The sequence below is a fragment of the Saccopteryx leptura genome, chromosome 6 (genome assembly GCF_036850995.1).
Source record: "Saccopteryx leptura isolate mSacLep1 chromosome 6, mSacLep1_pri_phased_curated, whole genome shotgun sequence".
Taxonomy (NCBI): Eukaryota; Metazoa; Chordata; class Mammalia; order Chiroptera; family Emballonuridae; genus Saccopteryx; species Saccopteryx leptura.
The window spans coordinates 93,423,458-93,495,546 of NC_089508.1; the positions used below are offsets into that span (position 1 = coordinate 93,423,458).

At 40.3% G+C, this 72,089-nt stretch overlaps 1 protein-coding gene across 1 annotated transcript; it reads left to right on the plus strand.

Annotated features, from left to right (window-relative positions):
* Positions 1-9,577: 9,577 nt before the first annotated feature.
* LOC136377132 (dehydrogenase/reductase SDR family member 2, mitochondrial-like) lies at positions 9,578-44,808 on the plus strand. The gene is made up of 10 exons (XM_066343655.1): positions 9,578-9,826; positions 36,502-36,573; positions 37,349-37,431; positions 39,358-39,436; positions 40,483-40,770; positions 41,100-41,201; positions 41,817-41,887; positions 43,612-43,663; positions 43,977-44,174; positions 44,698-44,808. The coding sequence occupies exons 1-10, from the start codon at positions 9,578-9,580 to the stop codon at positions 44,806-44,808; spliced, it is 1,305 nt and encodes a 434-aa protein (XP_066199752.1).
* The last annotated feature ends 27,281 nt before the right edge of the window (positions 44,809-72,089 follow it).

Genomic DNA, 72,089 nt, shown 5'->3' on the forward strand with positions numbered 1-72,089 from the left:
ACAAAAAAGAAGGATAAATATTACATGATTATATCAATAGATGCAGGAAAAGCATTTGATAAAATCCAGTGCCCATTTATGATCAATACTCTCAGCAAAGTGGGAATACAGGGAACATACCTCAACATAATACATGCCATCTATGACAAAATCACAGCCAACATCATCGTCAATGAGTAAAAATTAAAAGCAATTCCCTTAAGATCAATAACAAGGTAGGGGTGTACCCTTTCACCACTCTTATTCAACATATTTCTGAAAGTCCTAGCCACTGCAATTAGACAAGAAGAAGAAATTAAAAGCATCCAAATTGGAAAAGAAGACATAAAACTATCATTATTTTTTGATGACATGATATTGTATATAAAAAACCCTGAAGTCTCAGTTTAAAAACTACTAGACATGGTAAATGAATTCAACAATGTCATAGAATATAAAATTAATATTCAGAAATCATGGCATTTTTATAAACCAACAATAAACTGTCAGAAAGAAATATTTTTTAAAAATTCCTTTCACAATTGCAAAACAAAAAACTAAAGTACTTAGGAGTAAATTTAACCAAGGGACAAAAAGACTTGTATTTGGAAAATTATAAGACATTGGAAAAAGAAGTCAAGGAGGACACAAACAAGTGGAAGCATATACTGTGTTTATGGATAAGAAGAATAAACATCATTAAAATGTCTGTATTACCCCCAAGCAATCTATAGATTCAATGTAATTCCTAGTAAAGTACCATTGGCATACTTCAAAGATATCAAACAAATATTCCAAAAATTTGTATGGAACCATAAAAAACAAACAAGAATAACCTCAGCAATCTTAAAAATTAAAAATAAAATGGGAGGTATCACACTTCCTGATATCAAGTTATACTACAGAGCCATTGTAATCAAAACAGCTTGCTTGGTACTGGAATAAAAACAGGCATACAGCAAGGAAAAAGGAAATTGAAGAAAGCATAAGTGTGTAATTTCCTCATGTTTCTTGGCTGGAAGTTAATAGGTATTGTCTAAAGTTGAAACACTTTTTTTAAATAAATAAAAAAAAAGAACAGACGACAGATCAATGGAAAAGAACAGAGAACCCAGAAATAAACCCACACCTTTATGATCAATTGATATTTGACAAAAAAGGTAAGAGTACACAATGGAGTAAAGACAGTCTCTTTAATAAATAGAGTTGAAAAAATTAGACAAGTATATGCAAAAAATAAAACTAGTCCACCAACTTACATTATTCACAAGAATAAGCTCAAAATGAAAAAAGACTTAAATGTACATCACAAAACCATAAACATCTTGGAAGAAAATATAGGCAATAAACTCTTCAAAATTCCCTATAACAATATTTATGCCTATTTAGCTCCATGGGCAAGTGAAATAAAGAACAAAATAAACAAATAGGACTATATCAAACCAAAAACTTTTGCACAGCAAAAATAAATAAAAATAAAAAGACAACCCAAACAATGGAAGAACATATTTGCCAAGACATCTGATAAGGGGATAATAACCAAAATTTATAATGAACTTCTGAAACTCAAAACCAGGAAGGTAAACAATCCAATTAAAAACTGGCAAAGGAACTGAACAGATACTTCTCCAAAGAGGACATACAGATGGCCAATAGACATATGAAAAATGTTCAACATCACTAATCATGAGAGAAATGCAAATTAAAACCACAATGAGATACCAACTCACACCTGTCAAAATGTCACTCATTAACAAATCAACATAGAATAAGTGCTGGTGAGGATGTGGAGAAAAGGGAACCCTCTTGCACTGCTGGTGGGAATGTGGACTTGTCAGCCTCTGTGGAAAACAATATGGCATTTCCTCAAAAAATTAAAAATGGAAGTGCCTTTTGATACAGCTCTTCTGCTTTTAGAAATGTATCTCACAAATACCAAATCACTGATTCAAAAGAAGATATGCACCCCCATGTTTATAGCAGCATTGTTTACAATAGCCAAAAACTGGAAACAGCCCAAGTATCTATCAGTGGATGAGTGGATTAAAAAGCTGTGGTACATATACACAATGGAATACTATGGAGCTGTGAAAAGAAGGGAATCCTACCTTTTGCGGTGGAATGGATGGACCTGTAGATTATTATGTGAAAAGAAATAAGCCAGGCAAGAAAGACAAATATTATATGATATCACTTATATGTGGAATCTAATGAACAAAGTGAACCAAAGAAAGGAATTGAGTCAGAGGCAGGGCCACAGGGAGCAGAGAGATAGCTGTCAGAGGGAAGGGAGATGAGGGGTAGGATCAGAGAAGGTGAAGGGATTAAGGAAATTATGCATTCTTAACACATAGATAAAGATAACAAGACAGCAAATTCCAGAGGGAAGAGGGGGAGGGAGTTAAGGGGAGGAGGGCAAAGGGACTGTAATGGGGACATGTAGTTGGAAGATGAGGGTGTTATATTGAGTGGGACACTTGAATCCATGTTAACACAATAAATTAAATTTTTTGTGTGTGTGTGGTTTGTTTGTTTTTTTACAGAGACACAGAGAGAGTCAGAGAGAGAAATAGATAGGGACAGACAGACAGGAATGGAGAGAGATGAGAAACATCAATCAGTTTTTTGTTGCGACTCCTTAGTTGTTCATTGATTGCTTTCTCATATGTGTCTTGATCGTGGGCCTTCAGCATACCAAGTAATCCCTTGCTCAAGCCAGCGACCTTGGGTCCAAGCTGGTGAGCTTTGCTCGAACCAGATAAGCCCACACTCAAGCTGGCGACCTCAAGGTCTCAAACCTAGGTCCTCCACATCCCAATCTGATGCTCTATCCACTGTGCCACTGCCTGGTCAGGCTAATGAATTAAAATTAATTTTAAAAATAGCAAAAGAAAAGTCATCTTCTAACTGATTTAAAAATAAAAGCAGACAAAAACAATCATACTTGGAGATTTCAACACATCATTGATGGCTTCAGATAGATCATCCAAACAGAAAATCAATAAAGAAATATTGGTCTTAAAACACACTGGACAAAATGAACATAGTAAACATTTATAGGACATTTCATCCCAGAACATTCTTCTCCAGTGTGCATGGAACATTCCCAAGAATAGACCATATGTTAACAACAAAATTACCATCAGTAAATTCAGGAAGATTAAAAGTATACCAAGCGTATTTTCTGACCATAAAGCTTTGAAATTAGAAGTCAACTGAAAAATGGAAGTAAAGAAACCCACAAAAATGTGGGAATTAAACAACATACTTCTAAAACAATGACCAGGTCAAAGAAGAAATAAAACCAAAGATCAAAAGATATACACAGACAAACAAGAATGAAAACACAACATGTAAAAATTTCTGGGATGCAGCAAAAGCAGTAATAAAAGGAAAATTTATATCACTACAGGCTTATATCAAGAAACAAGAGAGATCCCAAGTAAACAACCTAACATCACATCTTAAGAAACTAGAAGATGATAGAGTTATATGTAAAAATAAAAATCTTGGAATTAGAAAAAAAGAACATTTTAACGAACAGTTGTCCTTGCGGGTTTTAATGCCTTTCTGATAGTATACTAATCTTAGAAAGCATAAATAAAACTACTAATAAATGTAAACACAAAAATTTTAACTTCTGTATACCACAAAGCCTTATTACTAATGTTAAAAGCAAGTAAACAACAAAGTATTTTATTATAAAAAAAACACACAAAAGAAAGAAACTAGAAAAAGAACAAACACAACCCAAAGCCAGCAGAAGAAAGGAAATAGTAAAAATTAGAGCAGAATTAAATGAAATATAGAACAAAAACTATAAAAAAAATAATACAACAAAGAGCTGTTTCTTTGAAAAGATCAATAAAATCAACAAACTCACTAAGGAAAGAAGAGGAAGAACTTATATAAACAAAATTTGAAATGAAAGGAGAAAAATTACCACAGACATCATCAATATACAAAGGATCATAGTAGAATATTATAAAAGATTATAGGCCACCAAATTCAACAATCTAGAGGAAATGGATAAATTTCTAGACCTATACAGTCTTTCTCGACTGAGCCATGAAGAAATAAAAAACCTAAATAGACCTACAAAAGGGGAGAAATAGAAAGGATTACAAAAAACTTCCTCAGAAACAAAAGTCCAGGACCAGATGGCTACGCTAGTGAATTCTATCAAACATTCAACGAAGATTTGGTACCTATTCTCAAAGTCCTCCAAAAAATAGAAGAAGAAGCAATACTCCTCAATGCATTTTAGGAGGCCAACATAACCCTCATACAAAAACCTGGCAAGGACAACACAAAAAAAGTAAACTACAGAACAATATCTCTAATGAACACAGATGCAAAAATCATAAACAAAATACCAGCAAATCAAATACAACACATTTTTAAAAATATATACATCATGATCAAGTGGGATTAATTCCGCAAGCACAAGGATGGTTCAATATCTGGAAATTGATCAATGTAATACAACACAACAACAAAACAGAGAACAAAAATCATATGATCCTATCAATAGATGCAAAAAAAGGCATTTGATAAGCTACAACATTCCTTTATGTTGAAAATAATAAAATCGGAATAGAAGAAAAGTATCTTAATGCAAAAAAGCCATATATGACAAACCATCAGCTAATATCATACTAAATAATGAAAAAAATGAAGTCTTTCCCTCTAAAATTAAGAACAAGATAAGGCCTCCCACTCTCTCCACTCTTATTCAACATAATTCTGGAAGTTTTTGCCAGAGTGATCAGATAAGTGAAAGAAATAAAAAGCATCTATATTGGCAAGGAAGAAGTAAAGTTGTCACTTTTTGCAGATGACAGGATTCTGTATATAGAAAATGCCAGAGACTCCACCAAAAATTTTTTAGAAACAATAAACCAATACATTAAAGTTGCAGAATACAAAATCAATATGCAAAAGTTAATATGGCTTTTCAATATGCCAATAATAAACTCCTGAAAATGAACAAAAAAAACATTTTTTTTACTATTGCAATAAAATAAAATGCCTAAAAATAAACTTAACAAAGAATATGAAGGACTTATACATCAAAAACCACAAAACATTATTGAAAAATTTTAAAAAGACACAATGAAATAGAAAAATATTTCATGTTCATGGATTGGAAAAATCAACATAATTAAAATGGCCATTTTCCCAAAGCAATATACAAATTTAATAAAATCCCCATCAAAATCCCAATGTCATTTTTTAAAAATAGAACCAAAATTTACCAGGTTTGTATGAAACTACAAAAAGCCATGAATACCCAAAGCAATCCTGAGGGAAAAGAATGAAGCTAGAGATATTACAATACCTGGAAAATTATACTATGAAGACATGATAATCAAAACAACATGGCATTGACAGAAAAACAGACATATGGACCAATGGAACAGAATTAAGAGCCCATAAATAAAACCCATATGTATGGACAAATGATCTTTGACAAAGGAGCCAAAAAACACACAGTGGAGGAAAAAAGCCTGTTTAGTAAATGGTGCTGGGAAAATTGGAAAGCCACATGCAAAAAAATGAAACTTGACTATGGTTAGTCCTCCTGCACAAAAATTAATTCAAAATAGATCAAAGACCTAAATATAAAATCTGAAACAATAAATTACATAGAAAAAAACATAAGTACTAAGCTCATGGACCTTGGCCGTAGAGAACATGTTGTGAATTTAACCCCAAAGGCAAGGATAGTAAAGGCAACAATAAATAAAGGGGATGCTATCAAGCTAAAAAACTTTTGCACAGCAAAAAAAAAACTGACATCAAAACAAATAGGCAGCCAACTAAATGGAAGATGATATTTGCAAACAACAGCTCCGGTAAGGAGTTAATATCCAAAATATATAAAGAACTCACACAGCTCAGTAAGAAACAAGCAAACAATCCAATTAAAAAATGGGGACAGGACATTAACAGACACTTCTCCCAAGAGGACATACAAATGGTGAACAGTTATATGAAAAGATGCTCCTCTTCATTAGCTATTCAAGAAAAGCAAATCAAAACTACAATGAGCCTGACCTGTGGTGGCGCAGTGGATAAAGCGTTGACCTGGAATGCTGAGGTTGTTGGTTCAAAACCCTGGGCTTGCCCGGTCAAGGCACATATGGGAGTTGAAGCTTCCTGCTCCTCCCCCCTTCTCTCTCTCTCTCTCCTCTAAAATGAATAAATAAATAAAAATAATTTAAAAAAAAAAAAATACAATGAGATACACCTCGCATCTGTGAGACTAGCTGTAATCAATAAGACAAGTAATAACAAGTGTTGGAGAGGCTGTGGAGAAAAAGGAACCCTCATTTACTGCTGGTGGGAATGCAAATTAGCATGACCATTATGAAAGAAAGTATGGTGGTTCCTCAAAAAATTAATAGAATTACTATATGAACCAGCAATCCCTCTACCGGGTATCTACCCTGAAAACTAGAAAACATCGGTATGTAAAGACATATGCATCCCCAGGTTCATCACAGCATTATTCACAGTGGCCAAGGTGTGGAAACAGACAAAGTGTCCCCTGTTAGAGGATCAGATAAAGAAGATGTGGTACCTATATACAATTAAATACTACTCAACCTTAAGAAATAATGACATAGTGACATTTACAATAACATGGATGGACCCTGAGAATATTATACTGAATAAAATAAGTAAATCAGAAAAAGCTAAGAACTGTATCATTTCACACATACATAAGATGAAAAACTGAGACTCATGGACATAGATAAAAGTGAAGTGGTTACCAGGGGAAGGGGAATGTAGGATAGGGGAATTGAGGAAGGAGTGGGAAAAAAAAGGTGTAAAGAGGGACAAATACAAGGTGACAAACAATAATTTGACTTTGGGTGATGGGTATACAACATAATCAACAGTTCAAAGGCTACATGTTTACCTGAAACTTATGTACTTTTATCGATCAACATCACCCTGTTAAATTTAATTTTCTAAATAAATTTTAAAAAATACTTTTTTAAGGACAAGCATTAAAAATACATTTTTCAAAACAGTTACTTCTGAATGAGTTAGAAAGGGACTAGGAAAGTTAAAGGGGGACTAGGAATGTTACAGGTGTGTGCAGAGAAAAGAAACAAAAGAAAAAAGGGTTGAAAAATTAAAAAAGATGAGAAAGGTAGATAAAGGAAGAAACACACATATTGCAAAAAGAAAGGATGTTAGAAAAAGGATTGTCCTAAAAAAAATAGAAATAAAAGACTAGAAAAGGCACATATATAGATAGATAGTGAAACTGAATAATGCTTTTAACTACAAATATTTATAATAAGGCCCAGGGACTTTTTTTACTTTTTAAAACTGTTCATTTCTCACAGGTATAATTAACAGGGGACAGCAAATTGATTGATTTCTTAGTCAATAGTGAAGCTACTTATTCAGTTCTATATACAAAATTGGTCAAAGAGAGTCAGGCAATCATCTCAGTGGTAGGAATTAACAAACAGATATGACAAAACTCCTTTCTCCAACCTCCCCAGTGTTTAAATCTTGAGAGATAGATATTACTTTGGGTTATTCCAATAGGCCCCTGGAATACTTCAAGGATTTGTTCTTTCTTCTAATAAAAGAGAAATTTCATTTGACCAGGCAGTGGCACAGTGGATGGAGCATCCAACTGGGACGCGGAGGACCCACATTTGAAACCCCAAAGTCACCAGCTTGAGTGTGCGCTCATCTGGTTTGAGAAAGGCTCACAAGCTTGAGCCCAAGGTCACTGGCTTGAGCAAGGAGTCACTCTGTCTGCTGTAGCCCCCACTACCCCCACCCCCCGGTCAAGGCACTTATGAGAAAGTAATCAGTGAACAACTAAGGTGTCACAACAAAGAATTGATGCTTCTCATCTCTCTCCCTTCCTGTCTGTCTGTCCCTCTCTCTGTCTTAGTCCTTTTCTCATAAACAAATAAATAAATAAGTAAATAAATAAATTTCAAACTAATTAGACTTACACTGCTCCAAAAAATTAGGGGATATTTCAAAATGAATATTAAGCGATACAAAAAAAGCATTTGATTTTTTTATGAAACAAGAACATCAGAAAAGCAAATGACAAGTCAAAGAAAATTGTTGAAGGACTGTCATCAGAAACCTTATGCTGAGTCATTCTTCAATACAGTAGTCACCATCTTTCTTGGGTGGAGCAGTCCCTTTTGTGCAGCATTCAGCCTAAAGGACAGCAATGTTTCCAACTTCAGGAATTTCTTTTGCCCCATCTTATGAAGATTGGACCCGGCTGAGAACTAAGCAATCTTGGCCAGGAAGCAGGGAATATGACAGTACTCAGTTCTCTGGGATTGAGGACAAAGCTTTTCCCCTAATTTCTGAGAGTATGACTGGGGCTTCTGCCTCAAATGAGTCCACTGAAACTCTCCAGACTAGGAACAGACCAAATCTCTGGGTTTCAGATGCCACACCCACCAGGCTCCTTCTGACCTTACCCTATTGAGGTCTGTGAAAGAAATTCAGGACAGACCAACACCTGGGGCCCTGGGATAGGAGCCACACCCACCACCTTTCCTAATCCCCACCTCTAGATTCTACCAGAGGTTTTTTCAGGAGCCTAGCCCAACAAGCAGCCAGCAGCTAGAAGCAACAGAAGAAGAAGAAGCAGGTTCTCAGAGAACCTTAAGCCTTTTGCTGAATTGCCACCAGGCTCAGTGCTGCTAAAAGCCAGCCTAGGTGTGCAACTTGGTCCTTCCATGTGCACCGAAGCCCAGCAAAGGCAGCCACAAACTCTGGTTTGCTTATAGATTCAAAAAGGTTGCTGAGAGCCAATCATTGGCAGTGTCCTGTACTGGTCAACACCAGGTTCCCTCCTCAGAGACCCAGAAGCAACACATCTAGTAGGAAGCTACAGACTACTTCGGAGCAGGACCAACTAGCCTTTCTGGCAACATATCCAGATGGAGATCCATCATCCATCAAACCCAGGTAAGGTGAATTCTCCTTTCTGTGGTCAACACCTGCATAACTGCTCACACACAGAGCACAAGGTAAAGTTTACAGTCAGCCACCTAAGTCCCAGATATCCTGCCATGCTGGGCAAAGTTCCACAAAGGAAAGAAGAGAGGCTTTGAGCACAGACATTCAAAGTGTGAGTTCATTGGGTCCTATTGTTGTGACTGGTTGAGAGACTTAGCTACCTTCTGGGAGGTCACAATCAGGCCCAGTGGAAGACTCTCTCAATCTTTCTCCTTGAGAACCAAGGCTCCCCAGCTGAAAGAATTTCTGCAGAAGAGACTGTTGGCCACACCCAATCAAAACCTGTTGCTCACCTCACTGGGGAGAAATAAAATTGGAGTATCCATCAGTGACTGAAGTATTAGGCCCTAAAGTAAAGGCCATTTTCCCCATACTGAGCTCCTAACCATGTTATCCCTGAAGTTAAGGGTTCCACTATCATTGTCCTCCCAACCTCAGCTTCCCTAACCACTAAGCTTTCAACCTGTGGAGAGGTTGGTAGGGTGAGCCCATTCTGAGTCACTCTATAGTCTTTCTACAGAAAACTCTGGAAAAACTAGACAGCCTCAAGGGGATGCAAAGCAGCTGAAAAATGGAGGTAAATCTTAAGGAACTTAGGCCATTTTACAGAGCAACTGTCAGCTATAAGCAGGAGGAAGTTGATCCTTCTATACAGATTGGCCTTTTCCACACACATCCAGGCACAGAAAATGCAGACACAAGCAACAAACAGAGTGGTAGCGCTGGACAGGTAGCACACAGCAAGTTACAACCAACATCTGACATCAACACATACACAAACCCTGCCCAAGAAGACCCAGAACCAACACAACCAGAAGTGGTTGGCAGACTTCTCCAATGTTAGATTAAACTAGCTATATGAGTGCCATGCCCACAGGAAAAGTCTAGCAGGGACCAGAACCTTCTGAGAATAACTATGTCCCATTGGACAAACATGCACAGCATCTAATACACATAATCAAGGTTGACCATAGAACCCAACTACTTGAAGGGTTACCTCCCCCACAAAGGGACTAACAGCATTCAAGACTCACATAGGGTAAAAAATAACCTAAAATACATTTCTAGAGCAAGGAGAAAGGTGGCGAAGAGATTAATACCTCTGAGGCCACCTTCCACACAAAGATGGCACAACAAATTTGGGAGTCAGAGCAGAGCTACCAAATACACAGACAAAATAGGAAAATAAAAAAAAATATGACTCAAATGAATCAACAGGAAAAATCCCCAGAAAAAAATGAAATGGAAATAACCAAAATACCAGATGCAAAGTATAAAATAATGGTTATTAGGATGTTCAAGGACCTTAGAGCAACCAAGGATGATCACAATGAGAATTTGGTAAGCATTAAAAATGACCATATTATGAGAGAGACAAGATGGCGCTGGAGTAGACGGACGTACCAACATCTACCTCCCAGAACCAAAGTGGATTACAAACTAATTTTAAGAACTATCATCAGGAAAAACCAACTTTGGACTAAATTAAGAGGACTCGTCAACCAAGGAATACTGAAGAAGCCACACCAAGACTGGTAGAAAAAGCGGAAATGCGGAGAGGGCTGCCCAGCTCCCCGGAGCGAACAGCAACAGGGAGAGACTCACGTGGCGGGAAGTGAGTTTAGCAGAGGGGGAAGGGTCCTGAGCCCCAGGAACAAAGCCCCAGACTGCAGCCCTAGAGCCCAGAAGAGGTGTAAGGACAGTATTTAGCTGGAAACAAGTCAGGATACTGTTTGTGAGAAAGAGTCTGATTTTTCAGACCCAGGATCCTTCTTAAAGGGACCACACAGAACATCTCTCTCACAACCACTCACCCGGGGCTCCTGGGGGATGGGGAGAGAGGAGAGGACCAGAGTAACAGGAATAGAGTGTAATCTAGGAGGCACAGGGAGAAACATTTTGGGAGATAGCCACCCTAACCCCTGGGACGAGTCACTCCCCAAAGCTGAAGTGAATATTTCCCCCAGAAACAGCAATACCAGCAAAGGGAAGCAGGAGAGCAGCCAAACAAGCTCCCCCACGGCACTCAGAGCAAAGTCGCATAGAAGGAGGGAGCTTTTGGGTCTACAATAGTGAGTCTTAGGGTCCGAGCTGCAACGCCCCCACCCACGTGGCTGAGGGCTCGCCAGAGGGCGGGCAGCAGCGGGAGACAAAAGCGTGGTTCTGCTGGCAGGGGCAGAAGCCAGCTGGCCACCAGTGGGCTCAGGTGTGAGCTCAATCTTGCTCGGCTGGGGAGAAGGGGGCATGCAAAAGCGGTCAAGCTCAGCTGCCAGCAGCCTATAATCCAGCCTGTGCAAGAAGGGTGGGAACCCCGGAAAGGGTGGAGACCAGCCCCTGAGCAAGGGCACAGGAGCACAGCCTTGTCCCACCCGTGCAACCCAGGCTTGCGGTCTGACTTGGTAGCCAGCTCCTCCTGCGGGGGTGGAGCCAAAAGCCCAGAAGAGGCGGAGTTCCGCTGCTGAGCTGAGCTTGGGCATGCAGTCCTGCCCGATGGTAGAGCCAAGGCTAGCAGCCGTTCCTCAAGTGGGCTCCTCCTGCAAGGGCAGGGCAAAAGCCCGGAAACAGGCGGAGACCCGCAGCTGAGCAAAGGTGCTCGCCAGTGCCCTCAGGACCGAACATAACATCACACACGGGGCGGGGCAAAGGCCAAGGCCACCAATGCTTGTGCACCCGAGCGCGTGATCACAGCCACTCCCATGAAGAAAAAATGCGGAGGCAGAGAAATACAACACAAATAAACCAAGAGAAATCCCCAGAAAAAGACCTAAGTGAATCAGATATAACCAAATTATCAGATGCAGAGTTTAAAACAACGATTGTTAGGATGCTCAAAGATATTAGAACAACCATAGATGGCCATTATGAAAACCTAAATAAAGAGATAACAAATATTAAAAAGGACATTGAAATAATAAAAAAGAATCAGTCAGAAATGACAAATACAATATCTGAAATAAAGAATACAATGGAAGGAATTAAAAGCAGGGTGGATGAAGCAGAGAATCAAATCAGCGAGTTAGAGGACACGATAAATAAACGCATGGAGCAGAGCAGAAAAAAGAAAAGAGACTCAAAAGGTCTGAGGAAACTCTAAGAGAGCTCTGTGACAACATGAAGAGAAATAACATCCGCATCATAAGGGTTCCTGAAGAAGAAGAGAAAGAATAAGGGATAGAGACTTTGTTCAAACATATCATAGCGGAAAACTTCTGCCAATTAAGGCAGGAAAACATTTCACATGTTCAGGGAAGCACAGAAAACTCCATTAAGGAGAAACCCAAAGAAACCTACACCAAGACACATCATAATTAAAATACCAAAGCTAAGTGATAAAGAGAAAATATTAAAAGCTGCTAGAGAAAAAAAGACTATCACCTACAAAGGAGCCCCCATAAGGATGACTTCTGACTTCTCAAAAAAAACACTTGAGGCCAGAAATATTCAAAGTAATGTAGAACAAGAACCTACAACCAAGACTACTTTATCCAGCAAGGCTATCATTTAAAATTGAAGGAGAAATAAAAAGCTTTACAGACAAAAAAAACTCAAGGAATTCACTGCAACCAAACCAAGGCTGCAAGAAATGCTAAGGGACCTGTTGTAAACAGATCAAAGGAAAAAAAGAATATAGCAAAAGAGGAATACAGTTTTAAAGAAAAAAATGGCAATAAACAATTACATATCAGTAATAACCTTAAATGTTAATGGATTAAATGATCCGATCAAGAGACATAGGGTAGCTGCATGGATAAGAAAACAGGACCCATACATATGCTGTCTACAAGAGACACACCTTAAATCAAAAGATGCGCACAGACTGAAGATAAAAGGATGGAAAAAAATATTTCATGCAAATGGAAATAAAAAAAAGCTGGGGTAGCAATATTTATATCAGACAAAATGGGCTTTAAAACAAAGACTATAGTTAGAGATAAAGAAGGTCACTACATAATGATAAAGGGAGCAATCCAAAAGGAAGATATAACCATTATAAATATCTACGCACCTAATATAGGAGCACCTAAATATATAAGCAGACTTTGATGGACTTAAAGGGCGAGATCAACAGCAATACTATAATAGTAGGGGATTTCAATACCCCACTAACATCACTAGATAGATCCTCAAGAAAGAAAATTAACAAAGAAACAGCAGACTTAAAGAACATATTAGATCAACTCGATTTAATAGATATCTTCAGAACCTTTTACCCTAAAACAGCAGAATATACATTCTTTTCAAGCGCTCATGGTACATTCTCTAGAATAGACCACATGTTAGGGCACAAAAGTGGTCTCAACAAATTTAAGAAGATTGAAATCATAGCGAGCACTTTCTCTGATCACAATGGCATTAAACTAGAAATCAACCACAATAGAAAAATTGAAAAACATTTAAACACTTGGAAACTAAATAGCATGTTATTAAATAACGAATGGGTTAACATTGAGATCAAAGAAGAAATTAAAAAGTTCCTAGAAACAAACGATAATGAGCATACATCAACTCAAAATTTATGGGACACAGCAAAAGCAGTCCTGAGAGGGAAGTTTCTAGCATTACAGGCATACCTCAAGAAGCTAGAAAAAGCTCAAATAAACAACTTAACCCTGCAACTAAAAGAACTAGAAAAAGAACAGCTAATAGAAGGAAGGAAATAATAAGGATCAGAGCAGAAATAAATGACATAGAGGCTAAAGAAACAATACAGAGGATCAATGAAACCAGGAGCTGGTTCTTTGAAAAGGTAAACAAGATCGATGAACCTTTAATGAGACTCACCAAGAAAAAAAAAGAGAGGACTCAAATAAATAAAATTAGAAATGAAAGTGGAGAAATAACAACTGACACAACAGAAATACAAAATATTGTAAGAAAATACTATGAAGAACTGTATGCCAAAAAACTAGACAACCTAGATAAAAATGGAAAAATTCCTTGAATCATATAATCTTCCAAAAATCAATCTGGAAGAATCAGAAAACCTAAACAGACCAATTACAACAAATGAGATTGAAACAGCTATCAAAAAACTCCCAAAAAGAAAAGTCTTGGGCCTGATGGCTTCACAAGTGAATTCTATCAAATATTCAAAGAAGAACTAACTCCTATCCTCCTCAAGCTATTTCAAAAAATTCAAGAGGAAGGAAGACTTCCAAACTCCTTTTATGAGGCGAGCATAATTCTGATTCCAAAACCAGGCAAAGACAACACAAAGAAAGAAAATTATAGGCCAATATCCCTGATGAACTTAGATGCAAAAATCCTCAACAAAATATTAGCAAACCAGATCCAGCATTATATATGAAAAAAATCATACACCGTGATCAAATGGGATTTATTCTTGGGAGGCAAGGCTGGTACAATATTCACAAATCAATCAATGTGATTCATCACATAAAAAAAGAAAGGAGAAAAACCACATGATAATTTCAATAGATGCAGAAAAAGCATTTGATAAAATCCAGCACCCATTCATGATCAAAACTCTCAGCAAAGTGGGAATACAGGGAACATACCTCAACATGATGAAGGCCATCTATGACAAACCCACAGCCAACATCATACTCAATGGGAAAAAATTAAAAGCAATCCCCTTAAGATCAAGAACAAGGCAGGAGTGCCCACTTTCACCATTCTTATTCAACATAGTTCTGGAAGTCCTAGCCACAGCAATCAGACAAGAAAAAGAAATGAAAGGCATCCACATTGGAAAAGAAGAAGTAAAACTATCATTATTTGCAGATGATATGATATTGTATATAGAAAACCCTTAAGTCTCAGGCAAAAAACTACTAGACCTGATAAATGAATTTGGCGAGGTGGCAGGATATAAAATCAATACTCAGAAATCAGAGGCATTTTTATACACTAATAATGAGCTGTCAGAAAGAGAAATCAAGGAATCAATCCCCTTTACCATTGCAACCAAAAAAATAAAGTACCTAGGAATAAATCTAACCAAGGAGATTAAAGACTTGTACTCAGAAAATTATAAAACATTGATAAAAGAAATCAGGGAAGATACAAATACGTGGAGGCATATACCGTGCTCATGGTTAGGAAGAATAAACATCATTAAAATGTCTATATTACCCAAAGCAATTTATAAATTCAATGCAATACCAATTAAAATACCAATGACTTACTTCAAAGATATAGAACACATATTCCAAAAATTTATATGGAACCAAAAGAGAACACGAATAGCCTCAGCAATCTTGAAAAGAAAGAATAAAGTGGGAGGGATTACACTTCCACATATCAAGTTATATTATAAGGCCACTGTACTCAAAACAGCATGGTACTGGCATAAGAACAGGCACATAGAGCAATGGAACAGAACAGAGAACCCAGAAATAAACCCACAGCTCTATGGACAACTGATATTTGACAAAGGAGGTAAGAAAATACAATGGAGTAAAGATAGCCTCTTCAACAAATGGTGTTGGGAAAATTGGACAGCTACCTGCAAAAAAATGAAACTAGACCACCAACTTACACCACTCACAAAAATAAACTCAAAATGGATAAAAGACTTAAATGTAAGCCGTGAAACCATAAGCATCTTAGAAGAAAACATAGGCAGTAAACTCTCTGACATCTCTCACAGCAATATATTTGCTGATTTGTCTCCACAGGCAAATGAAATAAAAGACAGGATAAACAAATGGGACTTTATCAAACTAAAAAGCTTCTGCACAGCTAAAGACAATAAGAACAGAATAAAAAGACAAACTACACAATGGGAGAATATATTTGACATTGCATCTGATAAGGGGTTAATAACCAAAATTTATAAAGAACTTGTAAAACTTAATACCAGGAAGACAAACAATCCAATCCAAAAATGGGCAAAAGAAATGAATAGACACTTCTCCAAAGAGGACACACAAGTGGCCAATAGGCATATGAAAAAATGCTCAACATCACTAATCATTAGAGAAATGCAAATTAAAACCACAATGAGATATCACCTCACACCAGTCAGAATGGCGCTCATCAAAACCACAATGAGATATCACCTCACACCAGTCAGAATGGCGCTCATCAATAAAACAACACAGAATAAGTGCTGGTGAGGATGTGGAGAAAAGGGAACCTCCCTGCACTGCTGGTGGGAATTCAGACTGGTGCGGCCACTGTGGAAAACAGTATGGAGATTTCTCAAGAAATTAAAAATCGAACTGCCTTTTAACCCAGCTATACCGCTGTTAGGAATATACCCCAAGAACACCATAGCACTGTTTGAAAAGAAGAAATGCACCCCCATGTTTATGGCAGCATTGTTCACAATAGCAAAGATCTGGAAACAGCCCAAGTGTCCATCAGAGGACAAGTGGATTAAAAAGCTTTGGTATATATATACTATGGAATACTACTCAGCCATAGGAAATGATGACATAGGATCTTTTACAACAACATGGATGGCCCTTGATAACATTATACTGAGCAAAAGAAGTAAATCAGAAAAAACTAAGAACTATATGATTCCATACATAGGTGGGACATAAAGATGAGACTCAAAGACATAGACAACAGGGTTGGGGTTACAGGGTGGGGGGAGGAGAGGGAGGGGGTTGGGGGAGGGGAGGGGCACAAAGATCATGGCGCTTCTCCTGTGTGCTCTGGCTCAGGAATCCTGCACACCAGGCCAATGCTCTACCACTGAGCCAACCGGCCAGGGCCTAGGAATGCCCTTGTTGATCAAGCTACCCAAAAGAAAATTATATGGAGCAACCATGACAGACCAAGCAAGTCAGTCTCATACTATTCATCACCAGAACGCTGCAGCCCAGTGTAAACAGTTTCAACTTTCTCGGGAAGCAGCATGGCAGATTGGGAAATCCTGTCCAAGGAGTCCTATGCTGCCCCTTCATTTGGAGTTAACCCTCAAGGACCCCTACCAGGACAACTTTGGCAGATGGATGTTACTCATATACCTTCATTTGGCAAACAGTCGTATGTCCACATTACAGTGGATACATATTCCGGATCTATAGTAACCTCTGTCAGAACAGGAGAGGCTGCTAAGCATGTTATAGCTCACGGTCTGTATGCAAATGTTCTATTATTGGATTTCCTAAACTGGCTAAACTGAAAATGCTCCTGCATATGGAGCAAAAGCATTTACTGTATTTTGTCATGCTTACAATCTTTAAAGTTAAGGTATTATTAAAGTGTACTCAGCAAACATTTTAAGGTCAATTTAAAAAAAAAATTTTTTTTAAAGGGGGTAATCATATCCTGGAACTCCTATGGGTCTACCATATCATGCTTTTTACTTAAAAAAAATTTACATTTTTTTTAATGCTGATGAACAGGAGACACCAAATCTTTTTCGCCTGCAAACTACTACCCTCTTTATTAGATCCAGCTAATAACACTGTTTTGTCTTTTTCCAAATAGCTCCAGATATATGGAAAAGATTTATATAGGCAGATGGGGATCCTCAAACCCCTCAGCGAGATCTTCTGAGCATGGCTTTTAAGATACCTAGAGGCAGAAAAAGCCCAATAGAGATCAGGGGAACTACCAGCTTTTAGGATACACCCTCAAAGGCTCCAACACCCCAAAGGGGTCTCATAGGATGCCATCTGGGTCCTGCTTCAATAGTGGAAAGGAAGGTCATTGAGCTAAAGCCTGCCAGACTTACATGCCTCTGCTATGAGGAAACAGGGACACTGGAAGGTAGGCTTCCCCCTCGCTCCTCTAAGGAAGGGTTCAGTCTTTTCCATCCCTGCTCCAGCCACCTATGACCTAACCTTGCCCAGAAAGCTGGGGTTTGCCACTGAAGGCTGAAGGTGCCCAGGGCCGTCGGCCCCATCTATGACACTGTGGATGAGCCTAGGGTATTTCTTTCAGGAAGCAGGTAAACTGATCTCATTTGCACAAGGGCCACTTAACTATGTCTTGCCTGAATAGTCAGGTTTTTTATTCTTCCCTCAAAGATCTCTGTTGTGGGTGTTGATAGTCCTATTTTCTGCTGCTTTGCTTAATATATAGTGTCTCCTTTATCCCTCCTACCTCAATGCCCCACTCATATTTCAGGCTGGGACCTACTCCTAATTTAGAGCTCTCTTTCCCCCTTTTGCCAACTTCTATTATGAATCTACCTTTGCCACCCAGCTTAGTGTATCCCAAGGTTTTCTTTACCATGCCACAGTCGCAGAGCTCCAGGGAAAAGCAACCTGGTCTCATCTCTCCAGGCAGAGGAGAACAGAAGCTCCATATCCACGCATGCTGCAAAGGGCTTTTCCAGTCTACCTGAATCATTACCAGCTAGAAGCAGCGGTCATAGGGACTTGAACATGAGCTGCAAAGTATAGAATGGTGACAACAATTCCAGTGCCATGCGGACTTTTCCTGGATGTGGACTTTTCCTGGACTCCTGCTCCCTGTGACAGCTCCTAACAGACTGAACTGTGGTTGGGTTGCATTTTTCAGGGATTTGGCATGGTGATGGGGCCAACTTGGACTTGGTGAACATGTTAAGGACACTACTTTTTTATGGATTCTTGCTGTATTGGCCAAGAGTTTACTTAAAGGCTTTTAATCACTGTAAAAAAAAAAATTAAAGAACATGAAAGTAAAAAAAAAGACCATATTATTAAACCATAAAAACAGGTCAGAAATAGCAAATACAATATCAAAAATTAAGAATTCACTAGAAGAAATCAACAGCAGGTTGGATGAAGTAGAAGGGAAAAATCAGCAATTTACAGGAAAAGATAAATGTAAACACAGAAGCAAAGCCACAAAAAGAAAGGAGGATCAAGAGGGCTGAGGAAAGTCTAAGAGATCTCTGTGACAACATGAAGTGAAACAACATTATCATCATAGAGGTTACTAAAGGAAAAGAGAATAAACTAAGTATAAAGAACTTGTTTGAAGAAATCATAACTGAAAACTTCCCTAAATTGATGAAGGAAAGAGTCACATAAGTTCAAAAAGCACAGACAGTCCCATTAAAGATAAACCCAAAGAGACCCACACCATGACGCATCATAATTAAAGTGCCAAGGGTAAGAGACAAAAAAAAAATACTAAAATCTGCAAGAGTAATGCAATTAGTTACCTACAAAGCAGCCCCCATAAGGCTGACATCTGACTTCTTAACAGGAACACTTCAGGCCAGAAAGGATTGGCAAGAAATATTCAAAGTGATACAAAGCAAGAACCTACAAGCAATATTATTCTATCCAGAATTGAAGGAGAAATAAAAGCTTACCAGACAAAAATGACTGAAGGAGTTTATTACCACCAAATCAGTATGTTAAAGAAATGTTAAAGGGCATCCCATAAGAAGAGGAAAGGAAAAGAAGAAATCAAGTAAAAAAAAGGATTATAAGTTTAAAGTATAAAATAGCAATAAATAAGTACATATCAATAATAACCTTAATATAAATAAATTAAATACTCCAATTAAAATACAAAGCATAGCTGCATGAATAAGGAAGCAAGACCTATTTATATGCTGTCTACAAGAGACACACCTCAGAATAAAAGATACACATAGATGAAAAGTGAAGTATTAAAAAGTATTATATTCATATAGAAATTTTTAAAAAGCTAGGTTAGCAATACATATATCTGAAAAAAATATCTTTAAAACAAAGGCCATAGTAAGGGATAAAAAATGTCACTACATAGTGATAAATGGAGCAATCCCACAAGAGGATATAACCATTGTAAAAATTTATACACTCAATTTAGGAGTGCCTAAATATACAAAGCAGATTTTGATGGACATTAAGGGAAAGATCTACAGCAATACAATAATACTAAAAGGTTTTAACACCTCACTGACATCAATGGATAAACTCTTCAGACAGAAAATTAACAAACAGCAGCCTTAAATGACACCTTAGAGCAACTGGATTTAGTTGAGATCTTTAGAACATTTCACCCCAAAGCAGCAACATATACATTCCTTTCAAGTACATTTCCAGGATGGTATATTTTTCAGGATGGACATGTTAGGACACAAACAGTCTCAATAAATTTAATAAGAACTAGGAAAAAGAAAATAAAGCCCAGAGTAAGTAGAAGGAAGAAAATAATAAAGATCAGAGTAAAAATAAACTACAGAGTCTAAAAAAAATTTTTTAAATCAATGAAACCTAGAGTTGGTTTTTTAAAAAGGTAAGCAAAATTGATAAACCTTTAATCAGACTATCAAGAAAAAAAGAGAGAGGACCCAAATAAATAATATTAGAAATGAAAGAGAAGAAATAACAACAGATATCATAAAAATACAAAGGATTGTATGAAAATGCTATGAAGCCCTACATGCCAAAAAATTGGACAACCTGGGCTAAATGGATAAATTTCTAAAAACATACAATCTTCCAAAACTGAATCTGGAAGATTCAGAAAACCTGAGCAGAATGACTGCAACAAATGAAATTGAAATAGTTATCACCCTGGCCAGATAGCTCAGTTGGTTTGAAGCATCATCCCAAAGTGCTGAAGTTGCCAGTTCAATCCCTGGTCAGGGCACATACAGGAATACATCGATGTTCTTGTCTTTTTTTCTCTCCTGATAAAATCAATAAATAAAATTTTGTTAAAAAAAAAAAAGAAAAGAAATTGAAACAGTTATAAAAATAACTCTCGGCAAACAAAAGTCCTATATTGGATGGCTTCACAGGTGAATTTTACCAATTTCCAAAGAAGAAATAACACCTACCCTTCTCAAGCTATTCCAAAAAATTCAAGAGGAAGAAAAACTTCCAAGCTCATTTTATGAGTCAAGCATTATCTTAATTACAAAACCAGGTAAAGACATTAGTACAAAGAAAGAAAACTATAGGCCAATATCCCTGATGAACAGAGATGCTAAAATTCTCAACAAAATATTAGCAAGCCGGATCCAACAATACATTTAAAATGATCATACTTCATGATCAAGTAGGATTTATTTTGGGGTGGCAAGGCTGGTACAATATTTGCAACTCAATAAATGTGATTCACCACATATATAAATAAAAAATAAAATTCACAGGATCGCATAAACACAAGCAGAAAAAGCACTTGATAAAATCCAGCACCTACTTATGATCAAAACTCTCCACAAAGTGGAAACACAGGGAACATATCTCAACATAATAAAGGCCATATATGAAAAACCAACAATTAACATCATTCTCAATGGGAAAAATTATAAGCAATCCCCTTAGGATTAGAAAAAAGACGAGGATGTCCCTTTCACCACTCTTGCTCAACATAGTACTGGATATGCTCGCTTCAGTAATCCAACAACAAGAAGAAATAAAAGACATCCAAATTGGAAATGAAGAAGTAAAACAGTCATTATTTGCTGACAACATGATACTATAGATGAAAACCCTAGAGTCTCAACCAAAAAATCTACTAGATGTGATCATTGAATTTGTCAAAATGGTAGGATATAAAATTAATATTCAGAAATCAGTGGCATTTTTATACACCAAAAACAAACTGTCAAAAGGAGAAATTAAGGAAACAATCCTCTTTACTATTGCAACAACAAAAAAATAAGTACCTAGGATTAAATTTAAACAGAGATGTTGAAGACTTGGACTCAAAAAATTATAAGACATTGAAAAAAGAAATCAAGGAAGATGCAAACAAGTGGAATCATATACCATGGTCATGGATAAAAAGAATCAACATCATTATAATGTCCATACTGCCCAAAGCAACCTATAGATTCAATGCAATTTCTATTAAAATACCAATAGCATACTTCACAGATCTAAAATTAATATTCCAAAAACTTATATGAAACCAAAAAAGAAGCCGAATAGCCTCAGCAATCTTGAAAATGAAGAACAAAGTGGGCGGTATCACACTTACTGATATCAAGTTATACTACAAGGCCATTGTAACCAAAGCTGCCTGGTACTGGCATAAGAACAGACATACAGATCAGTGGAACAGAACAGAGATCTCAGAAATAAACTCACAAGCCTGACCAGGCGGTGGCGGAGTGGATGGAGTGTCAGACTGGGATGCGGAAGGACCCAGGTTCGAGACTCCGAGGTCTCCAGCTTGAGCACAGGCTCATCTGGTTTGAGCAAAGCTCACCAGCTTGGACCTAAGGTCGCTGGCTTGAGCAAGGGTTTACTCCGGTGTTTCCCAACGTGGGGCCCACACCCCACAGGGGGGCAATTCAATAGTTAAGGGGGGCAATTTGAAAATGGACTCGACACGACTTTAACTCTTTCGCCCCGGGCCATTTAAATGCAATACTAGATATCGGTGCCAAATTTAACAAAAAATGCAATTCTTAAATAATTGTGGTAAATAATTATTAAGTATAATTTCGTTTGACGAGACCAAAATATCAACTGGGTGATTGGCGTCGTCAAGTAAATTTCGTCCTGGGTTCACCGCGGAGCGTGCCGTCTGCCGCGGGGAACCCCGGACGTTTTAAAAACTCGCTAAACAGGCCCTGGCCGGTTGGCTCAGCGGTAGAGCGTCGGCCTGGCGTGCGGGGGACCCGGGCTCGATTCCTGGCCAGGGCACATAGGAGAAGCGCCCATTTGCTTCTCCACCCCCCTCCCCTCCTTCCTCTCTGTCTCTCTCTTCCCCTCCCACAGCCAAGGCTCCATTGGAGCAAAGATGGCCCAGGCGCTGGGGATGGCTCCTTGGCCTCTGCCCCAGGCACTAGAGTGGCTCTGGTCACGGCAGAGCGACGCCCTGGAGGGGCAGAGCATCGCCCCCTGGTGGGCAGAGCGTGGCCCCTGGTGGGTGTGCCGAGTGGATCCCGGTCGGGCGCATGCGGGAGTCTGTCTGACTGTCTCTCCCCGTTTCCAGCTTCAGAAAAATAAAAATAAATAAAAATAAAAATAAAAACTCGCTAAACAACGGAGTTATTCTCACCTAATTGGCCCATCGCAACTTGTGTAGTGTTTCACATCATTCAGTTGGTGATAATTTGAAATAAGTGTCACCATGTAGCCCCATGTTCATTGCAGCACTGTTCACAGTGGCCAAGACATGGAAACAACCAAAAAGCCCTTCAATAGAAGACTGGATAAAGAAGATGTGGCACATATACACTATGGAATACTACTCAGCCATAAGAAATGATGACATCAGATCATTTACAGCAAAATGGTGGGATCTTGATAACATTATACGGAGTGAAATAAGTAAATCAGAAAAAAACAAGAACTACATGATTCCATACATTGGTGGAACATAAAAACGAGACTAAGAGACATGGACAAGAGTGTGGTGGTTACCAGGGGTGGGGGGAGGGAGGACATGGGAGGGAGGGAGAGAGTTAGGGGGAGGGGGAGGGGCACAGAGAACTAGATAGAGGGTGGCGGAGGACAATCTGACTTTGGGCGAGGGGTATGCAACATAATTTAATGACAAAATAACCTAGACATGTTTTCTTTGAATATATGTACCCTGATTTATTAATGTCATCCCATTACCATTAATAAAAATTTATTAAAAAAAAAAAGTGTCAGTCAAAACTGTTGTAAAAGCTCATTGATTTAATAAATATACATATATATATTGTATAGATATAATTGGTAAGTAATTGATTTTATTTTTATCAATATTAAACTCTTTATTAAGTACTTCTTGCATCGGGGCTAGAAAGCACTAATATTTTATAAATATTATTGGGGCTATAATAGTGCATGCACAACAATTTTAATTTTAGAAGCATAACTTTCCAGAAAATTTTGTCAAGTGGAAAAAATATAGATACCTTTTGATGTGCGGTGGTAGTGTAGTAAATGTGTTATATACATTTAAATAAATATGAATTTTTAGTATACATTTACTCTATGTCACATTGAATATATTTTAACACATATTTTAATATTAGTTTTTAATTGATCTTATTTTTATTTCTTATAGCCCATAGTAAAATGAGTGGTGCAGGCAAGAAAAAACTCATCAATATTCGGAGGAATATTTAAAATTTGGGTTCATACCCGCTGTTCACGATGAGCGGATTCCTTTTTGTCTTTTATGCCAGCAATGCTTGACCAACAAATCAATGAAATGAGTTCGTCTTGAGGCACATTTGAAGGTGAAACATAGTGCTCATATTAATTCAGATTTGAGTTACTTTAAAACTTTAAAGAAAAATTTTGAAAAAAGAACAACATTAAAGCCTCTATTTACTGCTCATACTTCAACTAATATTCATGTTCTTGAGGCTAGTTATCAAATTTCTTTATTCATCGCTAAAATTGGAGAAAATCACACTATAGGAGAGAATTTAATAAAACCGTCAATATCAGCATTTCTTAAAACGGTTCTTGAAAAAGATGACAAAGATGGGAAAGCTATGCCACGCAGTAACAATTCTGTTAGCAGAAGAATAGACGAAATGAGTGAGGATATTGAAAAACAACTTATTGAAAAGCTGAAAACAAGAAAATTGTCCTTGCAAATGGATGAATCAACTTTGAGAGACAGTGAGGCAGTATTGATAACTTACGTAAGATATATTGATAAAGGACATTTTGCTGAAGAAAGCACCACTACCTCCAAAGATATATATAATAAGCTAAAAAACTACTTAGATGTCAATGATATACCAATGAAAGATATAACATCTTGTGCTGCAGATGGTGCTCCCAATATGATGGGCAAGAAAAATGGCTGCTTAAAATTGATGAAAGATGCGAATCCAGAAATGATTCTTGTGCATTGTGTTATTCATAGGGAAAACTTGGTAGCTAAAAACATCTCGCCTGTTCTGAATGAAGTATTACATACAGTAATAAAGTGTGTTAATGCTATTAAAGCTAGTGCCAAATGTGAGCGTCTTTTCAAGCTATTTTGTGAAGAACAAAATGAAGACCATGTGAGACTTTTACTTCATACTGAAGTAAGATGGCTATCTAAAGGAAACTGTTTGAAAAGATTTATGGAACTGTTTGATACTCTTAGTGATTTTTAAGCGACAAACCTGAAATGAAGTATCTGTTAACAATAGATGGTAAAGCATTTGTGAGTTATTTAGCCGATATCTTTGAAAAACTAAATATATTAAATAAGCAACTTCAAGGAACAAAGAAAACTCTTGTCGATGCAAAAGCAAAGATATTTGGTTTCATTACCAATATTGAGTTATGTCAGAAACATATTAACAACAAAAACTTGAAACAGTTTCATTGGCTCCAAAAATGTGAAGTAACTGATACCGCTTTACTTATTGTCAATCATTTGAATATTCTATCGGCTGATTTAAAAGAAAGATTTTCTGATTTAAAACAAATTGATTTCCCAACATGGATGATGCAGCCAATGTTAGTGGATTTGTCTGATATATCAAATATGCAGTATCAAGAAGAACTCGCAGAATTGCAAAATGATGAGTCAGTTAAAGCTTTATTTAATATCAAAGGAGCGATGGCATGGCTTTGTGAGGAAACAGAAATCAAATACCCAAATTCAACCAAATGTGCAAGAAAACTATTGCTACTGTTTCCATCTTCATTTTTAGCTGAATGTGGATTTAGTGCTGTAAATGATTTACTGGTAAAAAAAAGAAATCGGCTGGATATAACACAACGTAGAGACTTGAGACTAAAGCTAACCAAATTGGAACCTAATATAAAATCTCTGTGCAGCAAGCATCAAGTGCAAGGATCACACTAAATTAAAATAATAAATTAATATAGAAAAATCTGTATTAAAATTATTTGGAATTTAAATTTCTGTTTTTCATTATATGTTTTGAAATTTTACTTACTGTGTTTTGTTAACAATTTCATAGTGATTTCTTCCTAGAACCTATCATTTATGTTTATTAAGTGAACAAATCAATTTTTAATGTTAAAAATTATGTATGTTACATAGGGGGGGACATAAAAATTTTAGAAAGGTTAAGGTGGGGCATGGCACAAAAAAAGTTTGGGAAACACTGGTTTACTCGGTCTGCTGAAGGCCCACGGTCAAGGTACATATGAGAAAGCAATCAATGAACAACTAAGATGTCTCAACAAAAAACTGATGATTGATGCTTCTCATTTCCCTCCCTTCCTGTCTGTCTGTCCCTATCTATCCCTCTCTCTGAGTCTCTCTCTGTCTCTGTAAAAAAAATAATAATAATAAAAAATAAACCCACAATTTTATTGTTAATTAATATTTGAGACAAGAAACAAAAGTATACAATAGAGTAAAGACAGTCTCTTTAATAAGTGGTGTTGGGAAACTTGGATAGGGACATGCAAAAAAATGAAACTAGACCACCAACTTATATTATTCACAAAAATAAACTCAAAATAGATAAAAGACTTAACTGTAAGTAACAAAATCAAAAAAAATCATAGAAGAAAATATAGGCAGTAGACTCTTAGACATCTCTCATAGCAATATTTTTGCCAATATGTCTCTTCAAGAAAATGAAATAAAGGACAAAATAGACAAATGGGATTATATCAAACTAAAAAACTCCTGCACAACAATAGACACCTAAATTTATGTAAAGAACTTCTAAAACTAAACACTAGAAAGGTAAACAATCCAATTTAAAAATGGGCAAAGGACCTGAATAGACACTTCTCCAAAGAGGACATACAGATAGGCATATAGAAAAATGCTCAACATTACTAATCATTAGAGAAATGCAAATTAAAACCACAATTAGATATCACCTCACACTTGCCAGAATGGCTTTTATTAACTAACCAACAAACAACAAGTGCTAGCAAAGGTATGCACTGCTGGTGGGAATGCAGACTCATGTAAACTCTGGAAAACAGTATGGTGTTTCCTCAAAAAATTAAAACTGAGCCCTGGCTGGTTGGCTCAGTGGTAGAGCATCGGCCTGGCATGCAAAAGTCCTGGGTTTGATTCCCGACCAGGGCACACAGGAGAAGCGCCCATCTGCTTCTCCACCCCTCCCCCTCTCCTTCCTCTCTGTCTCTCTCTTCCCTTCCCACAGCCGAGGCTCCGTTGGAGCAAAGTTGGCCCGGGCGCTGAGGATGGCTCTGTGGCCTCTGCCTCAGGGGCTAGAATGGCTCTGGTTGCAACAGAGCGACGCCCCAGATGGGCAGAGCATCGCCCCCTGGTGGGCGTGCTGGGTGGATCCTTGTCCGGCGCATGCAGGAGTCTGACTGCCTCCCCGTTTCCAACTTCAGAAAAATCCAAAAAAAAAAAAAAAATTAAAACTGGAACTGCCTTATGAGGCAGCTATCCCACTTCTAGAAATATATCCTAAGAATCCCAAAACATTAATTCAAAACAAGGTATGCACCACCGTGTTTACTGAAGCATTGTTTACAATAGCCAAAGTCTGGAAACAGCCCAAGTGTCTGTCAGAGGACAAGTGGATAAAATAGCTGTGGTACATTTACACAATTTACCATGAAAAAGAAGGAAATCTTACCTTTCGTGACAGCATGAAGACTATTATGCTAAGTGAAATAAACCAGGCAGAGAAAGACAAATACTATATGATCTCAATCTCACTTATATGTGGATTCTAATGAACACAATAATCTGAGGAACAAAAGCAAGAAACAGAAGCAAGGTCACAGGGCATAGATCCAGTTGTCAGAGGGAAGGAAGAAGAGGGAAGAGGATCAGAAAAGGTAAAGGGGTTAGCCAAATTCTATATATACCATACATGGCACATGGCTATAGATAACAGGGTAGCAACTTCTAGAGGGAAAACAGGGAGATGAAAGTGGTGGGGGACTAAATCTTTTATTTCACTGGTCCAAGGAGATACATTGGAAAAACTATTGCTATGAGAGATGTTTAAAAGTTTACTGCCTATGAAACAAAAGTAAAAATATAAGGGGTTAATTGTATATTAGGGTTAACTACTATATACTGTACTCATAGCTTAGAAAATAAGCCATAAATAAGGAATTTAACTTTACTTCATGTTCTTTCTTCATGTCTTTCCAAGTATAAGGAGTTAAAAGGTTTAGTAATAATAATTCCTAGCAAGAATATATAGCCTGTCTCACGAACAATATAATCTTTACTTTATGTTCTTCCAAAGAACACAGGGAATTGTTTTTCAGGTGGGTTCCCAAAAACTTAAAACTCCAGTATCCTGGAGACAAAGTTAAAGAACACCTATAAGGCCATTGCTTATGTCAAGCAAGCAATCTGGCGGACATTACTGCATGCCAGATCCTGACCACCTGCATTCTACTACGAGATTAACTTCATGCTCAATAATCAATTACTAGGCCTGACCTGTGGTGGCACAGTGGATTGAGTGTCGACCTGGAAATGCTGAAGTTGCCGGTTCAAAACCCTGGGCTTGCCTGGTCAAAGCACATATGGGAGTTGATGCTTCCTGCTCCTCCCCCCCCCTTCTCTCTCTGTCTCTTCTCTCTCTCTCTCCTTTCTAAAAATGAATAAATAAAATAAAAACTTAAAAAAAAATTTTTAAATAATAATAATTAATTACTAACCTTCCAAAAATATATAGTATACTGGTCAGTCAGCTGAGACTGTCAAGGCAATTTTTAGGACCTGAGTCCTCTGCTTTTCAAGTTGCTGGCAATCCAAATTAAAGACCCTCTTACACCTACTCAGTCCCTGTCTCTCATGAATTGGCTAATAGAGTGATGAGCAACATGAACCTGGCTTGTTCTGCTAACAGAAAAGAGACTGCATGAGGCGGTAGGGTGGGAGGGCATGATGTAGTGGATAGAAGGTGTTATTTTGAATGGGACACTTGAAATTATGTCAACATAATAAATTAAAAATAAAAGTAAAAGAAAAATTTCAAAAATAAACAAATCCTTTCAAAATGTAAAGAAAAGAAAAATTATCATAAAAATACTAACCTATAAAATTTAGACTAATTAAGACTCTTCAATATTCTTAAAGTTACATAGAAAGCTTTGCACAAATAGAATAATAAATAATAACTATATTTTTCTGTATACATATATTTTTATTAAAGTAAATGTTCTGAAAATTCTGTAAGAGATTTTGACATGCTTTTTTTTTTGTAAATCTGATTGCTATCCAAATCTATAACCATATTTTAAGTTTTTCTTTTGTTATTTAGAGACAGCCATTGTTTTAGTCTAATGTATTTGCAAATATATTATATCTTCAGGAAGATCCATAGAAAGAACTTGGACTCATTCTAAATAGGTTTCTAAAAATAAATGTTTAAATCATATCTTTGACCCAGATAAAAATTTATAAAACTCAAAGAAATAACTAAATTCATAGAAATACTAGCAAATAATAAAAATAAATACTAATTATAGAGCTAAATAAATTACTTTTCTGACTTTGTTCAGAACATTGTTAATAGATAAATCTTTTTTTCTAGATATAAGAAAAATTGTTTGTTTTTTAAGCAAGTTAGTAAAGTATACCTTTATAAGCAATATCAAGGCATTTATATTTTTCTCCCTGCACAATTCCTCCAGAATCCGGCAACTCTGAAAAATGAGTATTATTATTACTATGGCAATATGTGTGTTTGCATAAGTCCAATAAGAATCTGATTTCTCTATAAGGCACAGAACCGATTTCCATTTGTGGTTTTATTAACCTAGACTTTGACTAGAATCTCCAGTCTGAAAAACACGTGTTTAAACTTTGGAGGTACCAGAAAGCTTTAAGGAATTGATATTGACTTTGAGAGCTGATAAAAGCCCTTGAAGAAATGGCCTAGCACCTTGATTATTCAACGTTTATAGTTGTGCCTCCAGATGAGGAACAAAGGTTGCTTTCCTGGAAAATGGCAAAGAATAAACCTCAGAATATTTTGGGGGACCTCAACAACTCGATAATTCACCCAAACCTATAGGTACTGCAGGCAAAACTTTATAGCAACTGTGCGGCTTACCTCTCCACCTGAGAGGCTAATTAAGATTCAATCTGAAGATTCCTTCTAAAATTCCAGCAAATCAGATTTTTAAAAAACTATATAATCAATTGCTATTCTTGTGTTATGCAAATAACCAGGCCAAATTAATATAGTAAATAGGTTGATCTTAATAAAAATAAGGGTAATTTTAGGAAGAAAAACTATGTTTTGATAAAATCTATAACACATGGTTTTGAATATTACAAACTAGACTGGTTACTGAATTTTCCTAATTTTCTTGAATGTTTTGGCTTCAGGCCTCTGAACTAATGCTTTGTGGATTTTTTGTTTTCATCTTTTGATTTAGAATTATTGAGAACTAAAATTTTTTCCTCCATTAGACCATTCAAATTATGTTTGTCATTTTGTCTTTTGCCCCAGTAATACTAACATTGGTAATACATTTTGTCTCTATGTTAGGCAAACCAATGTGTTTCAAGTGTGGAACAAGTGTTTTTAGTTTGTTCGCTTGTATTTTGCATTGGTGCAGAGCGGCACCATGTCTGTGTGGCCTGTGAAAGGTTGTGGGTGCTTGCCCTCAGGGTGGCAGATTGCAAATTGCAGATTGCCTTCCTGCTTGGGAGGGGCCGTTGTTTGCTATTGTTTGCTGGAGAAGGAGTTTTTTCCCCAGCCTGTTTTGCTGGAGAGTACAGAGGGAAAGAGAATGTATGTGCTGAGGGGCTCAGGAGCCCTGAAAGAAATGCAGTCTGAGGAGCCACTGAGCCATTTCACCCCCAGGTGTTGTAAAGTACCAAAGGCTACAGAATTAATATTAATATTTTAGGAGGCTTGGAGAACATTTTATTAATTTGGGTTAAGGTGTGCAAAGAAATTGTGAGACATAGTCTCTGTACTGTGTGATTGGCATAACCAGGATGGCTCTTGCCATTGTATTGTAAATGAAAAGGGAAGGAAAGCATGAATTCCCTGACATTCCACCACACCTGTGGGGAAAGGAGTGAATGGCTAGCCTGGGGCAGGAAGGGAAAAGCCAAAATAAACCTTTTCTTCTAACTATGAGCCATTTGCGGGCATTTGTCCCCACGGAAACTACCTCTCTTATGTAAATGCATGTGGTTAATACCTCTGACTCTGGACAGAGAGATGGCGGATGAACACTAGAAAATATAGGAAGGCCTTTTAATATGTAAAGAGATATCTTTCTACCATTGTGTTGACTTGTAAATTTTGTTTTCTCCAAAATGATGTATGGTTTGCAAATTGAACGTGGTCCTATCATGTTAAAGGACATGTGACTATAACCAATAGCGGTAAGGGGCTTCTAATTGCAATTTTTGCTTCTGTACTTCCCACTTACAAAACTATAAAAACTAAGTAGAACAAAGGGCCGGTGCGCTCTCCGTCAGATTTCTGTCGGAGTTCCCGCTGCTTGGCCAAGCTAGACAATAAAGCTTTAATGTGTAAACGATGGACCTTGTTCCTGTCTTCCATATTTCGGGTCCCTCCGATTTTGGATTAACAAGTCTTCCCTGCCTGTTTGCTCTTCTGCTGTTATGAGACTCTAATACACAAAATGGCTCACCATTTTCTGGCTCCACAGTTCCTTGACTGTCGACCCTAATGCAATGAGAACCTGCATGGCCACAACAACGGTGGCCACTGGCCTTACACTCCACCAGGTTACAAACTTATTTGTACTTGGAGAGTACTGCCTCTAAACATCATCATCACCGGCCCTGGCCGGTTGGCTCAGTGGTAGAGCATCGGCCTGGCGTGCGGGGGACCCAGGTTTGATTCTCGGCCAGGGCACATAGGAGAAGCGCCCATTTGCTTCTCCATCCCCCCCCCCCATCCTTCCTCTCTGTCTCTCTCTTCCCCTCCCACAGCCAAGGCTCCATTGGAGCAAAGATGGCCCGGGTGCTGGGGATGGCTCCTTGGCCTCTGCCCCAGGCGCTAGAGTGGCTCTGGTCTCAGCAGAGTGACGCCTGGGAGGGGCAGAGCGTCGCCCCTGGTGGGCGTGCCGGGTGGATCCCGGTCGGGCGCATGCGGGAGTCTGTCTGACTGTCTCTCCCCGTTTCCAGCTTCAGAAAAAATAATAATAAAAAATAAATAAAAATAAAAGATTCTTTAAACATCATCATCACCTCCTCCCAAGCCCAGGCCTCATCATCCCTCTGACAAAGAGCAAGAACCTCTTGGTACTGATAGAAAAATATTGCTCCTCTTCAGCAGGAAGTAACTACAGAAGAGACCCTGTGCCTTTTTTTCCCTAAATGAATTCAGGGACATGATCCTTGAGGGGGAATGTAATAGGCAGTTAGACAGACATGAGCAGAGCAAGGACTATAAGCCAGGTACAGGAGGTCACCAAGGCAGAAAGCCCCAGGTGCCTAGCAACAGGCAAAACTGGGAAGACAAGGATATTGCCCCAACCTTGACTTTTTCTGTGTGGGGATATTGCTAGCCATGCAAAGTTAAACTCCCTTAGCAGGAGAATGAAGAAGGGGACCAGAGAATAGCCCCAGTAGGAGAATATGTAACTTTTGTCAACTGGGCTAAAAAACTGTTTTATGCTTTCTGGAGATATAGCAATGAATTGCAACACCACCACTAATGTATCTTATGCCATTGGTCACATTAAATTACCAAAAACTAGATAGTTTCTAATATATAGAAAGAGGGTTTGTTCCTATGACCCTGCAAACAGTTCTGAAGGACCATGCTGTCTAAGAATCCTGAGTTTATCTCAGAAGTCCCCCACCACCCAGACTCTATCGGAACTCTCCCTTGCACTGGACTGCAGCAGTGATTTACACTTTCTAGCCCTGTCAAATATATTTTTAATTACATTTGTAGTGCCAGTCATGGTAACCTCCTGGATGCCTGGAATTACTGGTCTTAGAGAGAAATTTGTTGTTTTCATTTATTTTATCTTTTTCAGTATCATAGCTCATTATTACATACAGTATGCCTTTTACGTGGATCAACCATAAAGTATATAATACTTTACAAGTACACCTACAAGACTAAGATATATGCTCAACAGCAAATGATTACTTCCATATAAAACTAATTTTATAGAACTGAGTCAAAACTTACAGTGGGGTACGACAGGAGAACTCATGCATTTAAATTTTTAGCTCTAGTTGTAGTCAATAGGCTGTGTTTAACACTTTAAGTTTTGAGTCTTAACTGATGGGTTTAGGAATTCATGCATATAAATATACTGCTCACAAAACTTAGGGGATATTTTATAGCTTCATATTTATTTTTAAATATTCCCTAATTTTTATGAGCAGAATAGTTGCTTCAGGAGGCCTGCAAGCAATTAATCATTTGTTTGTCAGGAGAGCTGTAGTCAATCAAAGTGGTGTCTGAAATGCCCAACCCAACCATCCCTTCTGGAGGCCTAGGAGCAACAAACCTTTCCCCAGGGTTTCAAACCCCTTACCCACCTCCCCTTACTTCTCCTTATAGAAAGAATGATTTGAGACAATATGTCAAGATGGTGTTTGATGGGAAAAAAACACCTGCCATCTCAGATCATTGGCCACCTGAACAAAGTACCCATAAAGAGTCAATCCCTGTCTCTATGTATAGCATTTTTAATGACAGGTAACACTAGCCAAATATTCCCGTTTCAGAAGAACCAGCAAGTGAGGGTGATGTGGGTGACAGAAAGGAAGGAAGCCTTACAGAATAAGCCACTGCTTTGGGCTATTGGTAGTTTTGCCAGACAAAACTCCAGGTTAAACTTTGATCTTAGGCCTGACCAGGCGGTGGCACCAAGGATAAAGCACGACTGGGACACAGAGGGACCCGGGTTCGAGACCCCGAGGTCACCAGCTTGAGCACAGGCTCATCTGGTTTGAGCAAGGCTCACCAGCTTGAGCCCAAGGTCGCTGGCTTAAGCAAGGGGTCACTCAGTCTGCTGTAGGCCCCTGGTCAAGGCACATATGAGAAATCAATCAATGAACAACTAAGGAGCCGCAACAAAGAATTGATGCTTCTCATCTCTCTCCCTTCCTGTCTATCTGTCCCTGTCTGTCCCTCTCTCTGACTCAGTCTCTGCAAATAAAAATAAAATAAAATAAAAAAACCTTTGATCTTAGATAAAAACAAATAACAATTTATTATGTATATGTCCCAATATTACAAGGAACAATAAAGAAAAAAGATAGTGTAATTTATCTGAAATTCAAATTTACTGTGTATTTTGTAATATTTGTTTGCTAAATCTAATTTGGACTCAGTCCCCCACCCCAAGAACCTCCACAAAATATGCCTCAGAGATGGAACATTCCCCAGGGTTGTTCCCAATGATCCATGAAGAACATGGGGTTATTTACCCACTGATTCTCATTCTTCATTGGTTGAAGACTTTCTGGCATTTCTGGACTCCCCTGCTCCCCAGCTGAATGTCCCCCAACCAGCGAAAGCCTTTGGGCATGTTCACAGGAGCTTGTCTTAAGCTGCTGTGAGTGGGATTGGTGAGTGCTGTGGGACAAGGAAGGGGTGGTAGAATGGCAGTGTCTGCTACAGTCGTCCACATTATATATTGAGGCCGGCATGCACCAAGACCTCTCATCCTCATGTTGTCCATACTTTCCTTTGATCCTGACAGCAAACTGACCCAAGGAAGTATTAGTTCAAATACTGTGCTAAAAACAAAGGAAATACATAATACTGAACCAGAATATCTATGTGGCACACACATTCCATTGATTTCTCGAGGAAGTGGTCCCCATGTAGCCCTAAAAGAGAAGTGGACATCTGTCCCTTTCATTAGATATCATTCACTGCAGTAATCTCAGACTACAGCCAGACCATGCATTAACCAACCAGCTCATCTTAAGTGAAGTGCCCCAATCACATTGAGCTTCAGCAAATAGAAGAAGGCCATGAGAGGAGAGGCAATAAGAACTGACCATTTGTCCTGCTGAATTGGGAGTGACTACTATTGTACAGCAAGAACCTCTGGTCACAAGGCTGAAGGAATTATCAGAAGTTGCTTGGCTTACTATACAGTACTAATAAATCTTCTAAAAATGAGAGCTGTCCACAGCCACCACTCTGACCACTATCACAAGAGGACAGGGGGGCACTGCAGCAATGTTCTATCAGTCAGGGCTCTTTTGGTAAAGGAGAAGCACTCTGTACTCCAAGAAGAAAGGAAATTAGCAGCTTGCACAATGATTGGAAAGGTTGGGAAGCAATATGGAAACTGCTGCTAGTTCATGAAATCAGACCTTTTGTTGGCACTCTCTAACTCACAGCCACAGAAGAAAGTGGTCCTGAGAAATGGAGCTCCAGACCCCCAACAGTGCGGAGGACAATGGACGAAGAGGCAGATACTAATGAATTGACACAGACAATCCTGTACAAACAAAGAAAGGAAAATACCCATATCAAGAGTGAGAGGCACAAGGAAGTCATTTATGACCATGACTTTTCATACGCTAGTGAAGAACCTCATGGATGCCATGAGCAGAACCGTTAAGGCAAATCCAGCCCAGGCAGATGCGATGACATAATAATTCAGCCATCTTCTTTTCCCTCTCAAATGTCAAACTACTGAGAAGTCTCAGTGATGGATGAGACACACACGTAGTTCCATGATTCCTGTGCGGCACTAGCTGTCTTTCCCTCAGCCTGCTCGTGCCCTCCAGTATAACATGGCTCCTCAAAGCTCAGGCCAAATGAGCAAGGGCCAGAAAGACAAATGAGTGTCCTTCTCTCTTGCTTAACTCATCCCGGGGGCACTACTTTGTCAGGCCCAGAGCCTCTGTAAATATTTGACACGAATACCCAAGGCCATGTGCTTTCAGTGTCACCACAGGGCTATGACCTGAACGTATGGCCCCATAAGACAGCCACATCATTGTGCCAAAAAATAACAATTCACATTTAAATCGTAAGTATACACAATAGCAGAAGGGTCATTTTGTTAAACAGCCTGATGTCTAACAGGAGAGGAGGTGGTACAATAAGTGCAGGAGAAAAAGTAGATTTAGGGCAGGAAGGTGAATTCAGCTGGACACACTCAGTTTGAACTCTCTGATGGCTAGCCATAGAGGCAGCCAATAGGGCCCTGGAGCCAGGATTCTGTGTGTTTTTGCTGAGAATAGGCAAAATCTGCAGCAGCAAGCTCCCTAGCCTTCCCAGATTGACTATCATTCCTGCAGGCTGTCCACACCCTGAGGATCATACTGCTAAAGACACCTCGCCAGGAGCCCTAGAATCGAGCCCTGTTTCCCCATACACTGCACTTTCTGCGCCAAAGTACTCAGTGTGATTATTTGGTCATCAGGGAGCAGTCACTTGATAAATATTTGTTGAATTAAATTGATAAAAAAAAGGCTAAAGTTGCTTAGATTTTTATACCTAAAGCTGTTTTCAAATAGATTTGAGGAGCAGCTACTCAGTGCAAGGCTGAGCTAAAAGTAAGAAAAGATCATTTATGCCTCTTTGTGCTGCCACCTCCAAATCCACCATCTAACTAGCCCTACTTCACCAGTTAACTGCTGTGATGCAAGAAGAAGAATCCAGGTGAGAGGAGGACATTCACATCAATTCTAGCACAGAAGGTTCTGGGTTAGAAGGAAGCAACTCAATCCTCTCCTCCCCAGGTCATGCTTCCAAATGGCCTGGTCATGCTTGCCCGAAACAAAACCTGGTTAGTTAACTTCACTCCTACTTCTCTTTTAATATAGGTAGAGACCTATACCAGTGCTGCTGGCCTCGGTGTAAAAGCATTAACCATCAAGTACCTGCTCCTTCAGAAGGTCTGAAAGTCACATGACAGACCTGAGCAGGATAGAACCTGAGGCTATAACTTTACCTTGTCATTATGTAGACTCCAACCCAATCCAACACCAGTTACAGTGCTGTGTCTTGGTGGGTTCTTTAGAAATCAGAACTCCAGGCAAAGCTTACATAATAACACTTTATTGGGGGGTGAGGAGGGACAAGGCAGCAAAAGTGAAGAGCAGAGGCAGAGAATGAGGGAGGGAGGGCAAGCAGATTCATAGGACCAGCTACAGAGCTGTCCACAGCCTCACAAGAAACACTGCCAGGTGAGCAGGAATGGGACCCAGGGCGAAAGTGAAGTGTTGGCTTTCCATGGGAGCACTGTAACAGAAGGGAAAACAGAGCTGGGACTGTATGTAGAGGATAGTAATATTATTTTAGATAGCTTCTATATTCTCTTTACAATTGGGAGCAAGATCACCAGCAAAACATAAAAAAGTGGGAGATGTTGGAAGTTTGAGGAAAGAGGAGATGTTATGAAATAACAGTGTATAAGAATATGAGCAAGTGAATGACTAGGGAGGTGAAGTGGCATTGAAGGACAGCACTGAAGACCTCCATGGTGAGTGGTCCCAAATCTAAAGGAAGACCCTTTACCATTGTTGTTCCACGAGAGAAAGTCACTCCCTCGTTTTACCATTGTTCTGCCATTATTTCTACTGCATCTTCTTGTCTAAAAATATCATTTGTGGATGTGCTATCGGGGAGTCAGTGGAGAGTTTTACTTATGCAGTGTTGGGATTTTTACAGAAAAGTGTAAGACAGGAACAAGGGAACAACTACACATACAGAAGAGTGGCTGCAGATGGAACGTGGATTCTAAGCCAGATAAGGTAAGAGGTGAGGGCGTGGACGGGTTGGGGTCATGAAAAATCAGCAGGTCAATGGATAGCAGGTTCCATTATGGTTTAAGAATGATTGAATCAGGTTATGGGATGGAGTGTGCTACAGGAGAAGTCGTATAAGAGTGGGATGCTTGTCATCAAGTTATGCAGGGAATGCTACTATTGGTAATGCAAGGTCTCAGGCTTGCATCTGGGTTGGGTGGGTCAGTAGAGCGAGAAGAAGGATCACTGGATTGAGGGGATCAGACCTAACAAGATCATCCCTGTAGATATTCAAATTCCTAATAATTAAAATTCAACACTATGTCATTTATTCTGCTTCTCACTTTTTCTAGCTTTGGACACCTGGAGCTCTATCAGTTTGGTTCTCTTGTCCTTTTGACATCCCTTCATCCTTTAAGAAAAACAACCAATTGTTTATTTTCTGAAACTACAGGTAGGTCCAGGCTCATCTAGTATTTTTCCTGTGCCAGCCCTAGAATCACTCATTCCCTCGAGGAGAATCTGGTCATTTAAAAATAGTGGATTTTTAACAAACTATAGAAGTGATCCCTGAAAGTATAGTCTTAATAGTGGATTTTTAAATATAAAATCAATGTGTACATTATGTAGAAATTTGGGGAAATGAATGAGTGAAAATTCAAGGGAAAAAAATTATAGTCCCAACACCAAAGGAAAACCATGAGAATTTGATAGGTAGTTGCAATAGGATGGGGATGAGGAGAAAATTCAATGAAGTTTTTTTGTGGAAGAATAAATGTGTGAAGAGAAGTATAAATGTGACTCTCAGAAGAGTACAGTGACATTCCTTGTTTGAGGGTGTGGAGGTCAGTCAGGCAAGTATTACACAGGTATCTACCAGAGGCCCAGCACCATGATGGTGTGCTTCACTATGATGGGGAGCCTGCCTGGGCAATAGGTTGTGGAAAGAACTAGAGCAGCTCTGTGTTTCTTGGTAACTGTAAAGGATGGTAGGACCTCTCCCGGAGACTTCAGTGGATCCTTTTCATGAAAAATGTGTGGAGACACAGATCTCAACCTGGGTCATGATATGACTGTCTTTTCAGGTTCTTCCCCAGCTTTGGGTATAGGAGGAAGGAGGCCAGACAGTGACTACCATGTTCAGAGCTGTGTCGTGGGCCTTTAGGGATCTTCACTGCCCCTCGGTCCTTCTCTCAGCAAGAATGATAAGCAAAAGAGCAGATAGGAGCTGTATCCTGGCTGGGAAGGTGGCTGTGATCACTGGGTGAGTGAATGGGAGTCCATGAGACCAAGAGCTGTTAGATTCCCCATCCCAGACCAGGGGATGTCCTTCTCACACATCCTTGCCTGACACCCCCACCTCATTACACAGCTCTGGTATTTACAATTAACTCTAAACCTCAGTGTGTCTTACTAAAACATTGAGTTTCTAAGTCCCAAGAAGGATATATTTGAAAATCAGCTGTTTCTGTATCAATTAGAGTGGTGTTTGATACTAGTCTTTGCTACTTACAGGATGGGTAACCCTAAGATATTTAACTTGTTATCATTATCAGGACAGCCCTCTCTCCCCATTTTTCAGGAGAATATCACCGAGGCCTTTAAGGTTGTGGTCCAGTAAGGAAAAACCAAAGATCTATGGTCTCTCAGAGTAAGAGTTTCCACAGACTGCAGAGTGCCCACTGTCAGTAGGGCCCTGGCAGGATGATGACTCATGAAAGCTAAGAGAGCTATTATAAATGAACCCCTACTCGTCACATCACTTTCTATGTCGCTCCATCTCCAGTCATCCTCTAATTGCCATAATGGATCACGGTCTGGAATGAGTCATTACTTTAGGCAAAAGAAAGGGAGAATTCTGGTATTGAGTGCTTCAGGGACTCTGTCTTTCTTTTGACCTTTCATGGTCAAATTTGGATGCCTTTATTTTAGAACTGTTAATATCCCAGACTTCCAGATCTCCATGATATTTAAATCTGTGTCTCCAACACCCAGCCTCCATAATGAAAAAGTAAGTCAAAATTCCAAGTTGCCCAGATACTTTGTACAAGAGAGAAAAACCTGCTTTCTCACCTTGATCACAGGAGCTCAACAAGCCCCAGCCAAGAGTGCCTCAGACCTCTTTAAAGTAAGGAGATGGAGGGGGCAGACCGTGTTCTCAGCATCAAAGATTTTACACTGCAGAGCAGAGGAAAGCTGCAAAGCTAGAGGAAGTTCAATTTACACCAGAGTCCTCTGGCCAAAACAAAGGGAGAAAACACTGGGCAGTGAAAGACTACAGCATCGGTGAGCGCTAGTGGTTTACATGTTCTGATAGAACATTACATTTTTTTTTAATAATTTTATTTTTTTAATGGGGTGACATCAATAAATCAGGATACATATATTCAAAGATAACATGTCCAGGTTATCTTGTCGTTCAATTATGTTGCATACCCATCACCCAAAGTCAGATTGTCCCTGTCACCTTCTATCTAGTTTTCTTTTTGCCCCTCTCCCTCCCCCTTTCCCTCTCCCTCTCGCCCTCCCCCCTGGAACCACCACACTCTTATCAATGTCTCTTAGTCTCATTTTTATGTCCCACCTACGTATGGAATAATGCAGTTCCTGGTTTTTTCTGATTTACTTATTTCATTTCGTATAATGTTATCAAGATCCCACCATTTTGCTGTAAATGATCCGATGTCATCATTTCTTATGGCTGAGTAGTATTCCATAGTGTATATGTGCCACATCTTCTATATCCAGTCATCTATTGACGGGCTTTTTGGTTGTTTCCATGTCCTGGCCACTGTGAACAATGCTGCAATAAACATGGGGCTGCACGTGTCTTTACGTATCAATGTTTCTGAGGTTTTGGGGTATATACCCAGTAGAGGGATTGCTGGGTCATAAGGTAGGAACATTACATTTTTAAAATTCCTTTTATTAAACTGATCTGGAAACACTCTCATCCATATGATTATAATACATATAGATGTGAGAATTAACAGCGTTAGTCTTGGTGAAGGCCTGACACATAGTAAGCATTCAATTGTTCTTATTTCCCACGCCCAGGATTTAGCGGCAGCTCTTAAACCACACTATGGAATTCAATTTAAGTCACAAAACAGGACTCTAGAGGTGGGTGGGAGGACTGAAGCCACCACTGCCACGTTTTCCCTCAGGATCGGCTTTGCCATCGCCCAACGTCTGGCCCAGGATGGGGCCCACGTGGTGGTCAGCAGCCGGAAGCAGCAGAACGTGGACCGCGCAGTGGCCGCGCTGCAGGGGGAGGGGCTGAGCGTGACGGGCACCGCGTGCCACGTGGGGAAGGCTGAGGACCGGGAGCGGCTGGTGGCCACGGTAAGGAAATGGGGATCAGGGCATGGAGGGGTAAATAAGAGTAGTAATAGTGGTTATTTTAAAAACATAACTTGATTGAGTAAACAAGCACAGAAATTAAGTGACTTTGGTCACTCCAGAGCCTACCATACACCTGAATAGGGACACAGATCTGGGCAGAGAGATGTTTTGAGTCTGATGAGGATAGACAGCTCTCTACCCTCACTGGTGTAGTCCCCTCCTGGATTTAACCAGGAATAGCCCCAGGGACAGCAAACAGGACGCATCTCCCACTGAAAACCTCTTTTGCTCCCTGACTCCTGGTCCTTATTGTTCCCTTCTCCCCACAGGCCCTAGAACACTGTGGGGGTGTTGACATCCTGGTGTCTGTGGCAGTGTTCCTTGGCAATGTTGGAAGTACCTTGGGGACCAGTGAGGAAGTCTGGGACAAGGTGAGGTCTAAGGTCACCAGGTAGGATAGGCTAATGTCATCCTCAACTTCCGTGTGACCCTCTCTCCGTCTCATCTCCCACACACCTTCCCCTCTCAGACTCACTGGCAAGAGCAAGGCCAGATGCCTGGACTCTTACTCTTAAATCCCCATCTGTGAGATGGAGGTGAGACAGTCTACACTGCAGTTTTGGTCCCCACTGTCCCTGAACTCCCAGTCTGCTGGGAGGGTCCAACACAGAACCAGGTAATCACAATAAATGTGGCACACAGAGAAGGGAATGACTCCCTTCCTTCCTAAGAATGTTTCATCCTCAAGGCGGGAACCCTGAAAGGATATTGTTTTCCAGCTGGTGCCCTTACAGACACGGGAGACATCCTGCAGACTCCAGTTCTTCTGCCTGCAAGGTCAGGCTCATCCCCACATTCCTGCATTTTCAAGATGCCTCCCTCCACTACCTCCCCTGAGTCTAAGAAAGCCAGCACTGTCCCTACATCCTGTTGGCAGAAGCCATCACACCCATGTTCTAATGCGGTACATGTGCGAATACACTGAGAACATGCGCTGGACTGAATGTCCCCCTCCCCGACTGTCCCCTCATTTGCTCTGTTTTCAGATCCTGAATGTCAACCTGAAGGCCCCTGCCCTGCTGCTGAACCAGCTGCTGCCTCACATGGAGAAGAGGGGGTGAGACAGAGAGGGGAAAGGGAAGGATACATTTGCTGTCAAATATGGAGCAGAGGAGGTAGATGTGAGTGGAAGCTGATGTTGAGTTAGCCCTCCAGGGAGGACAGCAGGATTAGCTGAGTCAGTAACACAGAGAAGTGAGAGTCTTTCAGACTCTGCATCAGCTAAACAAACAAAAGAATTCAATCCATCAGTGTAATTCTCTCATGCCTAGAATGCCCAGGCAATCTGACAAGGGCTCTACTATAAGCAGAACAAGGAATCTATAGACAGAAAGGTCCAAGTCCCTACAGCTCTCCTACAATCAGAGCAATGTAAGTGGTCTCACTAGAACTGTGAAAGTTTGACTTCATAGTTTTAAGTCTTGTCTCTTTACATTAATACGCAATGTCTAGAGTACCCAAAAATCAGGCAAGGACTCTAATGGAAGACAGAAATAAGATGCTAATGACAGGAAGGCCCTGAGTTCCCTACTGTCCTGGAATCAGGGAACTGAAAGTGGCCTCTCAGCTGCACGCAGCAGGTCAGGGCACAAGCGTCCAGGTTCAGGCACCCCGCAGCCTGCCATCAGCAACAGTGGTAGAGTTTCTCAACTCCATGCAGCTCTTATCTCCCAACGTTCTTTGTTTTTAGACAACCACATCCTCCGTTATCTTCCCCATAGTCCCTGCTTTGTGTGAGGTACATAGAACAACCTGGAGAACCATGAGTGAGTGCAGGGAGAGGTCACAGACCAGGCTGGACAGCAGGTATTGTCAAATAATGGACAGCCTTGAATACGATCAGAAGGAATTTTGTCATTATGCTGGAGACAAAGGTGAAAATCATACGATTGTTTGGTATAATTATTTTAGCACATTTTATCTTCTGTATCAAAGGAGAGCATGAAGGAAAACACTTGAGGGACAGAGAAAGCACTGAATTGACAGGCCTACACCGAACAGACACCAAGGGAAAGGGGATGAGTGTGTAGAGGGAAAGAGACAGGAGTGCAGATTTCCTAGAAGACCAAACAGGTCCCAGAAAGGAAACGTGAGTCTATAGTATCTGCCGTGAGAGGAAACTGCGGGTAGAGTGGTGAGGTCAGAACAGGGGTCCTTAGGCATGGTCAGTGAGGAAGCATTGAGCATCCTTGAGGGCCAGGGTTGAGAGGGGACATGGAGCTTCTGAGATTAAGAATATTACTCCTAAGCGTGCCTGTTGTGGAACACCCACAAACCAGCAGAGAGAGTAATAACAGGCGTCCCCAAACTACGGCCTGCGGGCCGCATGCGGCCCCATGAGGCCATTTATCCGGCCCCCACCGCACTTCTGAAAGGGGCACCTCTTTCACTGGTGGTCAGTGAGAGGAGCACTGTATGTGGCGGCCCTCCAACGGTCTGAGGGACAGTGACTGGCCCCCTGTGTAAAAAGTTTGGGGACCCCTGGTCTAGAACAAAGTCAAATGTTGGCTGTATTTCATGAAAGTGTTTGTACTAGTACCCCTTAATGTACGTTGAGCATGTAAGTGTGGCATGAGAACAGAACCCTGGTCCTGGCCCTCAGGATGCTCTAGGACAGAGGAAACTGGCTAGAGGAAAGAAGGAGAGGGCTCTAACTGGCTCTAAACCTCTGTCGCTCCCTTTCATGGTCCAGAGTCTCCAGTGCTTTTCATGCCCCAGCTGTGTATATTTGCCCAATTTATATGTGACTCCATCGTACTTATTTTCTCTTTCTCTTGCCAGGGGAATCTCTGTTGTTTTGGTTTCCTCACTTGTGGTATACACCCCACTACACGTAAGTATTCTCTTCTATGAAAAGAAAGAATAGAGGCCCATTTGCCATGAAAGTGGAGAGGCCCAGGAAGTTCCCAACACAGGCCCTTGCTGTTGGAGCACACCTACATGCACATTTGATCAAGAGGTGTCTCCGAACTTCCTTCTCAGAAAGGACATGCATGGCAGCCTTTTACCCTTTCCTTATGAGATCACCAGTGGTCTCGCTCATTGCTGCTGAAGAGATATTTTTATGCACAGGCCTAGGGATGCAATTGAAGCTCCCCTCCTCAGTTTCCGTTCATGCCACCTACTTTCCTTTGTGTTGTTCACAGCAAATAGGGGCCTACAATGTCAGTAAAACAGCCATTCTGGGACTCACCAAGACCCTGTCCAAGGAGCTGGCACCAAAGAACATCCGAGTGAACTGCCTAATGCCAGGAGTCATTGACACACCTTTCAGCCAAGTGGTGAGGATGAAGGACAGCTTCTGCTCCTGCCCCACTGAGCACCAGGGTACCTTCCCTTACCAGGTCATGCCTCACAGAGACTTGCACCTGTGGACTCTTGTGTTGATGCGCTGGTCCACTGCCTTTAGGATCAGCAACAGAATCAAGACTTCAGTCCTCTGCGAGGGGCAAGCCCAGAGTGTCCCCCGGCTGCCAAGGTGTCGATATGTGGAGTTCATGTGATTCCATCTGTACGAGCACCACTAACCATTTCACTTTTCCCTTTAGCTACTTCAGGATCCAGAATTTTTGGACAATTATTTGGCATTCAATAAAATCCAGAGGTAGGTTGTGAGTGAGGCAGTGTCCTTCCTAGATCTGGGATAATGCAACTGCAGACCTTCGTGATGAATAAAGACCATCACCACCCCTCTGCTGGCAATTACCCATTTCTCTTCCTTAGAGTTGAGGCTTGAAGAGTCCACATAATTCCACTTGCAGCCCTTCTCTCATGCCCATGGGGGTCTTCACTTCCCAGGAGCCCACAGGAGCCCAGGGCTCATGGGAGGCATCATCACTCTCAGCCCCACCTCTTCTCTCCATGCAGAATGGGAAGCCTGAGGACTGTTCCGGAGTGGTGTCCTTCCTCTGCTCTCCAGATGCCAGCTACATCAAAAGAGAGAGCATTGTGGTGGCCGGCTGCTCACCCCACCTCTGAGGACATGAGCGCAGATCTCAGGCTTGCCTCTCATTGTAGAAGCCCTCTGTGGCTCTGGAGCCACCATCTTGGGTCACCTATATAAATGATGAGCTTGTGCTTCAACTATACACTTTAAGTTCAACATAATGAGAGTGTGAAACAATAAAAAAACATCAGAAAAGAAAGTTTACAGCATAAAACTGTCATTAATGTTTTCACTTTTCTTCACCTCTTTTCTTCCTGGATAACTAGGAACCACCACTTGCTGACAACAGTGTGGTTATCAGGAGATCAGAGACCTCAGGAATGAAACCTTAGGTCATCCCATTTGAAGTTAGCAACCTAGACCAGAAGACATGCTGACCAATGGTGAAGGGAGTTTAGAAAGGGTGTAGACTGAGCTCTTTTGTAGCTGTGGGCAGTTCCCTGCACCCTGACAGTTTCTCAAGCACATGCACTTCCCCAGCACCATGGGAGATTGCTTGGTTTTCCACAGACACAACCCAGAATGCAAGGGAGTGAATAGGAGGAGAGGAGCCTTAACCAAGAGAGGATAGAAATGGAATCAATGTCCTGCCTTCCCACCTGGTATTTCAGTGTTAGGCAAGAATAGGACCCTGTGACTCACTCTGATAACCTGCATGATAATGCTGACATTTTTCTTACCTTGTCTCACTTTTCCCACTTGTTTCTTACCTGAGTCATACTTATATAGACACTGGTTTTATAATAATTAAACTTTACATTCATATTTTATGTACTTTTTTATATACATTACATTTCTCAAATATTAAAAATATAATAGGTGTGAGTAGGAATTTGGCTTTGATTCATTGTATTATAAGTGAAAATTTTCATAATTAGAAAAAATAAATTAGATGACATGTAAGTTAGAGGGGAATAAATAGAGTTAGAATATTTTAGGTTTTTATACTGTATATGTACCAGTGAGGATCTTAGCAAGAATCCAACAAACTTTTAAACTAGTAATTTGAGATGGGATTAATAAAAGTATCATTTACAAAGTCATGGTCAGGGTGCAAGGAAACAGTGGGGAGCCAGCACCACCTCCAGGCCCGAAGGAACAGAGTAGGGAACAGATACAGAAACCAAAGAGGGTAGCTAGAAGGAATAGGTCGGCCGACAGGAGCCCCAGACTTAGGTAGAATCCCAGCCCTCACATTGTGACCTAGCAGAGAGGGAGTCAGGGGTATTTATACCCAACCAGAAGGAAAGGGAGTCAGCTGATCAAGCTGTATGAGTCAGTCTTCTGAGGCACAGAGCAGAGAGAGAAAGGGAGGAGATTGGCAGTGGAAGGGTAAAGAGATGCTATCCAGTTAGAGCAGGAGGATGGTAAAGCTATTAATTTTTACTTTGACCATTAAGCTAATGCATTGTAATTTCTACAGTAACCACTAAATAAAACCAGAGATATATACCAAATTAGCACACAGAGAAAAATAAAATGACTTTTAAAAAAGCTATCCAAAATAAAGTTTAAAAAGAAAAAGAATACCACACACTCAGGATAAGTGAAAAATGCAAAATCAGTGGATAGTTATAAACTCAAATATTTATATTAATACAAACAAGTAGACTGCACTAAAGAAAAAAATTATCAAATTTATATGAAGGAAGGAAGGAATCCAACCATACCTCCTCTCACATTGTGAATCTATTAGTTTCCCTGAGTGCTATCATTACCCTGACTAGTAAAGTCAAAACTGCTAACTTGTACAAGTGAGATCAATAACTTGGGGACTCAGTAGAGGAGAATGAGAAGTAGAGACAGAGTGTGGACACCTATTATAATTATTCATAACCAGTAAGAAATAGCTCACCTTACTGAGAGGCTAAGGGAGTGAAGAGTTGCCAGGTGAAGGCACATGAGAGGGTTCTTCACTGGGCTGCTTTGTCTGAACTCTTAAAATGTAATACACAGACTATTTGAAGCACAAAATGGGGGAGCAAAATATTAATCTGCCCCACTTCTTTTTCTGATTTCTGTATATTCTTACTTGGCATTCAATCATTTTTGAAACAAAAATTATAAAATATAAAATTTAAATGGCTTACAATACCACTTTCCAGACATTTGTTATTAACTATTTATAAATGAAAGCAATATGATATCTGGATATGGTTAGTAAGACCAATATTATAGAAAGGTCTAAAACAATTTTTTTAACCTGCCAATTTCACTTCCTAAAGGCAATCGCTACTTTTTTAAAAATGCTATGTGTCATTCAGAAAAATATTGTGTGCATATATCAGCCTGCATAATTACATTTTTATTTATATCAAAGGATTTAGGTAGCCTATTGTGCCCATTAAGTTCTGCATTTACTAATACATTTTGGAGATGAACACATATAGATCTATTTAATTCCATTAATAGAAACAGAGTGTCCCATAAACTGGGTGGGTATACTATAATCTGATTAACCAACTACCTATTAATAAAGATTGGGTAGTTTATAAATAAATTATTTTGTCATGTTCTAGTTTTGCAATATAGATAATTCCAATAGAAACATTATTGTATATATATATGTTGGCATATTTTTGCAAGAACATCTATGAAGTAAATTTTTATATCAGACAGAAATAAATTTGGTTTTTGGGGTTTTTTTATTTTATTTATTCATTTAGAGAGGAGAGAGAGAGAAAGAGAGAATGAAAGAGAGAAGGGGGAGGAGCAGAAAGCATCAACTCCCATATGTGCCTTGACCAGGGAAGCCAGGGTTTCGAACCAGTAACCTCAGCATTCCAGGTCAACACTCTATCCACTGCGCCACCACAGTTCAGGCAAAGAGATTTGTTTTTAGAAGATTTCCAGTCCTGGCCAGTTGGCTCAGCTGTAGAGCATGGGCCTGGCATGTGGAAGTCCCAGGTTGAATTCCCAATCAGGGCACACAGGAGAAGCAACCATCTGCTTCTCCAATCCTCCCCTTTCTCCTTATTTCTCCCTCCCCTACCGCAGCCATGGCTCATTCCAGCAAGTTGGCCCCAGGCGCTGAGAATGTCATGGCCTCACCTCAGGCACTAAAAATAGCTCTGTTGCCAAGCAACGGAGCAACGGCACCAGATAAGCAAGAATTGCCCCCTAGTTAGCTTTCTGAGTGGATCCTGGTCAGAGTACATATGAAAGTCTGTCTCTCTGTTTCCTCACCTCTTACTTAATAATAATAAAAATAAAAGAGATTTCCCATATTATCTTCTCCAGGTGATCTTCTTTGCCCACACTGTGTAACAGGAGTTCTGTCTTATTTCATGATCATGGTTAGTTAGTCCTGTCAGGATGGAGAATCCTATTTCCTTGTTGTTCTTTGTCACAAGGAACCCAAAATTACCAAATGACAGCCAAGGCTTATAGTTCAAAATTCTTGCTCTCCTCAGATGAAAGTGTTTCCTCTTTGGGAGTGCTTTAAATTCACAAAGCCCAGAGATATGGGAGTGGGAAAAATATCCCCCAAGGTGGTCACTGGGGATGACAATAAATAGGACCACTCCTGCTTTTATGCCTTGATTCCTATAGGAATGTGAGGATTCAAGATTCCAGGGTGTCAACTCTGATAGCCCATCTCATGTGTAGGGTCCCATTCTTTCCCATCGAGGTTCCTGCCTGTGTCATAGCAGACCTGCCTTAGTTGAGAGTTAACCTTCACTGGAGCTCCTCTGCTTTTCCAGTTCAGCCCTGAACCTGATTCTCAGCTTTCTCTGCCCTCTGGCTGCAGGAAATAAGAGCCTCTTTATCTGCCTCCAAGGAGATCCTTCAGCTTTGACACAGCTTTTAATAACTGATTGATTACTCTCAGTTTTTTTCCAGAGCATAAATACAGTTATTATTTCTCCCATATTTCTCAAATGCCTTGCAACTAACGGTCGATGCATTCCCTTCCACCAATACAGCATTGCAGTTCATAACCGATGAATAATTACACAGCTACTTTCTGTCAGTGCTGCAGGGATGCCAGCCAGGTGGTCAGTAATCTAGCTCTAAAACCTTTATCTCATCATCTGCTTTCTTAGAATTCTCCTGACACCCTGAGATGGAGACCAACATGCAAGTTTATTAAAAAGTGCTTTTGGTAACACCTTCTGTGAAAGGGAAGAAAGGGAAGCAAGGTTGAGCAGACGATGAAGTCTAGCTGCACTGTAGCCTCAGAGGAGGCTCTGCAGGAGATCTGAAGAGGGGATGGTCCTTCAGAGATCTCTTGATTTAGAGTAAGAGGGCTGGGCTCTGTACCATTCATTAATCAATCAGTTGATGTGGGCTCTGGGAAGGGGGCATGACCTTGGGCATGGCAGCCCTCTTCAACTAAATAAACCCACAAGGGGTCTGAATATTGAGGGCTTTCTGCCAGCCACACCCCCAGTAGTTGGGTAATAAATCCTCTAATCCTGAAGGGTGACCCAGACAGCAAATATTAGCAACCACCACAGGTGGTTCCATAACAGATATGGAACCATACCTGTTATATTAAACCCTTGTGTGCTCTTTGTCAATAGAAAAATGTACCTGGGAATTATGTGCTCTGTCCTCTGCTCAGCCCCAGGAACAAGAACCTTGAGGAACAGAGCGTTCCTGACATCAGGGAGCCTGTGCCCTCATGGGTGGCCCAATATATTACAATAATTATTTTTATAATACATATTTTTACAATAATTTTATGATTGCTCAATCATATGACTTATCAGGAGATCTCAGTTCCTCACGAGGTGGGCCTCTCCGTAGGTCTGCTTGAGTGTCCTAACAACATCGCAGCTGCTTCTTCCCCCAGAGCAGGTGGTCCGCAAGAGAGAGAAAGAGAGTCAACCCCACTCAACTCCTAATCTCAGACACCACAAACCATCCTTTCAGCCCCATCTATGCTTTAAAAGCAGGTCACTGAGTACATCCTACACATAAGGTGAAGGGAATTAGGCTCCACCTTTTTAAGAAAGTGGTACCAAATAATTGCAGATGTATTTTCAAAGCGCTAAATATAGAGAAATGTTATTTTCCTAATCAACAATGAGAAAAGGAATAGGCTAGACTAAGGAATAGAATAAAAAGGGATTTCTGTTTTTCCTGAGTTTTTTAAAACATAGAAATATTATGATTATTGAAAATGTGGCAACCAGTGAAACTGGGTAAGAAGCTCATCTAAGGGGCAGACTGTGTCTTACTGCCCATCTCTGTCATGGTTTCTCCTGCCTGTCCTCACCCAACTGGATACAGGAAACGAGGGACAAAACAATCATTGTTAAGTGCTTCTCAGAGCAGTCATCATTTTCCTAGCAATAAACAAGGAATCAGATGACTGCATTTTGCTGAGAAGTGAAGGCTGGAAAAAAAAAACATTAGACTCATTAGTCTGTTCCCTGCCTCCCCATTCTTCATCCACAATTTCATCTAATACAGAAATCATTATATTAGCTTTGATGACTTGAATATAGGATCTTTCTAGGAAACAGGCATCCCAGGGAAGTATCCAAGAGGGTAGACTGGGGTATTCTACGCCCTCTTAACACCCCTCAATCCAGGCCCTTGGGCTCACTCCCTTTTCCTGTATCCCATATAGACTTCTACTCTCTAATACGCAAGGCCCACCCCAGCATCTCCAGGCAGGTAGGGGAACCCTGTTGGAGGAGCTATCCATGTCCAAACAGAGAAAACACAAAGCAGCTAGGTAAAACTGTCCCTTTGGGCCTGATGGCCTTATTAGGAAATTTTCCCTCTGAGAGTCACAATGTCTTCACCCTTCCTGGGCCTTTGCTGACCCCTTCAGGTGTGGGGAGGAACTTCAGCTGTGTCTACACCAGTAGAACACTCCCATCTCCCCTGCCCACCCCACAACCCATCTTTCTTACCTAACCCTTTATGTAGGAAAATGACCAGAGTCTCCAAGCTTTCTGTTACCTCGAAGAAACCCACCTGTCAGGGCAGCTAGCAGAAACAAACAGAACCACCTCCTGCTTATAGGAGAGCACTTTATAAATGTGGCCTATCCCTTATTGTACAAAGAAACATCCTGTGGGCCCCAAAGGCATTGCTAGAAGCATCCAAGAGTTGAGTATTACATGTGTCATTTGCTTGTGACTCTCTCCCTTTTGAAGGAAGTCACACACTGGAGAACTCCCAGCTTGGAGTTATTTTTGGGTTGATCAAAGCTGCTTCCAAATTGGACCTCCTGCTGCTATGGGCCAGAGTCAAGGCATGAGGCAGCTACCCCAGAGGCTGTAGACAGATGCAAGAGCATCACTCTGGCTCTATCTGCTGCCCCTGGAGGTTTCTTAAGAGGCAAAATCTCTCTTTGACCCCATTACCCAGCACAACATTCCCTATCCCCAGCCTCCCCACTCCTCTGAAAATACTAACCAAGACCAGGGTTGTGGGTTAGCAAAGCCCAAGGGTTATCCTTTTGAAGAATAAGACTCTGGACTTTTGTTAAAGACTCTGAGCCAGAAGCACTCAGTTAATGTGCCCAATCTTTGACTCACAGAAGCTGTGGGATTAACATATTTGCTGTTTACCTTGCTAAGTTTTAGTGTTTATTATGCAGCATAAATAAATAATACACCAATGCTTCAGTAAATGGACTACACTTTGAGTGGCAAGGGCTTGGAGGTAATTTTATTTGTGGATAATTTTGAGTTAAAGATGATGGACCACTCAAAGATGGTGCCAGAGTAGGTGGATGGATGTTCTATTTGTCTCCTCCCAGGACCAAACTGGAGTTATAACTAAATTTAAAACCAATCATCCTAAAGCATTGACCCAAAATGCTGAGGTCATTTGTTCAAATCCCGGGCTTGCCCAGTCAAGGCACATAGGAGAAGCAACTACTATGAGTTGATGCTTCCTGTTCCATCCCACCTTCCCACCATTATTTCTCTCTCTCATCTCTCAAAGTCGATAAGTAAAAAATCTTTTTTAAAAAATCTTCCATGGTGACGTCAGAGAAATGGCACCATGAGGAGCGCAACCAACAAATCTCCCCAAAATTTCAACAAGTTTATCAACCAGAGACAGAAAAATCTATCCTTGGAGCATCTGGAAGTTCCACACACTGAAGGTGAAGGTAGGATTGTGCAAAAAAATTGATCAAATATATAATCAACCCTTAAGGAAATAAGTCAGACAAAGGAACACTCTGCCTTCCTCACTAACCTGAGCAAGGGCAGCTTTCACTTGGAACTGAGAGTCGGGGGGGGTGGCTAAGGGTGTGAAGGAAGCTAGGCTGCAGCATGGACATTCATTCAAGCTGAGGAAAGAGTGTGCCTGTAGTGAATCAGCCCACACGCTGCCAGCAAATGCCTGCACACTGCGAGCAGCAGCGGCGCGCGGGGAGTGCGCCAAAGCAAACTTTCCTACACTCGAGCTTCTCTGGGCAAGTGGAGTGCCTCATCCAGCCATTCAAGCTAACAATCAAGCTTCAGGGGAGGGGTGCGCCGGCAGCTTGCAGTCCTTTCTGGATCCAGCTTGCAGATCCGCAGATCCAATTGCTGAAATTAGCTTAACCCACAGTCTGCTGACCTCCCAACTGACATAAGCGGCCCTAATTGACAAGATCTCTCTCAGTTCAGCGATATAAGGCAAGAAGCATGATATTTTTTAGTGCTTCTTGCTAAAGGGGTGGGGGCAACTTCTGATTGGCAGAGCATTCATACTCAGGGATATATGCTAAAAAGAGGGACTTGGCAGATGTTAAGACCTCCTGTACTGCAGGCAGCGACTAGGGCATTTTCTTCCCAGCCAAAACAGGTTACAAAGTGCGGAAAGCCTGGGGAGAGTGGTTCCACAGAGTGCTAATCATGCTGAACAGACTTAGAGGCTCATAGAAAGTCACCTTGAGAGCAATTGGCTCCCAGCCCCGCCTGATTACGCTGGTGGCCCTGATTGCCAGAGCCTTACCCAGAGCCCTGCATTGAGCAGGGATAGAGTGGAGATTTGCCAGCTCTTTGAGCCTCTTACTCCCCAGGCAGAGGCAGCGGCAGCCTCATAGCTGCATCATCAGGCTGCTAATTCAGGAAGGAGAGACTAGGAGAGAGGCACCAGGAAAACGGACTCTCTCATTGTCGGAGCCTGCAAACGCTAACAAGCCTTGACTACCAACGAGACTGAAACCTAATATATGACATCGCCATAGAGTCTCATCAACTGCAAATCTCTACCTAAGCGTGCCACAAGGGCAGAGCCTGGGGTACAGAGTCATCGACCAGGAAGAGGGAGAGAAAAGAAAAAGGAAGAAGTTAACCTCTCAAAATCAAGAAAAATCCACAGACTTTATAACTTGTTCCAATATTTTTTTTGTTTCTTTCATCTTCTTGCCTTTATTATTATTATTTCTATTTCCTCCACCTTGGTCCTTTTATTCTCTGCCCATCTTATTCTTTCCTCTTCTTGAACTACACTACCCATAAGTGTTACATTTTATTTCTTTTCTTCTTCCTTGCTTTCCATGAGGGTTACACTCCAAAACCCTTAACTCTCTCTCTCTCTGCTTTTTTCTTTTTTCTTCTTTTCCTTTTCCCCTTGTTCTTATTTATCCCTCTCTATTAGTTTCTTCTTTTCTCCTTTTACTTTTCTTCTCATTCAATCCTCAATCATGAACAAATTATTTAATTTGGGACTCAAGGGTTTTTTTTTGTGGCATGTTGGGTGCTTTTTACTTTGCTTTTTAACTCATTAGCATTCCTCCCAACCCAAGATATCCATTCTATTTAGTTTTTGCTCCACTTAATACAATAGTTTCTTTTTTCTTTTTTCCTGTTTCCCTCTTATCCCTCTCATTATATCTCTTAGTCAACCATCACTTACAAGCAAATTATTTTATACTTGACACAAATATTTTCCTTTTTTGCATTTTGTGGGTCCCTACTTCCTTTTTTGCCCCTTGAACACTTCCCCCCAACTCAGGCCCTCTATTATAGGCAGTTTTTGTTCCGTTTAGCATAATACAATTCACAGTTGATCACGATATTTTCCTAAGGAGAAGGGTAGAGGAAGGGAAGAGAAGAAAGAAAGGGGGGGAAAATAATAAATTATTATTGGGTTTTTTTGTGGGGGTCTTTTTCCAAATTTTTTTCCCCAATTTTTTTACCTTTTTTTTTACTTTTTATTCTTTATTGATTCTCATTAGTGCTATCAACAAGACCACCCTCAGATGCCATTAAGAAAAAAGAAATTGAATATCATGGATACAAAAGATAGAGAAGTAGCACAGATAGATGTAGAAAAATCTATGGAGAAAAAATTTAATATATTGGAAACATTAGAGTTAAATGACAGAGAATTTAAAATAGAAATCCTAAAAATACTCAGAGATATACAAGAAAACATAGAAAGGCAATTTAGGAACTCAGAAAACTACTCAACAAACACAAAGAATATATTACCAAGGAAATTGAAACTATAAAAACAAATCAAACACAGATTAAAAACTCAATTCATAAACTTAAAAACAAGGTAACAAGCTTAGCTAATAGAACAGGCCAGATAGAAGGTAGGATTAGTGACATAGAAGACACACAACTTCAGGCACAACAGAGAGAAGAAGAGAGAGACTCAAAAATTTTAAAAAATGAGAAAGCCCTACAGGAATTGTCTGACTCCATCAAAAAGAATAACATAAGAATAATAGGTATATCAGAGGGAGAAGAGAGAGAAAATGGAATGGAGAATATATTCAAACAAATAATAGACGAGAACTTCCCAAGCCTGTGGAAAGAACTAAAGCCTCAAATTCAAAAAGCAAACAAAACACCGTTTCTTAACCACAACAAACCTACTCCAAGGCACATCATAATGAAAGTGGCCCAAACCAATGACAAAGAAAAAATTCTCAAGGCAGCCAGGGAAAAGAAGAATACAATATATAAAGGAAGGCTTATTAGATTATCATCAGATTTCTCAGCAGAAACTCTACAAGCTAGAAGAGAGTGGACCCCAATATTTAAAGCCCTGACAGAGAGGAACTTTCAGCCAAGAATATGATACCCATCAAAGCTTTCCTTCAAATATGAAGGAGAAATAAAAACATTCACAAATACAGAAAAGATGAGGGAATTTATCATCAGAAAACCCCCACTCCAGGAAATACAAAAGGAGATTTTCCAACCAGATTTAAAGAACAAAACAAAACAAAACCACAGTAAAAGCTCCACCAAGAACATAATAAAAACCAAATTTAAACTGTGACAACGAAAGCATAAAAAAGGGGTGAGGACGGAGATTAACAGTAGCAAAGGACGATGAAGTGCAGAAACACTCATAAGATAGGGTACTAAAGTGAATATGGTAGGTACCCTTTTCATTACTTAATGGTAACCACCATTGAAAAAACCACCACAGAAGCACATGTCTTAAAAAGGGTAGCAACAGAGGAAAAAAGTATGGAATACAAAAAAACAAAAACAAATGATAGAAAAACAAAAGAGAAGAATCAAACAAGATACAAAACTAACAGAAAGCAATTTATAAAATGGCAATAGAGAACCCACAAGTGTCAATAATTACACTAAATGTAAATGGATTAAACTAACCAATAAAAAGACACAGAGTAGCAGAACGGATTAAAAAAAATCCAACTGTATTCTGCCTACAAGAAACACAGCTAAGCAGCAAGGATAAAAACAAATTCAAAGTGAAAGGCTGGGAAACAATACTCCAAGCAAATAACATCCCAAAAAAGCAAGTGTAGCAATACTCATATCTAATAATGCTGACTACAAGACAGAAAAAGTATTCAGAGACAAAAATGGTCATTTCATAATGATTAAGGGGACACTGAATCAAGAAGACATAACAATTTTTAATATATATGCACCAAACCAAGGAGCACCAAAATATATAAGACAGCTACTTATTGACCTAAAAACAAAAACTGACAAAAAAATAATCACACTTGGAGTCCTCAATACACTGCTGATGGCTCTAGATTGGTCACCCAAACAGAGAATCAATAAAGATATATTGGCCTTAAATGAAACACTAGAGCACCTGGATATGATAGACATCTATAGGATACTTCATCCCAAAGCGACAGAGTATACATTTTTCTCTAGTGTACATGGAACATTCTCAAGAATTAACCATATGTTGGACCACAAAAATAACATCAGCAAATTCAGAAAAATTGAAATTGTACCAAGCATATTTTCTGATCATAAAGCCTTGAAACTAGAATTCAACTGCAAAAAAAGAGGGAAAAAAACCCCACAAAAATGTGGAAACTAAACAACATACTTTTAAAAAATGAATGGGTCAAAGAAGAAATAAGTGCAGAGATCAAAAGATATATACAGACAAATGAAAATGACAATATGACATATCAGAATCTCTGGGATGCAGCAAAAGCAGTGATAAGAGGGAAGTTCATATCACTTCAGGCCTATATAAAAAACAAGAGAGAGGTCTGACCAGGCAGTGGCGCAGTGGATAGAGCATTGGACTGGGATGCCCAAGGACCCAGGTTCGAGACCCTGAGGTCACCAGCATGAGTGCGGGCTCATCTGGTTTGAGCAAAGCTCACCAGCTTGGACCCAAGGTCGCTGGCTCGAGCAAGGGGTCACTCAGTCTGCTGAAGGCCTGCGGTCAAGGCACATATGAGAAAGAAATCAATGAACAACTAAGGTGTTGCAACGAAAAACTGATGATTGATGCTTCTCATCTATCTCTATTCCTGTCTGTCTGTCCCTATCTATCCCTCTCGCTGACTCTCTCTGTCCATGTAAAAAAAAAAACAAAAAAAAAAAAACAAGAGAGAGCCCAAGTGAACCACTTACTCTTCACACCTTAAGGAACTGGAAAAAGAAGAACAAAGACAACTCAAAAATAGCCGAAGAAAGAAGATAAAAATCAGAGCAGAAATAAATGAAATAGAGAACAGATAAACTATAAAAAAAATTAATAGAACAAGGAGCTGGTTCTTTGAAAAGATCAACAAAATTGACAAACCCTTGGCAAGACTCACCAAGAAAAAAGAGAAAGAACTCATATAAACAAAATCCAAAATGAAAGAGGAGAAATCACCACAGACATCATAGATATACAAAGAATTATTGTAAAATACTACGAAAAACTATTTGCCACCAAATTCAACAATCTAGAAGAAATGGATAAATTTCTAGAACAATACAACCTTCCTAAACTGAGTCATAAAGAAGCAGAAAGCCTACTCAGACCAATTAGCAGGGAGGAAATAGAAAAAACTATTAAAAACCTCCCCAAAAATAAAAGTCGAGGCCCAGACAGTTATACTAGTAAATTCTATCAAACATTCAAAGAAGACTTGGTTCCTATTCTACTCAAAGTTTTCCAAAAGATTGAAGAAAAAGCAATACTTCCAAACACATTTTATGAGGACAACATAACCCTCATACCGATACCTGGCAAGGACGGCACAAAAAAAAAGAAAACTACAGACCAATATCTCTAATGAATTTAGAAGCTAAAATACTAAACAAAATACTGGCAAATCGAATACAACAACATATTAAAAAAATAATACATCATGATCAAGTGGGATTCATCCCAGAATCTCAAAAATGGTTCAACATACATAAAATGGTTAACGTAATACACCATATCAACAAAACAAAGAACAAAAACCACATGATCTTACCAATAAATGCAGAAAAGGCATTCAATAAAATACAACACAACTTTATGTTTAAGACACTCAACAAAATGGGTATAGAAGGAAAGTATTTCAACATGATAAAAGCCATATATAATAAACCATCAGCCAACATCATATTAAATGGCATAAAACTGAGGATTTTCCACCTTAAATCAGGAACAAGACAGGGTTGTCCACTCTCTCCACTCTTGTTTAACGTGTGCTAGAAGTTCTAGCCAGAGCAATCAGACAAGAGAAAGAAATAAAAGACATCCATATCAGAAAAGAAGAAGTAAAGGTATCACCTTTTGCAGATGATATGATCCTATACATGGAAAACCCCAAAGACTACACAAAAAGATTACTAGAAACAATAAACCAATACAGTAAGGTCGCAGGATACAAAATTAACATACAAAAGTCCATAGCCTTTCTATATGCCAACAATGAAACATTTGAGAACGAACTCAAAAGAATAATCCCCTTCACGATTGCAACAAAAAAAATAAAATACCTAGGAATAAACATAACAAAGAATGTAAAGGGCCTATATAACGAAAACTACAAAGCATTGTTAAAAAAAATCGAAAAAGATACAATGAGATGGAAGAATATTCCTTGTTCTTGGATAGGAAGAATAAATATAATCAAATGGCCATATTACCCAAAGCAATTTATAAATTTAATGCAATTCCCATCAAAATTCCTATGACATTTTTTAAAGAAATGGAACAAAAAAATCATCAGATTTATATGGAACTATAAAAAACCCCGAATAGCCAAAACAATCCTAAGGAAAAAGAATGAAGTTGGGTGCATTACAGTACCTGACTTAAAACTATATTATAGGGCCACAACAATCAAAACAGCATGGTATTGGCAGAAAAATAGACACTAAGACCAATGGAACAGAATAGAAAGTCCAGAAATAAAACCACATATATATGGTCAAATAATTTTTGATAAAGGGGCCAACAACACACAATGGAGAAAAGAAAGCCTCTTCAACAAATGGTGCTGGGAAAACTGGAAAGCCACATGCAAAAGAATGAAACTCAACTACAGCTTGTCCCCTTGTATTAAAATTAATTCAAAATGGATTAAAGGCCTAAATATAAGACCTGAAACAATAAAGTACATAGAAGAAGACATAGGTACTAAATTCGTGGACCTGGGTTTTAAAGAGCATTTTATGAATTTGACTTCAAAGGCAAGAGAAGTGAAGGCAAAGATAAATGAATGAGACTACATCAGACTAAAACGTTTTTGCTCAGCAAGAGAAACTGACAACAAAATAAACAGACAGCCAACTAAATGGGAAATGATATTTTCAAACAACAGCTCAGATAAGGGCCTAATATCCAAAATATACAAAGAACTCATAAAACTCAACAACAAACAAACAATACAATAAAAAAATGGGAAGAGGATATGAACAGACACTTCTCCCAGGAAGAAATACAAATGGCCAACAGATATATAAAAAGATGCTCATCTTCATTAGTTATTAGAGAAGTGCAAATCAAAACTACAATGAGATACCACCTCACACTTGTTAGATTAGCTATTATCCACAAGACAGGTAATAGCAAATGTTGGAGAGGCTGTGGAGAAAAAGGAACTCTCACTCACTGTTGGTGGGAATGTAAAGTAGTACAACCATTATGGAAGAAAGTATGGTGGTTCCTCAAAAAACTGAAAATAGAAGTATCTTATGACCCAGCAATCCCTCTACTGGGTATATACCCCAAAACTCAGTAAACATTGATACGTAAAGACACATGTAGCCCCATGTTCATTGCAGCATTGTTCACAGTGGCCAACACATGGAAACAAACAAAAAGCCCTGCAACAGATGACTGGATAAAGAAGATGTGGCACACTATGTACACTAGTACACTATGGAATACTACTCAGCCATAAGAAATGATGACATCGGATCATTTACAACAAAATGGTGGGATCTTGATAACATTATACGGAGTGAAATAAGTAAATCAGAAGAAACCAAGAACTATATGATTCCATACATTGGTGGGACATAAAAACGAGACTAAGAGACATGGACAAGAGTGTAGTGGTTACCGCAGGTGGGGGGAGGGGGGTTCGGGAGGGAAAGAGGGAGAGGGGAAGGGGGAGGGGACGGTCACAAAGAAAACTAGATAGAGGGTGATGGAGGACAATCTGACTTTGGGTGATGGGTATGCAACATAATTGAATGACAAGATAACCTGGACATGTTTTCTTTGAATATATGTACCCTGATTTATTGATGTTACCCAAAAATTTATTTATTTAAAAAAATGAGGATAAAAAAAATCATCCATGCTCAAGAAATTAAAAATCGAACTGCCTTTTTACCCAGCTATACCACTTTTAGGAATATACCATAGTACTGTTTGAAAAGAAGAAATGCACCCCCATGTTTATGGCAGCATTGTTCACAATAGCGAAGATCTGGAAAGAACCCAAATGTCCGTCAGTGGACGAGTGGATTAAAAAGCTTGGTACATATATACTATGGAATACTACTCAGCCATAAGAAATGATGACATTGGATCATTTACAACAACATGGATGGACCTTGATAACATTATACTGAGTGAAATAAGTAAATCAGAAAAAACTAAGAACTGTATGATTCCATACAGAGGTGGGACATAAAAATGAGACTCAGAGACATGCACAAGAGTGTGGGGGTTATGGGATAGGGGGGAGGAGAGGGAGAGGGTTGGGGAGGAGAGGGGCACAAAGAAAACCAGTTATAAGTTGACAGAAGACAATTTGACTTTGGGTGATGGGAATGCAGCATAATCAATTGTCAAAATAACATAGAGATGTTTTCTCTGAACATATGTACCCTAATTTATCAATGTCACTCCATTAAAATTAATTTTAAAACATCATCCATGGATTGGAAAAAGGACAATAGTTAAAATGGCCATATTACCCAATGCAATATACTAATTTAATGCAATTCCCATCAAAATCCAAATGTCATTTTTTAAAGAAATAAAACAAAAAAATACCACGTTTGTATGGAATCACAGAAAACCCTGAATAGTCAAAGCAATCCTGAGGAAAAAGAATTAATATCACATTATTGGACTTCAAATTGTACTATAGAGCCATGATAATCAAAACAGCATGGTATTGGCAGAAAACCAGACATACAGACCAATGGAACAGAACCAAGATCTCAGAAATCAAACCATACATATATGGACAAATAATCTTCAACAAAAGAACCAAAAACACACAATGTAGAAAAGGAAGCCTCTTCAGTAAATGGTGCTGGGAAAATTGGAAAGTCACATGCAAAAGAATGAAACTTGACTACAGTCTGTACCATTGCACAAAAATTAATTCAAAATGGATCAAAGACCTAAATATAAAGTCTGAAACAATAAATTACATAGAAGAAAACATAGGTACTAAGCTCATGGATCTTAGGCTATAGAGAACAATTTATGAATTTGACCCCAAAAAACAAGGAAAGTAAAGGCAAAAATAAGTGAATGGGACTATATCAAACTAAAAAGCTGGCCCTGGCCGGTTGGCTCAGCGGTAGAGCGTCGGCCTGGCATGCCGGGGACCCGGGTTTGATTCTCGGCCAGGGCACATAGAAGAAGCGCCCATTTGCTTCTCCACCCCCCCTCCTTCCTCTCTGTCTCTCTCTTCCCCTCCCGCAGCCAAGGCTCCATTGGAGCAAAGATGGCCCGGGCGCTGGGGATGGCTCCTTGGCCTCTGTCCCAGGCGCTAGAGTGGCTCTGGTCATGGCAGAGCGACGCCCCGGAGGGGCAGAGCATCGCCCCCTGGTGGGCAGAGCATCGCCCCTGGTGGGCGTGCCGGGTGGATCCCAGTCGGGCGCATGCAGGAGTCTGTCTGACTGTCTCTCCCCGTTTCCAGCTTCAGAAAAGAAAAGAAAAAAAATTAAAAAAAAAAAAACTAAAAAGCTTCTGCATAGGAAAAGAAACTGACAATAAAACAAATAAGAGGAGAGACAAGATGGCCATTGAGGAGGTGGACGTTCCAACTCCCACATCCCAGAACCAAACTGGATTACAACTTAACTTTGAGAACAGTCATCTTGAAAGACCAACTTTGGCCTGACCTGCGGTGGTGCAGTGGGTAAAAAAATTGACCCAGAACACTGAGGTTGCCAGTTCGAAACCCTGTGCTTTCCTGGTCAAGGTACACATGGGAGTTGATGCTTTCTGATCCTCTCTCCCTTCTCTCTCTGTTTGTCTCTCTCTCTCTCTCTCTCTCTCTCTCTTCTCTCTCTAAAATGAATAAATAAAATCTTTTAAAAATAAATAATTAAAGAAAGACCAACTTTGTGCTAAACTAAGAGGATTCTATAGCCAAAGTCCAACAAAGAAGCCACACTGAGACTGGTAGGAAAGGCGGAGACGCAGAAAGGGCTGCCCCGCTCCCAGGAGCGAGTGACAGCCCAGAGGGACTCTCACAACAGGGAGGGTTGCCCAGTGAGTTGTGGGTCCTCAGCCCCAGAACTGGAGTCCCAGCCTACAGCCCTGGAGCCTGGAAGGGGCATAGGGACTGTATTTGGCTGAGAAAGGAGCCTACATACTGATTGGGAGGAGATAGAACTCTCTGACCCAGGTTCCGTCTTAAAGGGACCGCATGAAGAACCTCGCTCATAGGCACCTACCCGGGGCTTTGGGAGCTGGGAGCGCTGGGAGAACTGGAGATGCCAGGGGAGAATGTGGTCTTGGAGGCAAAGGGGGAGACACTTTGAGGGACGGCTACCTTAACACCTGGGCTGAGTCACTCCCCAAATCTAAAGTGAACATTATTCCTGGGAGCAACAACACCAGCAAAGGGAAGAAATTACCCCGCCTACCGGTGGTTATCCTGCTCCAGTCAGAACAAAGAGGCGCTTGAGGCAGGTAGCACGTTAGTGACACAAGTAGTGAGTGCTGATGTCTGAGCTACACGCCCCCACACACGCTGCTGAGTGTTCAGGGGCAGGTGGAATTGGGCGTGGCTGCTGGATGGGTGGTCCGAGCCAGCGCTCAGCCTGCCCACAGAGGCAGGAGCCACAGCAGCCACTGTGGAGGTCAGAGCTCATGCACAATCCTTCCCGCCAGGCAAGCCCACCCTTGGCGGTGGCAGAGACCCAGGTGACCTCAAAGGTGGTCCGAGCAGGGACACGCAGCCCGCCAATGGAGACGAAAGCTGCCAGGGGCCACTGTGAAGGTCCAAACTCATGTAAAACCCTGCCCACAGTGCAGGCCCACCCTCGGCAACAGTGGAGGCAGAGGGGACCTCGGAAGCGGTCCAAGTGGACGCGCAAGTCAACCCACAGAGGTGGAAGTGGCGGAGGCCACAACTGTGGCCAGAGTGCACATGAGCGCTCGCGTGCGCGCACACACGCAAGCCAAGCCCAACAGCAAGGCGACTATGGAGAGGTCTGAAGAGGCACATGGGGGCCCACCTGGGGCAGCCGCAGAGGTGTGCCAGTGCTGGCAGCACACGAGCCCAAAGCCTGAGGTGGCAGCAGCAGTGCCACAGCTGCCACCAGCGGGGTGGCAATGGCTGGGAACCAGCAGACAGACCACACAATGAGAGCACAGAGGCCACACCCACTGGACCCCTGTGGCCACACCCTTCTGAGTGCTGAAAAAGAAGAAAAAAACAAAATAAAATAAAATATCTGGATAGAATGACACCTGAGGCTAAAGGGCAAGACACATCCAATACCATACCTTATCACTGAGTTACAGTACTGAGCCCAACAAGTAGCCAGCAATAAGAGGCAGCAGAAAACAGATCTCATGGGAACTTAAACTTTTAAAGGAACTTCCCCCAGGCCAAGAGTAGATAAAAGCAAGCCTAGGAGTGCAGCTAATATTTGCAACAGCACCTGGGCCCAGGAGAGGCAACCACAAGATCTGGATCGCCTGTAGCTCCAAAAAGGTTGATAAGAGCCAGTCATAGAAAGTGACCCCCACTGAACTGCGCCAGGCTCCGGTCACAGAGGTCCCAGGCAGGCACATTCAGCATCCAAATGTGGAGAGCATCAGTTCAGAACCTAACAGTCCTTGTTAGAGTAGTAACTTAAGGAAAGGCTCCTCATAGCAGAACCAGCTAAGACATAGAAAACGCCAACACAATTAGCAAAAAGAACAGTGATAGCAGATAAGTAGCCCACAGTGGAATACAAACAACAGCTGATACCAACCAAAGAAGACCTAGAAACAACACAACTGAAAATTGGAGGCAGACAACACCAACCCTAGACTCAACTAGCTATACAAACAACACACCCAAAGGAGGAGTCTATACACAGACAAAATGGGAAAACAGGGAAATGCAATCCAAATGAATCAACAAGAGAAATCCCCAGAAAAAGAACTGAATGAGATAGAAATAACTAAATTACTGAATGCAGGTTTAAAATAATGATTGTTAGAATGCTCAAAGATCTTAGAGCAACAATGGATGGACATAATGAGCACCTAAATAAAGAGATAACAAACATCAAAAAGGACATTGAAATCATAAAAAAGAATCAGTCAGAAATGACAAATACAATATCAGACCGATTACAATAAATTAGATCAAAATAGTTATCAAAAAATTCCCAACAAACAAAAGCCCTGGGCCAGATGGCTTCAAAGGTGAATTCTACAAAATATTCAAAGAAGAACTAACTCCCACCCTTCTCTAGCTATATCAAAAAATTCAAGAGGAGGGAAGACTTCCAAGCTCCTGTTATGAGGCAAGCATAATTCTGATTTCAAAACCAGGCAGAGACAATACAAAGAAAGAAAACTATAGGCCAATATACCTGATGAATTTAGATGCTAAAATTCTCAACAAAATATTAGCAAACCGGATCAGTAATACATGAAAAAAATCATACATCATGATCAAGTGGGATTTATTCTGGGGAGGCAAGGCTGGTACAATATTTGCAAATCAATCAATGTGATTCATCACATAAACAAAAGGAAAGAGAAATATCACATGATTATATCAACAGATGTAAAAAAAGCATCTGATAAAATCCAGCACCCATTTATGACCAAAACTCTCAGCAAAGTGAAACTACAGGGAACATACCTCAACACGATAAGGGCCATCTATAACAGGCCGCAGCCAACATCATACTCAATGGGCAAAAATTAAAAGCAACCCTCTTGAGATCAGGAACAAGGCAGGGTGCCTCCTTTGACCACTCTTATTCAACATAGTTCTGGAAGTCCTAGCCATAGCAATCAGACAAGAAGAAGAAATAAAAGGCATCCAAATTGGAAAAGAAGAAGTAAAACTATCATTATTTGTTGATGATATAATACTATACATAGAAAACCCTAAAGTCTCAGTCAAAAAATTACTGGACCTGATAAATGAATTCAGCAAGGTGGCAGGATATAAAATTAATACTCAGAAATTAGAGGCATTTTTATACACCAACAATGAACTGTCAAAAGAGAAATTAAGAAACAATCTCCTTCACTATTGCAACAAAAAAATTAAGTACCTAGGAGTAAATTTAACCAAGGAGATTAAAGACATGTACTTGGAAAATTATAAAACATTGATAAAAGAACTCAAGGAAGATACAAACAAGTGGAAGCATATACTGTGTTCGTGGATAGGAAGAACATCATTAAAATATCTATATTAACCAAAGCAATTTATAAATTCAATGCAATTCCCATTAAAATACCAATGACATACTTTGGTATAGAACAAATATTCCAAAAACTTATATGGAACCAAAAATAACACAAATAGCCTCAACAATCTTGAAAAAGAAGAATAAAGTGGGTGGTATCAATCATACTTTCTGATATCAAGTTATACTACAAGGCCATTGTACTCAAAACAGCTTGGTACTGGCATAAGAATGGGCATACAGATCAATGGAACAGAACAGAGAACCCAGAAATAAACCCACACCTTTATGGATAATTGATATTTGACAAAGGAGGTAAGAGCATACAATAGAGTAAAGACAGTCTCATTAACAAATGGTGTTGGGAAAATTGGACAGCTACCTGCAAAAAGATGAAACTAGACCACCAACTTACACCATTCACAAAAATAAACTCAAAATGAATAAAAGACTTAAATGTAAGTCTTAAAACCATAACCATCTTAGAAGAAAACATAGGCAGTAAGCTCTTCGAAATCTCTCGTAGCAATATATTTGCTGATTTATCTCCACGGGCAAGTAATATAAAGGACAGGATAAACAAATGGGACTATATCAAACTCAAAAGCTTTTGCACAGCTAAAGACAATATGAACAAAATAAAAAGACAAACCACACAATAGGAGAACATATTCAACAATACGTCTGATAAGGGGTTAATAACCAAAATTTATAAAGAACTTGTAAAACTCAACACTAGGAAGATAAACAATCCAATCAAAAAATGGGCAAAAGAGATAAATAGACACTTTTCCAAAGATGACATACAGATAGCCAATAGGCAGATGAAAAAATGCTCAACATCACTAATCATCAGAGAAATGCAAATTAAAACCACAAGGAGATATCACCTCACACCAGTCAGAATGGTGCTCATCAACAAAACAACACAGAATAAGTGCTGGAGAGGATGTGGAGAAAAGGGAACCCTCCTGCACTGGTGGTGGGAATGCAGACTGGTGCAGCCTCTGTGGAAAACAGTATGGAGATTCCTCAAAAAATTAAAAATTGAACTGCCTTTTGACCCAGCCATGCCACTTTTAGGAATATATCCTAAGAACACCAAATCACTGATTCAAAAGAAGAAATGCACCCTCATGTTTATGGCAGCATTGTTTACAATAGCCAAGATCTGGAAACAGCCCAAGTGTCCATCAGTGGATGAGCGCATTAAAAAGCTGTGGTATATATACACAATGGAATGCTACCTGGCCGTGAGGAAGAAGGAAATTTTACCTTTTGCAACAACATGAATGAACCTGGAACCTATTATGTTAAGTGAAATAAGCGAGGCAGAAAAAGAAAAATATCATATGACCTCACTCATTTGAGGAATCCAATGAACAATGTGAACTGAGGAACAGAAGAGAGGCAGGGGCAGGATCAAAGGGACCAAAAGGAAAGCAGACAGAGGGAAAGGGGATAAGAGGATGGGATCAGAGAAGGGAAAGAGATTAATGAAATTATATAACATAACACAGCGGTATAGAGAGCAGGACAGCAAATCCTGGAGGGTAGGGGGGGAGGGTGTTAGGGAGAGGGGGGTAAGGCAGATGTTGAGGGGAACACAGGGGTGGGGGGATGTATTCAGTGGGACACTTGAATCTTTGTAAACACAATAAATTTAAACCAATATAAAAATTTAATAAATAAACCTTAGACTATAAAAAAGGGAAAAAAATTAAGGATAAAATTACCATATATTTCAGCAATCCCTTTACTAGGTATCTACCCCAAAAACTCGAAAACATTGATATGTAAAGACAGATGCATTTTCATGTTCATTACAGCATTATTCACAGTGGCCAAGACATGGAAACAACCAAAGTGTCCTTCAATTGGATAAAGAAGATGTGGTACATATATACAATGGAATACTACTCAACCATAAGAAATGATGACATATTGCCATTTATGACAACATGGGTGGGCCTTTAGAACATTATACTAAGTGAAATAAGTAAATCAGAAAAAGCTAAGAACTGTATGATTTCACACATAGGTGGGATATAAAACTGAGACTCATGGACAAAGATAAAAGAGAAGTGGTGGCCCTGGCCGGTTGGCTCAGCGGTAGAGCTTCAGCCTGGCGTGCAGGAGTCCTGGGTTCGATTCCCGGCCAGGGCACACAGGAGAAGCGCCCATCTGCTTCTCCACCCCTCCCCCTCTCCTTCCTCTCTGTCTCTCTCTTCCCCTCCCGCAGCTGAGGCTCCATTGGAGCAAAGATTGCCTGGGCACTGGGAATGGCTCTGTGGCCTCTGCCTCAGGCACTAGAATGGCTCTGGATGCAACAGAGCGACGCCCCAGAGGGGCAGAACATCGCTCCCTGGTGGGCATGCCTGGTGGATCCCGGTCGGGCGCATGCGGGAGTCTGTCTGACTGCCTCCCCGTTTTCAGCTTCGGAAAAATGAAAAAAAAAAAAATTTTTTTTAAATTTAAAAAAAAAGAGAAGTGGTTACCAGGGGGAGAGGTTGTGGGGGAGGGGAGTAGAGGAGGGGGAAGTTTAAAGAGGGACAAATATAAGGTGATGGAAAATTATTTGACTTTGGGTGATGGGTATACAATATAATCAACAGTTTAAATGCTATAGAAATCTTTACTTAAAACCTATGAAATCTTATTGATCAATGTCACCATGTTTAATTTTCAAAAAATAAATTTTTAAAAATTTAAAAAAGAATAACTTTTGTTATTCCCTGGGGAACATTAGAAACTCTAAGGAATTGGGTCTTTACACAGAGACACAGGCCTGCAAACTAGGTTTGCAGTTCCGCAAGTTTTCATGTTACCTCTCGTTTTCCCTCAGTCCAGCAGCACAGAAAGGAAGGGACCCTAGAGAAAGAGAACGTAAGGGTTGCGAGCAGGATTCAGTGCAGGGTAGTGGCAGAGAAGAAAAAGCGGAGCTATTCTCACAGCCTGCTGGGACCCAAGAAAGCTAGACTCTGCCTGGTCCAGTCAGGGGAGAAATCTGAATCTTGGAGGAATGTATTGTGCCCCTGGAAACCTCCAAAAGGCGAGTGTCAAACAATGTCCAGGCCAAGCCTGACTCAGAGAAAATGCTTTCCTAAACAATGAAGCTCCAATATTACAATATTTCTCAGGCCTCCTCCCAGCCGAACACCATATGGAGAATAAGGATAGGAGAGTCCCTATGCTACTGTGCTCCTTTGCTCCAGTAGGTTTCCATTCTTGTCCTGATGAGCTCACAGCATCCTAATCTTCTCTATCTACTGACAAATTCCAGACTTATTCAACACCTTGTCTCCTCTTGCCAAATCATAAAAATCTCTAAATTTATACATCAGTTGGAGCAGGCATACTTTCTTCACCTTTGCAATTTAAATCACTGTTTACATGATCTAAAGTGTTTTTTGAGTGGAAGTTTTCCAATTCCATACTACAGAGGAAAGGCATTAGTCAAATGCATGACCATTCCAAACCACCCTGCTTGCAGAGTTCCCTGACATGGAATGAGGGAGAGAGCAAAATTGAGTGTCTTCTCCTCCCTCCAAGTTCTAGGTTAATATTAGACCTTAGAACATCTAGTGACATTATAACTCACCATACCACCACCCACGAGGCTCTAGTCTCTCTTTTGGACCCCAAATGATTCATACTGTCAAAACTCATGATTCAAGAAGTCATTATGGCCTGACCAGGAGGCGGCACAGTGAATAGAGCATCAGACTGGGACACAGAGGACCCAAGTTCGAAACCCCAAGGTCACCAGCTTGAGTTCGGGGTCACTGGCTTGAGCATAGACATGATCCCATGGTCGCTGGCTTGAGCCCAAAGGTTGCTGGCTTTAAGCCCAAGGTCTCTGGCTTGAGCTCAATGTTGCTGGTTTGAACAAGGGGTCACTTGCTCTGCTGTGTAGCCCCCTGGTCAAAGCACATATGAGAAAGCAAACAATGAACAACTAAGGAGACTAAGGAGCTTCTCATTTCTCTCCCTGTCTATCTGTCCCTCTCTCTGTCTCTCTCTCTGTCTCTCTCTCTCTCTCTCTCTCTGTCAAAAAAAAAAAATCGTTGCCCTGGCCGGTTGGCTCAGTGGTAGAGCGTCGGCCTGGCGTGCAGAAGTTCCGGGTTTGATTCCCAGCCAGGGCGCACAGGAGAAGCGCCCATCTGCTTCTCCACCCCTCCCCCTCTCCTCCCTCTCTGTCTCTCTCTTCCCCTCCCACAGCCGAGGCTCCATTGGAGCAAAGATGGCCCGGGCGCTGGGGATGGCTCCTTGGCCTCTGCCCCAGGCGCTGGAGTGGCTCTGGTTGTGGCAGAGCGACGCCCGGGAGGGGCAGAGCATCGCCCCCTGGTGGGCAAAGCGTCGCCCCCCGGTGGGCTTGCCAGATGGATCCCGGTCGGGCGCATGCGGGAGTCTGTCTGACTGTCTCTCCCCGTTTCCAGCTTCAGAAAAATACAAAAAAAAATCGTTATGAGTCAGTTGCAGCAACCGAGGCAGGCCATAAAAAGGAAGGTATTCGGGTATTGCTTGAGACCCTTAAACTAGGGCCTGGAGCATCCTTTCTCAATCTGGATTCCATGATAGAACTAATTCCACTGTCTTAAGGCATTTATCCTTTGTAACAAATTAACTTGTATCTCTCATGCTTCTAGAAAGATACAAGGTATGTACCAGCCTTGTGAAAATTGAGAAAATGGTCACTCAAATAATGTTTTGTAGACCTTAATTTTCTCCTGGAACCCATGTTAAGAAAAACTGGCCCAACAGCAGAAGTGGTTCCAGTAATACCTTTGTCATTCTCCTGATCCTGTTTAATTCAAAGAATCACACACACAATTTTAACAGATGATCAAAGAAATTAAGCCTTTTTAGCTAAGCATGATCACCTTTACTGGATCCATTTTCTAAAGATATCTCCACATTAACCCCTACTCTCATTCATCCCCACTGACTCCTATGGGAAGGCAGGGGACAGAGGGGTGTGGAAAACAAGGACTAAGTCCCGTGGGGCACGGAAGAAAAGATTCATTTATCTACCCAGTGCCTCTAGAGTCCTGCCATCTGGGGCAAGGTGGGCCTCCCTGTGGGGAGATGCAGGGGAAGGATGGAACGGAGGTAGGTAGGTGGACAGATAACACTTAGTTTAGCAGTATTTTTAGCAGTTGTTTTCTAGGTGTTTTCTTGACATGTCCTATCTCCTCAACTCAGTTGTAAGTTATCTTAGTGCAAAGACTAGCTTTATGCAGCAAATCTTTAATATCCTAGAGAGTTCAGCATAGTGCTTCTCCTCTAGATGTTTAATCAGCATATTGTTGATTGATTAGAGTCTGCTTTAGGGGAAAAATATGATGTATCCTTACAACTAGAGTTTGGGGTCTATATGAAAGTGTTATAAGAATATAATAAAGTATAAAATGTTTAATGCTGGTGCATTATGAGTCAAGGATCTCCTCCACGTCCCAACCCACCATGCCTTGTAGGAGACAGCCCACCTCACCTGTTGGGCAGAGATAGAATCCAGGGCTAGGGAGCCTCTTGCTTCTGCTAGAATTGAGCAAGCTTCCCTGGACACAGAGCCCAAAAGCTTCTTTCTCACCTACCTTTCCAGCAACAAGACAGAAACTGGGAACAGAACTAACATCCTATCTCCCTTCCACCCTTGCTCTGCTCCTAAGGTTTCTCTCAATCCCACATCTCTTTGTTGCTGACCTCTGTGATCTCACTTACAGATAAAGCTTGCTACTCCCAGGCAAGAACTAGCTTGTACCATCTACACCCAGGGTTTCTGCTCAGCCTCGGGATCTTCTCTGGTGGGATCTTGGTACTCTTCTGTGCTCTTGGAACCTATGAGATCTGCCCACTTCAGGCTGGGCCTCACAGGGTCCTAACCTCATGTGTGGATCTCAGACTGCTCAGCCAGTAACATGGATAGCCAACATCTCAGGACAGGGGTTGGGAACCTATGGCTCGCGAGTCAAATGTGGCTCTTTTGATGGCTGCATCTGGCTCACAGACAAATCTTTAATAAAAAAAAGAATAACATTAAAAATATAAAACATTCTCATGTATTACAATCCATTCATTTCCTACTGCTCATGTTCATGGTTGCAGGTGGCTGGAGCCAATCACAGCTGTCCTCCAGGACAACACCATATTTTTATTGGATAATGCGTAACGTACACAGGTCATTATATGGCTCTCACGGAATTACATTTTAAAATATGTGGCATTCATGGCTCTCTCAGCCAAAAGGTTCCTGACACCTCTCTCAGGGGAAGCATGATACTGGCTCTTTTTTTTTTTTTTTACAGAGACAAGAGAGAGAGTCAGAGAGAGGGATAGATAGGGACAGACAGGAACAGAGAGATATGAAAAGCATCAATCATTAGTTTTTTATGCGACACCTTAGTTGTTCATTGATTGCTTTCTCATATGTGCCTTGACCGTGGAGCTACAGCAGACCGAGTAACCCCTTGCTCGAGCCAGTGACCTTGGGTCCAAGCTGGTGAGCTTTGCTCAAACCAGATGAGCCCGCACTCAAGCTGGCAACCTCGGGGTCTCGAACCTGAGTCCTCCGCATCCCAGTCCAACGCTCTATCCACTGCGCCACCACCTGGTCAGGCTGATACTGGCTCTTATATCCCAAACTCACATGAAATTGCTTTGGTCTTAAATGCCAATTGATTAAGTTTCATTGGGGAACATGCTATTCCAGTCATGAGAATACCTTCTCCCTGGAGAACAGTCAAGAAGCAGAGGAGTGAATCTGGAATCAGGAGGGAGGGATTGGCTGGTGCTAGAGAATCCTTCAACCAGAACTTAATGGTGCTGATGAGCACCCACCCCCTCCCACTGCAGTGTACCTTCAGGGTGATCAGAATGTCCATGGCTAGCCAAAAGCATGGCTCTTCCCTGGGACAATACCAGATACCTTATAAATTTTTAACTCACAACTGTCTTCAGCTTAAACTGGATGAGCTGAAATCTCTTTCCTTTTATACTAATCATTTCACTAGATTTTTCACTTATTTTTTGTCTTCTCTAAA

Bases quoted from the DNA above. Each gene is read 5' to 3' on its own strand.
- LOC136377132 (XM_066343655.1), top strand. From the start codon at position 9,578: ATGGAGGTAAATCTTAAGGAACTTAGGCCATTTTACAGAGCAACTGTC. The intron at 39,437-40,482 runs GTAAGTCAAAAT...TCCCACGCCCAG, and splicing joins CCAGCCTCCATAATGAAAAA to GATTTAGCGGCAGCTCTTAA. The intron at 44,175-44,697 runs GTCATGCCTCAC...CTCTCCATGCAG, and splicing joins AGGGTACCTTCCCTTACCAG to AATGGGAAGCCTGAGGACTG.